This window comes from Scyliorhinus canicula, chromosome 2 (genome assembly GCF_902713615.1).
Source record: "Scyliorhinus canicula chromosome 2, sScyCan1.1, whole genome shotgun sequence".
Lineage (NCBI taxonomy): Eukaryota > Metazoa > Chordata > Chondrichthyes > Carcharhiniformes > Scyliorhinidae > Scyliorhinus > Scyliorhinus canicula.
In genome coordinates, this window is record NC_052147.1 from 166,626,170 (window position 1) to 166,697,819 (window position 71,650).

Sequence of the window (71,650 nt, forward strand, 5' to 3'; positions counted from 1 at the left end):
GGCCCCGATGGGCTACACCCTAGAGTTCTGAGAGAGGTGGCTGAAGAAATAGCGGAAGCGTTGGTTGAGATCTTTCAAAAATCACTGGAGTCAGGAAAAGTCCCGGACGATTGGAAGATCGCTGTTGTAACCCTCTTGTTCAAGAAAGGATCAAGACAAAAGATGGAAAATTATAGGCCAATTAGCCTAACGTCGGTTGTTGGTAAAATTCTAGAATCGATCGTTATGGATGAGATTTCTAAATTCTTGGAAGAGCAGGGTCGGATTAGAACAAGTCAACATGGATTTAGTAAGGGGAGGTCGTGCCTGACGAACCTGTTAGAATTCTTTGAGGAGGTGACAAGTAGGTTAGACCAGGGAAACCCAGTGGATGTGGTCTATCTGGATTTCCAAAAGGCCTTTGATAAGGTGCCACACAGGAGGCTGCTGAGTAAGGTGAGGGCCCATGGTGTTCGAGGTGAGCTACTGGCATGGGTTGAGGATTGGCTGTCTGACAGAAGGCAGAGAGTTGGGATAAAAGGTTCTTTTTCGGAATGGCAGCCGGTGACCAGCGGTGTCCCACAGGGTTCAGTGTTGGGGCCGCAGCTGTTCACCATATATATTAATGATCTGGATGAAGGGACTGGGGGCATTCTAGCAAAGTTTGCCGATGATACGAAGTTAGGTGGTCAGGCAGGTAGTGCTGAGGAAGTGGGTAGGCTGCAGAAGGATCTAGACAGTTTGGGAGAGTGGTGCAGGAAATGGCTGATGCAGTTCAACGTGAGAAAATGTGAGGTCTTGCACTTTGGAAAAAAGAATCCAAGCATAGACTACTTTCTAAACGGTGAGAAAATTCATAATGCCAAAGTACAAAGGGATCTGGGAGTGCTAGTCGAGGATTCCCTAAAGGTAAACATGCAAGTTGAATCTGTGATTAAGAAAGCGAATGCAATGTTGTCATTTATCTCAAGAGGGTTGGAATATAAAAGCAGCGATGTGCTGCTGAGCCTTTATAAGGCTCTGGTTAGGCCCCATTTGGAGTACTGTGTCCAGTTTTGGGCCCCACATCTCAGGAAGGACATACTGGCACTGGAGCGTGTCCAGCGGAGATTCACACGGATGATCCCTGGAATGGCGGGTCTAACATATGATGAACGGCTGAGGATCCTGGGATTGTATTCATTGGAGTTTAGAAGGTTAAGGGGAGATCTAATAGAAACTTACAAGATAATACATGGCTTAGAAAGGGTGGACGCAAAGAAACTGTTTCCGTTAGGCGAGGAGACGAGGACCCGTGGGCACAGCCTTAGAATTAGAGGGGGTAAATTCAGAACAGAAATGCGGAGACATTTCTTCAGCCAGAGAGTGGTGGGCCTATGGAATTCATTGCCGCGGAGTGCAGTGGAGGCTGGGACGCTAAATGGCTTCAAGGCAGAGATAGATAAATTCTTGACGTCGCGAGGAATTAAGGGCTACGGGGAGAATGCTGGTAGGTGGAGTTGAAATGCCCATCAGCCATGATTGAATGGCGGAGTGGACTCGATGGGCCGAATGGCCTTACTTCCACTCTTATGTCTTATGTCTTATGGTCTTATGCTCTGGTCTTTGACATCCACCGCAAATGACAGACAGGACCTCGGTTTACAGTCGCATCTGAAAAATGACAGGCGTGATTGAGCAGCCTCATCGTGCCCGACTTGCTGTTGGGTCGAGGCTATTGAATATCACAAAAGTCCTGCAGTTCGATTCACTCTGCAAAATCCGGTAGAATCTCGCGAGACGTTTTGAGCTGGACCAGATCCAGGCACACATATTTAAATGAGTCAGGTGCCATTGCTGGAGTGCTGAGGGGGGTCAAAAGATTGTTCTGCCTTTAAAAACGGTGCCCCAATTCGCAAGTAGTCTTCCTGCACTGAAGAGTGGCCTCTACAGGGACTTCCTCATTGAGGCCAAAAAAACTGACCGAGTGCCATTGAATAGTGGGGTCTTTACCGGCACTGCAGGCACCTCCAAAATGCAGCACTCCTTCAGTACTGCTGTAGCCATCTAAGATGGTCACCTGCAAAGGACCATGGGAATTATTGCCAACCCAGGACTCAGACAGATACAGAGCCTATGTGTATCTGAAACACAGGTAACCAGACCTGATCGAAACCCCGCTCGTTTGCATTTGAATGGGCCATTGTCTCAGGACAATAGAACTCCAATCAAGCAACCGGTACAGCCACAGACTGATCGGCGCCGTTCTCCTTACTCAGAAAGCCCAACTGCCAAGGTCAATGACCGCTAAGGACCCGCCCAGCCACCAAGGCACCCACCCCTTTATTGGCCGACATCAAAGTGAGTGATCAGAGCCCTGTTGAACTATTGGGTCCAAGGTTAAGGACTGCCCCAAGGAGCATGGAATCCCAGAGGGATAAAAGAGAGCACAGCCATGTGTTCTGTCACCTTTGGATCTGGCCTGTGCCAACCCAATCGTAGCAGGAACAGCCAGCCAAGTTCAAGACCAATGATCGCTACCTGATGGATGAGCCAAGCAGAGACAGAGCCACTTTCTTCGAACCAGCCAAGTGAAATCCAGATAAAGGCCTTATCCATTTGCTCAGTGCCGGTCGCCCTGAAGTTAAGTATAGGTTATTGTAGCTGATAGGTGTAGTTTAACTCGTATTAGATATTGTGTTTGCATGTTGACATAACTCTTGTGTATGTAAATAAACCATCTTTTGAACCAACTAACTGGTTGTGTGGTCATTTGATTGATATAAGGGAAGGCTTGTGGTTCACCAACATTATTAATTGAGCAACACTGCTCTGGATATCAGCCTGGATTGTTGCGTCTGAGTCTTAGATTGGGACTTAAACTCATTTTTTGTTTCTTTTTTAAAAAAAATTTAGATTACCCAATTATTTTTTCCAATTAAGGGGCAATTTAGCGTAGCCAATCCACCTACTCTGCACATTTTTGGGTTGTGAGGGCGAAACCCACGCAGACACGGGGAGAATGTGTAAACTCCACACAGACAGTGACCCAGAGCCGGGATCGAACCTGGGACCTCAGCGCCGTGAGGCGGTTGTGCTAACCACTAGGCCACCGTGCTGCCCTGGGACTTAAACTCATGCTCTCCGGCCCAGAGATGACACTGTAATGCCTGAGCCAGCACTCTATATTTGAATTCCCTTGTTAAAGGTTTGATTAAATCTGCTTCCAGCACTATTTCAGGTAGTGTGTTCCAGATCATGACATTCTTCTGCCTGAGAAACAATTCTGCTGGTCTCCCCCTGAATTCTTTTATTTTAAATCTGTGTCCGATGATTACCCAACCTCTCTGCCTGAAACCAATTCATCCTTATTCACTCAACCCAAAGGCTTCATGGTTTTCAGTTTCTTTATTAAAATCTCCCCTGAATCTTTCCTGCTCTAAGAAGAGCCAATCCAAGCTTTCTAATGTCTCAGTGTAATTAAGATCCCGCATCACAGATACCATTCCAGTTAAACCCTTTGTCATTGCTTCAAATACTTGAAATCCCTTCTAAAGTAAATTAAGAATGATTATATCTTGGCTTGAACATAGACAGATTATGATCAAGGGGTGCAAGATGTTGTCATGTCCAGGCTCACTGACGGAAACATTATTAATGTGACAATGCCCAAAAGTTCCAGTCTCTATAGATCTTCAGAAGAGGACATGTGATGGAAGCTAAGCGTTAGGACCCTGAAATTCTGATATGTGGTCACACGTGGGAATTGCCTGGGGAATTCACAGTGCTGATGGGCAATTCTCTGCTGCCCAGGAATTTCTCCAATTATGAGCTAGCATTGGAAGCTTGCACAGAACCTTGCAACTTCCCTTAATAGATACCCAAGAAATGTTAAACAGCCCATCCTGATCCTACTTCCCAACTCAATTAGGCCCCCCCCAGACTCAACTATACTAGACCACCTGTTTACCCCACAACTACCCAACTGTGCCCACAACCATACCCGCCTACCCACAGATAACGTGTTTACACCCTGACCAAAGGCAGTGCAAATAGTGTGACAGGCCGAGCTTAGGAAGCAAAACAAACCACTTGCTCGTGGCAATAGTGTCATCCTTTGGAGTAAAATGAGTGAGGTCATCAAATATAAATAAGAGAAAGTGCAATGAAGCAAAAGCCGTGAAGCCGAAAAATAGTGGGCGCGATTCTCCCAAAACGGGAGAAATCGTAAAGCTGCAGTTTGGAAGATTCTAACCCGCGCGTGCGCGGGTGACGTCATCGCGTTTTGCGCGAAACCCGCGCATGCGCGGGCCGGGTTGCCCCTCAGCCGCCCCGCGAATGGATACTGCGGGGCGGCGGAAGGACAAGTAGTGCACGGGCATCGGGCCCGCTGCCCGCGATCGGTGCCCACCGATCGCGGGCCCATGGCACCCTTGGCACGGCCGTGCCAATCGGTGCCATGGTTATTAATAGCGAGTTTGTGACGCCGTTTTTACGAACGGCAAGACCAGGTGTGTTTGCCGTTCGTAAAAACGGCGGAAAGGGCTGGGACTTCGGCCCATCTAACAGCTGAGAATCGCTGCCGGCCGTAAAAAAACGGCGGCAGCGATTCGGGTCGGGACTTCGGCGGGGGGGGGGGGGGGGGGGGGGGGGGGGGAGAATAGCGGGAGGGCGGCAAAAATGTCGGGAAGGCCCTCCCGCTATTCTCCCACCCGTCGTGGGGGCGGAGAATTTCGCCCAGTGTACCAACAGCCATCTTTCTTTTTTCTTTCATGGAATGTGGGCATTACAGGCATCATTTATTGTCCACCCAAATTGCTTTTGAAGTGAATGGCTTGTTTGACCATTTCAGAGGGCATTTAAAAGACAACCATATTGTTGTGGGTCTGGAGCCATATGTAGGTAAGGATGGCAGATTTGCTGCCGTAAAGGACATTAGCGAACCAGATGAGATTTCACAGCAATTAACAATGGTTTCATGGTTATTATCAGACCCTTATTTCCGGATTTCCTTTTGAGATGATCTTGGTGTGACAGGAATACCTGATCCAAGTGGAAAGCATGCCCAGCAGGAAGAGCAGAGTGCCGCCAGGGTGCTTTAAAAATGTCTGCGAATCTAAATTACATGTAGCTCACAGACAGAAAGAGAAAATAACAAGGCCAAATCAAATCCATGAAGTGGAAAAGCCACAGATAAAACAAATAATCTTCAGAGGAGAAGTTAAATAGTTGAAAATAATTATCGGAGCATTAAATTGAAAGTTGATGGTCATCCCACAGAATTCAAACCAACTACATCTTGGTGCTGGTGATCCGGTATTACCTGATAGAGTAAATTGGCTTAAAATGATCATGTTACTGCCATTCTGCATCCAGTTGCAAGGCTGGGGAGGGGCTACACTAAATGCAACAGGCAAGATTAAGAGATAAGGGGTGCGATCTACTGTCCACGTTGCGCCCGAACAGGATCGCGACGCAGCCGGTAGATGCTTCCAGGAGAGACCTCTCCAGGCTTCCCGACAGTTGTTGCGCATTGCGAGATCTAACCAGATCTCATGAGATGTCGCAATCTGGATCCCACCTATGACGGATGAGTCCAATCTTACAGGGTGAAGTTGGCTTATAAGATGACTTTCCACTCCATTCACAGGATCGAGCAGCCACCCAGAATCTACTGGCCTCACCGAGGAGACCCAGCCGGGCGCCGTTCAGCACTGGTCCCCACAAACGGGGACCAGGTGGAATTGTACCTGGGGGCTCCCAGACAATCGGAGACTCCCCGGTGTTTTATTTTGGTTAGATCGCGTCCAAGGATAAAGCAATTATGGAACCCCTGTATATTACACAGAACTGAGATTCATCATTATTGAACAGAAAAACATGCTTAAGTTGTAGATAATTGATGAAATTGTTGAAGCGCTGCCCAGTAATGTATGGGAAATGAATTCCCACCCCTATTTTAAGGCTCAAGAAAGCTGAAGATAGAATATCACATACCAGTAAGGATAGATGCCTATATGTCTCTTCATCGTGAGGATAATCCCCACCCACTCTTGGACAGAGTCAAGGGCGAATTGTTATATCTCTCCAGAAACCATACTGAAAAAGGGTGCTCTGGAATGGTCACAGTACCAAAGGCTAATGACTCAATAAGAATTTGTGTGGAGATAGCCAATTAAATTACAGTGGAGCACAAGATCCACCCAATGGCATCAGTGGGTGAAGGTCTCGCCAACTTAGCTAAAAATCACCTTTTTCACAAAATTGGATACGGACAGTGTTAATTGCCTCTGGACAAATAATCAACGTAGCTAACAACTCTTGCCCCCCCCCAATTGGTTGTTATTGTTTTTTAAAATAAATTTACAGTACACAATTATTATTTTTTTCCAATTAAGGTGCAATTTAACATGGCCAATCCACCTAACCTGCATATTTTTGGGTTGTGGGGGCGAAACCCACGCAGACATGGGGAGAATGTGCAAACTCCACATGGACAGTGACCCAGGGCTGGGATTCAAATCCAGGTCCTCAGCGCCGCAGTCCCAGTGCTATCCACTGCGCCACCGTGCTTCCCTGGTTGTCATTGTTTTAATAAGTTACCATTCGGAAATGCTTCTGCTTCCGTAATATTTCAAAGAACGATGGGGTGAATTCCTTGTCTCCCCAGCCATGTGTTCCTCGGTGGCGTGCTGTCACCAGCAGCGGAACTCTCCATTCCTGCAGTCAGTCAACGAGATTTCCCATTGTGACCACACTGTGTCGCCGGGAAACCTGTAGGGAAGCTGCTGGCAGAATGGAGAAACCTGTCAGTGGAGAAATCACCCCGATGTCTTAGACGCTGAAAGGCATAGAAGAAGTAATATGCCATTTGGACGCTTATCCTGTACATGGTCAATCAAATGTCGAGTCATACAGCACAGAAAAGGCCCTCTGTTTGTCGCATCTGCACCTGTCAGAAACAACCATCTATCTAACCCCATTTTCCAGCACTTGGCCCATAGCCTTATATGCCTTGGGATCGACAATGCACATCTAAATACTTAAATGTCATGAGGGTCTTTGTCTCTGCCATCCTTTCAGGCAGTAAGTTCCGAACCTCCTGCCCCTGCCCTTAAATCAATGTCCCCTGGCCATTGATCCCTCCACCAAGGGAAAAAGCTTATTCTTGTCTACTCTATCTGTGCCCTTCATAATTTTATACATCTCCATCATATAGCCTGTAGGTCTCTTCTGCTCCAAGGAAAATAACCCAAGTCGAGCCAACATTTTTTCATAACTAAAACTCTCCAGCCCAGGCAACTACCTGGTAAATCTCCTCTGCACCCTTTCCAGTGCGATCACATCCCTCCTATAATTTGCATTCCAGAACTGCACACAATACACTAGCTGTGGCCTAACCAATGTTTTATGCAGTTCCAGCATAAACTCTCTGCGCTTGAACTCTATGCCTGTGAGGGCAAACTTTAAGGTTCCACAAGAAACAGATTTGACATTGAATGACAAACATGAATTTATGACGGGCATGATAACATTCTTCAGGCATTGTGCAGGATTTGGGAAGTTGTGCTAACCCGCAGAAAAGCTAGGTGATTAGAGTATTTGCAGTCTAGAAACCAGCATAAAATTACAAAGACTCCTTGGATAGTCAATCAAATCTTGGGTTGCTCTTTTTCACCTAAAGAAAATTGCAAAAAATAACACCGACTATTCTCATGAGATATGATTCAGTTGTCGAATATGTTGAAGGGAAGTGCGAGACAACATTAGATGCACTGTCGAGATTACCAGTGGAAGGAGTCAAAGTGGAAGATATACATTTATTAAGGAAGTGGAAGTATATACTTTCCTCATTGCCAAACACTTGCCAGCTGCTGAGTTTACAAGATATTAAGTAAGCACAACAACAGAATTACAAAAGCATCTAAATAAAAGGGTATTGACAGAACAGATGCCTGGATTATATTCCAAATAACCCAGAATTTTGCCAATTCTCAGGATGTAGAAAAAAACATCTCACAATCATGGATAATTCCTTTGTTTTTAACCTCTAAAACACTTTGATTTGACAGCCTGCAGACAATCCACCAAAATCACTTGGCAATAGTGAAATGCTGAGTAAGACCCAATAATAATTTGAGTGGCCAGCCATCAGTCACCCCATTCTCAAATTGCCATACATGTGCAATGAATAGTTAACAGTAGAGCGAACAACTGGCACCCTCCACTTTTTCTTCGAGGACATAGCAGTTCTTGGGAATGGATTTATTGAGTTTCAAAGGCAAAGTTTTCACCATTTCTGTTAATTATTATTCTAGATGGTTTGAAGTGAGTAGACGAAACATCATCTTGATGGAGGCAGTCACTAAGAAGAAACTTTGCACACATGTCATGCTAGATGTTGTGGTCAGACAATGGTCCTGACTTCGCTAATGATTTGTTCCACAACTTTGCACAGGAATATGTGGCTGGATTCTCCGTTTCAGCGGCTAAGAGTAAGCCTCGATCATAAAACCAGGGACGGGATTCTCCGTTGCCCAACGCCAATATCGTAATCGATGATAGGGCATAGAATCCCTTCAAATGTTCAAATCGGGGGCGGCACTGGTTTGATGCCGGTTTTCAAGTTTCTGCCCCCCTTGGAAATGACATAATTGCGATGAACGCCGTTGAAACAGCATGCTCCGTCCCTGATGGGCTGAGTTTCCAGACCGCGCAGTTGACATATGGTCTGAGTGGTTGGGAACCAGGTCAAAATCAGCGCCGAAACCTCAGCGATTCCGGAATGGTGAGGGTCTAGCAGCAGCAGCTCCCATGCCAAAAATGGCCGGAGATTGACAGGGTCCGTGGCCGTGCATGCACACGGCTGACAACCTGCAGCGTGTGGTGATCCAACCACTGTATATATGTGTGCTTGCAGTAGGGGGATGTATGACCGTACCTGTATTACAGGTTTCTCCGGTAAGCCCCTGCCGACTAGCTCCGTCCACAGGGAGCTGTATAAATATTCGTAAGTTTCACTGAGATGCCATTCTACAGCTGCCGCCGGAGGAATAGCATCTCACTGTAATAAAGCCTCTCTTGTACATCACTCGGGTCTCTGTGTGCAATTGTTAGCGCCACACAACGGTCGGCGTACAACATGCGACCCCACAAGCCACCTCCTGGCCACTCATTGGCCGCTCTCCACCAGACCCCCCAGCCCTCGTGGAAGCAACTCTTCCCGGCCAGTAGCACGGATCCTGGCCGAGTGTGGTAGCGCTGGACACAGTCCGCAGCTGCCACACCGGGTTCCTGACTGCTCAGACCACATGTTAACCGAGCGGTCGGGAACTTGGCCCATCAGGGACGGAGCATCACCAGAGGGGCTTCCGATGACGCGCCAATGCCGTTTCAATGGCGTGTGGTGCATGATGTGATGATGCCATTTCAGACGGGGCGGAGACTTGAAAACCGGCGCCGCCCCCGATTTGAACATCTGAAGGGAATCACCGATTACAATCTCGGCTTCGGGCAACGGGGAATCCCGCCCCTGGTTTTATGCACAGGGCGTGTTAGTTAAAAGGGTTTTCAAACAATCAAGGAATTGATGGAAAAAGAATGAAGATATTAACTTAAATCTTAACAACAGAACCACCCCATTAAAAATGGGTTCTCATGATCAGAACTGGTGAGCTGTTGGCTGAAAACACAACTTCCAGCTCTACAGCAAATACTAAAACCTAACATTACCTCAAATGATCACGAGAATCAGGAAGTGTGAGGAGCAACAAAGAGACAGTCAAACTCTGGATTTCAACTTCAGGCACAAAGCACAACACCTTCCGCATGTTCCCCGCTGAGGCTTCTCATAAAACATAGTCAACTGTTTCTTACAAAACACGGGCTAAGCATGCTCGCTACGAGACTTTGTTCCCAAATGGTTGAATCGAGCCCCACTAGTCCAAACTATCGCATTCTGGTAGCAGCACTTCCATTGTGTGCAAGCACCATGTGTGCCCATGTGCTGCATACTGGAATCATCAGCAGATAGAGCTTGTTGCCTAGTAACCACCCTCTGTTTTGACCTGAGTTTTCAGAGTAAGAAGTCTGACAACACCAGGTTAAAGTCGAACATGGTTGTTTCAAACACTAGCTTTCGGAGCACTGCTCCTTCCTCGGGTGAATGAGTTTTCAGATGCAGCTGTCACAGCGGACGGCTGAAGGGTGAAGACATCATGACATTTGTTAGGACAGTACGGTAGCACAGTGGTTAGCACAGTTGCTTGACAGCTCCAGGGTTCCAGGTTCCATTCCTCGCTTGCGTCACTGTCTGTGCGGAGTCTGCACGTTCTCCCCGTGTGTGCGTGGGTTTCCTCCGGGTGCTCAGGTTTCCTCTCACAGTCCAAAGATGTGCAGGCTAGGTGGATTGGCCATGCTAAATTGCTCTTAGTGTCCGATAAGGTGAGGTAGGGTTACTGGGTTACTGGGTTACGGGGATAGGGTGGAGGTGTGGACTTAAGTGGGGTGCTCTTTCCAAGAGCTGGTGCAGACTCGATGGGCCAAATGGTCTCCTTCTGCACTGTAAGTTCTATGACATCAGACATCAACCAACATAATTTCATGGAACCATTAAACAATTCCAGCTCTTGAACCAGCAAGTCATGTTATGAGCGCGTTCACCCTTCAAGAGCAACACTCCAAGTTCCTCTTTGCTTCATTTTTCACTACTGCTCCAATCGTCCAATTCCCTTGGAAAATCTCAGAGTGGAGCATTCCAGATCATTTATTCTTAATGCCCTTGTTTAGAAAAGCCTCAGAACACAAACTGCTTTAGTCACCACCTACATAACCTGCCCTCCCACCTACAATGATGTGTGCCAATACACCACCGGGTACATCTGCTCATGCAGATACCCCTGTGATTAGTATCCTATATTTTATGTGGCCTCTTTATATTCTTTTGACCAAAATCAATCGCTTCACACTGCTTTCGATTAATTTTCATTGTGTTTGCCCATTCCAGCCTGCCTCGGGCCATTTGAAGTTGAACACTATGCTTCTCATAGTTCGGCACCATGGTCAAGCTCATTAACATATATTAAGAATATCCAAAACTAAACATCGCAGCGAACACCGCTATATATCTTCCCACAGTGTTTCACAGAACTGTTCGCCAACACTCTGTCTCCTTCACCCATGGGTTTCAAATTTGCTAAAAGTTTGGTTCTATATCAATGAAAATTATGAACAATATAAGACCATAAGTATAGAAGCAGAGTTAGGCCACTCGGACCATCGGGTCATCTCTGCCATTCAATTATGGCTGATATTTTTCTCAGACCCATTCTCCTGCCTTCTCCCCATATCCCCTGATCCCCTTATTAATCAAGAGCCTATCTATCCCTGTCTTAAAGATAAAATTGGAGATGGATTCTTAAAATATAACAATACTGGTTGGTGCACCTGTACATTGCCAGCTAAACTACTCCACCATCATTCACATGCATCATCACATTGATGTCAACTTATGTGAAAATGGACAAAAACAGAGCAACAAATCCATTTACCGTTGTACTGTCACTGCTAGTAGTTACGCCAAGGAGCAAAAACACATTTTAGTTAATTTAGCAACCGAGCTACCTGGATATATGTTGGAAAGAAATTATTGAAAATTGATTTTGTAACCATTGCTGTTTGAAAACAATTTGAATGTAGAAAAAACAATAGACTCGCCCTCTTTGTTTTCACACGACAAATAAAATGAAACGAAAGCAAAGTGAAGAGAATCAGTGACATGTCAAGCAACATGTCAAGTGATGTGTTTTGTTCTCTTTTTGCTGATGCTCAGCATCAGATCATATGAATAACAAAGGAACAGAGTAGAGAGGTCATTTTGTACAGCGTATATATATCACACTGTAGAACGTGTTGCTATGTTAAAGCAGTTACTCATCTAACTGTGAGCTCAAAATGGCAAAGGCAAGAATCATGCTGTTATCTCTACACTTTGTGCTTACTATCACTAGATTTTCAAGCTTATTAATTTATCTTCTTCGTAGCCTAGTTTGACAAGTTATTAATTTAAAAACCTGTGACTTTTTCCACAGATTATCTTTTACGAGGACAGGAACTTCCAGGGTCGGCACTATGAATGCAGTAATGACTGTGCTGACCTGTCCCCTTACTTCAGTCGCTGTAACTCCATGCGAGTCATGAGTGACTGGTGGGTAATGTATGAGAGACCCAATTACATGGGATACCAGTATGCTCTGAGCAGGGGAGAATATCCTGACTACCAGCGCTGGATGGGATTCAATGACAGCATCGGGTCATGTCGCACCTACCCGTATGTAAGTTGGTTATTTACATATTCTGCTCAGATTGAGGTTGAGAAAATGTCCATTGAGCAAAGGATCAAAGGTTGGGGATGTTGCCCTCTTTTCCACACTTGATATTTGTAATAACAGTAATGATACACGGCTGAGTAATTAAAGGTAGAAATTGGAAACCATTGTTCCTCGAATTTGGGTCAAGTAAATTTTCAGGCAGTGTTGTTGGCCACCTAAAATAGGATTAGATGATTTACAATGTAAATGAGATGCCTAAAACCCAGCTTTAGTTGCCCTGAGAGCAATTTGATTGTGATGGATTAAAATGGCAGTGGAAAAAAATAAAAGCAAATTACTGAGAATGCTGCAATCTGAAACAAAAGAGAAAATGCTGGAAAATCTCAGCAGGTCTGGCAGCATCTGTAGGGAGAGAAAAGAGCGAACGTTTCGAGTCCAGATGACCCTTTCTCAAATGGCTGTAGATTTCAGAGCAGAGACTACCGAGAAATTGTTTTGATGAAAAGTCTTCCTGTTGTCCTTAGGACAGTTAGGGTGCAGGTCATGTAATGTTCTTGTTGGCTGGCCTGATTTATTACAAAAACACTTGGGGTTAAAGTTATAAACGATTCATTAACTTTAACTGTGGGTAACCTATAGACAAGAGAACAGGTGAACAAAACAGTAAAATCACGCACAAGCAGCCTCTCTCTTTTGAGCAGCCAGTCTGAGGGGTGAGCTAACTTTAACATTCACCTACATACTAGTGAGACGCCGAGTGGTCAGTTGGTGAATTACAACACAGCCATGCTATCACTACAGGTCTGACTCCACAGTCATTGTTTTCACATTGGGTCGGATTGGATTGTTTTATTGCCTTGTGTACTGAGGTACAGCGAAAAGTATTTTTCTGCGAGCAGCTCAACAGGTCATTAAGTACATGAAAAGAAAATAAAATAAAAAGAAAATACATAATGGGGCAACACAAGATACAAAATGTAACCACATGAACACTGGCATCGGGTGAAGCATCGTGTGCAGTGTTAATCAGGTCAGTCCATAAGAGGGTCATTTAGGAGTCTGGTTATAGCAGGGAAGAAGCTGTTTTTGAGTCTGTTCGTGCATGTTCTCAGACTTTTGTATCTCCTGCCCGATGGAAGAAATTGGAAGAGTGAGTAAGCCGGGTGGGAGGGGTCTTTGATTTGCTGCCCGCTTTCCCCAGGCGGGGAGGTGTAGATGGTGTCAATGGATGGGAGGCAGGTTCATGTGATGGACTGGGCTGTGATCACAACTCTCTGAAGTTTCTTGAGGTCTACGGCCAGGCAGTTACCATACCAAACTGTGATGCAACCAGATATTGCCAACTGTAAAGGTTGGTCAGAATTCATGTGGACATTCTTAATATCCCATCCTCACCAACCAGTTCATACCCCCATCCCTAGTGTTCCCTCTAATCCAGTCCTGTGCCCCTCAAAGTTGCAAACTGCATCTGGAGGGTATTTGTGCATCAACTGTCAATGAGTGTTGATGCTGAATAAGGACCTCAAGTTGGCACGTGGTTACCTCCAAGTCAGAGAACAAAAATGAGACCAGATCAGTTTCTACCTCATAAATACTGGCACTGAAAGACAATGGCCGGGATCATCTGCTCCCACTGAAAGTCAATGGAAGTTAGGGTGGCCTGCTACTGTTGGGCCAGAACATCCTGGCCTCTGTGTATTTGTCTGGGATTGGATAAAATATTTACAGTTTTTTTGCACAGAAATAGTTGGTCAGTTCGGAGCATATCCTTGTATACCTTTTATCCTCATGCACTTACCCAATTTCCCTTTAAATAGAAATTTTACATTTTTCATCATAATTCGTACGCTATATTGCTTCTTTAAGTTAAATATTATATTCTGCTCAGCAGAAAGGTTGACAATCCCAAATCACCCACAAGATAATATGCTGAATACCTCCACCCCGCCGGCTGCAAGTCCTCGGGCGGGATTCTCCGGTCGTCAGGCGAACACGGCTGGAGAATCCCACCCATATTAATCTGAAGAAAAATAGTAAACCAGCTTAATGTACTGACATTAAGAAATCGCCTGACTGTACGGCACTGCTTAAATTTCCCGTGAACAATGTTTTCTTCAAAACAATATGAGATTGCATTAGTTTTGCACACTGGGAATCAGATGAGGATTTATTCCACAGATTCTACGTTATCTGGAATTATCCATAGATCCTGAATAATTGCATTCCTCAGCTGTTCCCTACTAACCAAACTGGTCCTTTTTTATATATTTCAGATGAATAATTGATTCTTTCCTCACAAATTTGTTTTTTTTTCTATTACAGTACCGAGGTGGAAACTACAGAATGAGGATTTACGAGAGGCCTGACTTTGGAGGACAGATGATGGAATTCATGGATGACTGTCCATCTGTCTACGATCGTTTCCGTTACCGTGACATCCACTCCTGCCATGTGATGGACGGTTACTGGAACTTCTATGAACATCCCAACTACAGAGGCCGACAGTACTTCATGAGACCCGGTGAATACAAGAGATACAGTGACTGGGGCGGCTACAACTCAACTATCGGTTCTTTCAGACGCATGAGGGATTTCTAGATTGTTCTTGACATATATGGATTAGATTTTCCAACATATGTATCAGCAGAATAAAACGACGTAACTTAACTGCCTTTTCTCTCAAAAGATTTGTTTTTGGATTGTCTCTCCTGTTCAAATATTGAGTGGAAAGAAATAGCTGAGACAAAGAGGACGCGATTCTCCCAAAAAATCCCCAAGTTACCTTATGGGGGTTTCAGGGAGTTTCCTGCTGGCTCTGCAGGCGAGTTTCTCACGGCTATTCAATGGCACTTCGATTTTCTTAAGCCCACACTTAGATTTTCTTTAGAACTGGGAAGCTGAACTCAGAGATTGGGCAGCCATTGTGAAAGGGTGCCTCAATCTCTAAGTGAGCTTGTGGGCCCCCCACACCCAGCACCATGGGCAATGTCACCTACATGGACACTACCCCACACCTCCCAAGTGAGCATACCATGCTATGGGATCCATGGAGGTCCCCGTTCTTCAGGCCCCACCCAAACCCCCTTACAGCATTCCCTTCCTTCCAAGACCCCTACCCATCACCCCTCCAACCTCTGTGGCCCCTACTTACCTACCTTGCAGTCTGCCACCCTTCAAACTCCCTCTCCACCCTCATTTAAAGAGCATGGACCACTCACCGCCTGGTCCTTGCAGTGCCAACCTGGCACTCGGGCACTCTAGCACTGCCACCTTGGCACTCAGGCAGTGCTCTTGCTGGCTTGGCAGTGCCGTCCAGGTACCTTGGCAGTGCCACGGTGCCAGCTGGACAGTGCCAAGGTACCAACGTTCCAGGGTGAAGGCCAGGGAGCCACCCTGCACTTACACTGACTTCCCAGGGGTCTCCGATGTCCCCGAGACCTCCCGGGTATCGTTCTGCCTGGTTTGCATTTGTGCAGACCAGCATTGATCGGCTTCCCTGTGGTGGCCGGAGAATCGAGGGAGGCTGTTGGATCCTGGGTGAGTAGGTCATAAGTAGGTTTATAACCTACTTCCGGGAGCGGCATTCGGTCACGCCCATTTGGGGCGGGGTTCCAACTCCAACATCTCGCTGGACTTTGGAGAATCTCGAGAGGCGAGGAGCCTGTTGGGAGGCCAACTTTAAGCCTCCCCCGGGATTCTCAGGCCACGTTGTGTTCTCGCTTGAGCACAAAGTGGCTGGGGAATGACGGCCATATTTTCATTATGTTCAAGATGATTAAGGCTAATTTAAGGCAAATGTGTGATGATCTTCCCATCATTCCCATTGAAGTTGAGAATTCACACAAATTATTTCCTGGACAATGACCATTCGATGAATCAATTTAATGGTATTACAATTAAAATTTGATTCCTTTCTCTATAAGTAGCCAAAGGTTCAGTTCCAGATCATTTTGGAGTCTAATGCATGGAAGTCAGACGCATTAATAGTTAAATAAATAACAGCCGATGGCTGAGCCCTTCTGGGTTTGTTTTTAATCACAATGTTAATGGCGAAAGCAGTGAGAACTTTGTGCTTTGCATTAACGCATAAAACATTAACTGAAGTAAGTTGCCATGAATGGTAAAATCTCAGTTCATCTGGGTTCACACACATCTGACTCTTTCTTTGCATCAACATTCTCACCAGAACGTCCCAGTCCCAGAGCTTTTCTGCTTTTGACCACTTTGTTACAACTCATTTCTAGAAACTCTTCCCTGACCCACCCTCAACTCGTTAAAGGGGATATTTATTTTAAATGAATAAAGCAAAGGAACTGGAGCAAAAAAAGATTTCTTCACAACAGGCATTGATCTTGTATCATAGAACATAGAACAGTACAGCACAGAACAGGCCCTTCGGCCCTCGATGTTGTGCCGAGCAATGATCACCCTACTTAAACCCACATACCCGTAACCCAACAATCCCCCCATTAACCTTACACTACGGGCAATTTAGCATGGCCAATCCACCAAACCCGCACATCTTTGGACTGTGGGAGGAAACCGGAGCACCCGGAGGAAACCCACGCACACACGGGGAGGACGTGCAGACTCCACACAGACAGTGACCCAGCCGGGAATCGAACCTGGGACCTGGGACCCTGGAGCTGTGAAGCATTGATGCTAACCACCATGCTACCGTGAGGCCGTAAAATCCACAATCTGCCGTGGTCGGATTTGAACCCACATCCTGAGAGCATTGCCCTGGTTCTCTGGATTACCAGTCCAATGACAATACCACTACGCCAATGCCTCCCTGCCAATCATTCTTCCATTCGTGCAAAATACATCAGCTGTGATTCCTGCCCGAACTGTGATTTAAATAAATTGTTTTCTGAAATATTTATTTTCTTTTCCTCACCACCACTGACACAGTCGGAGCTATATATTTCTCTTTAAACATTTCAGACTGACCTTGACATAAACAAAGCAGCTTGCTAAATATCTCCAATAAAGTGACTGGCATCAAAAAACCTTGAATGACAACAAATTTTCTATATCTGCCAATCAAGCATCGACTTAACTATTTACCACAAGATGTTTGTCTTTCTCAGTATCGTTGATTCAGAGAAGATTCAACATGCTCCATTCAGCATTTTAAATGAGCTGAGCATTTCAGCCTCAGCCACCAACTTAGGCGGTGAATCCCAGATGCCCTTTGAGTGAACAGGTTTTCCTCTTTTCCCCATAATCCTTCTGCCAATCATATGAAATCTATGCCCTGGGAACTGACCCCTCAGCTAGGGGAAACAAGTCTTTCCTCTCTATCCTGGCTTGGCCCCTCATAATTTTGTAAACCTCAATCAGGTCGCCCCTTAGCCCCTTAGTTCAACGGTAAACAACCCTAGACTGCTTCTATCATTTACTCAGGTAGTGTGTTCCAGATCATGACAATTTTCAGCGTAAAAAACAATTCTCCGTATCTCCCCTCTGGTTCTGTAGCCAATCACTTCAAATCTGTGTCCACAAACCTTTGCTGTAGTGGAACCAATTAGACTTTATTTACTACGTTGCAAAGCTTCATTATTTTGAACATGTACACTACATCGCCTCTGAATTTCTCTGCTTTAAGGAGAACCAATCCCAGCGTTCTAATGTCTCTGTGTAATTGAAATCTCATATCTCTGATACCATTCTGCTAATTATCTTCCCCACCTCTTCAAATACCGTTATTGAGCGCATGTCGTTTTATTGTAAATGTGCTTGGCAGAGTAAGGGTTAACATGAGACTGGAGATTGACACCACTCACTGTACGATGGATGGAGTTACATGGTAAGAGACTTTGAAAGAACATTCTGGAATCAGCCTGCTGGCCATGGCAGAAGCACCATGCAATTGCAGTAACCTAGGATCAGTAAATAGTAACATAAAAGACTGTTTATGTATGAAAATATAAGTCTTAAGTTCCTCATCACTGAGCCATGGCATACAATATAGTATTACAACTTGGTTGGCAGCTGTGGAATGACTTACAACATGATGAAAAACAGTGATATAAAATGTGGCTTTGCAAACCCAGAATAATATCCCCAAAAAACTGAAGCCAGACTAGAGTTTCATGCATGCGCGGCATTGTAGCACAGTGGTTAGCACTGTTGCTTCACACCGTCAGGGTCCAAGGTTCGGTTCCCCACTTGGGTCACTGTCTATGTGAAAACTGCACATTCTCCCTTGTGTGCGTGGGTTTCCTCCGGGTGCTCCGGTTTCCTCCCACAAGTCCCAAAAGACGTGCTGTTAGGTAATTCGGACATTCTGAGTTCTCCCTCCATGTACCCATACAGGCGCCAGAGTGTGGTGACCAGGGGATTTTCGCAGTAACTTCATTGCAGTGTTAATGTTAGCCTACTAGTGACAATAAAGATTATTATTATTATTACGTAAGACAGAAAATTGAACAGACTGCTGAAGCATCTTCACTGTAGTCGTCAAAGTTGAGAAATCAACCAGAGTGAGTGGTGTAGCCACCTAAGATGGACACTGGGCTAACAAGATGGAGAACTGCTAAGACTGCAGGGAAAAGCATTTTAGCCAAGGCAAGCAGTCTGCAAAGACTGATTAGCATTTTGCAAGCAGCAAAACTAGTTTCTGGCCAGGTGGAAGATCTCAAACCAAAGGTGTTAATAGCAAAACGCTTTGCATATTAATGAGGCAATCCAGATCTGGGCACACACAATGGCAACATTTGGGTTTTGAATAGATACTTTAAGTGGATGTCCAGACAGAGCGGCACCAGAAGTATCCACCATAGAGACCGCCCCCTCCATCGAGGAGAGACCCTCACATTGGGTGAATTCCAAAGATATCGATTAGGATCTGATCCAATCGATACCTGAAGGTGAAAGCCCGCCCCAAAAAAGGCACGGACATTGGGGCCCTATAAAGATAGACCCCCACACATGGTCCTGTCTGTTGTTTTCGTGCTCCGGCTTTGACTTCGACCCAGAACTTCGACTTGTATCCTGACTCCAGCTGTTGAGCACCAGCCGCCGAACCGTAAGTGACAATACGACGCTCGCTACGCGAACCAGCCCCACTAGACCCCCAGCGACCAGCACACTCTCTGAAGGTTGCAGACCAAGATCGGAACGAAGGCCTCGCTCCCTGACCTTGCCTGTTCCTGTTTAGTTAAGTATTCTGATCGCTTAGTTTAGTTGTAGCTTAGTCCCTTAGCGTGTGCATGAGTATTTATTATATTTGTAATAATAAATACTAATCGTTTGGAACTTACTAATCGGTGTATCGTTTTATTACTTTGAACCTGACCTTGGAATATTTGTGAGGTGTTATACGACACCTGGCGACTCCCGAGCTGAAAATACACACACAGAGCCTAGCAGTGTTAAGCACACGGCCTTTAAACGGAGGCGTGTTAATACACTCCAATAAACGCGAATTACACTCAAGTAAAACGTGCAACAGTGAACGCCCACTGTAAAACCCCCGTATGGCATAGAATAAAAAATTTTAAAACCTGGTCTAATCAGAATGACTGGTGAGTTCAAGAATTGCAAGATCCCTGAGTAATGCAGAGAAATAAAATTGCTCAGGTCACAAGATGGGTGAGCAAAACTATAAAATTTGCAAGGCCCTGTGTGATGTGAAGAATACTGGAAAGTTCATGAGATGGTGAGGAACAATTACAAAAAATAACATGTGCTTACATTAAAGAATAGCTGGCAGTCCCACAGCTCAGCGTATCAATAGAGAAGCTGGAAGTCAGCTGGAAGTTACAAAAACATGCAAATATCAGCAAGCTTTGTTTTATTAAAAATAAAGATTTATACATTTAACAGCTTAAAAATAACAAAGTGGCTGATTGTCTGGCAGACCATCAAAATCACAAGGCACGGGGTGTTCACAGAGGAAAGAAACACCTACGATGGTATAGGAACATTTTCACTGACTGAATATTGAGCTGGCTTTACCTAATTGAGGATCAGCTGGCAAAACAACCCGCGGAGACAGCAACTCTGGTTAAGACGGCTTTACGTTCCAAGCTTGGTCAACATATGAGCCAGAGCGATTTGCATAAGCACTAAAACCACTCTGCTTTACAATGCTTTAAGTTCAAAAGTTATATAATTTACAGAATCAGTAGCCCTGCCTCAGCTGGACTCGGTCCAATCCTTGTAGCTGTAGATTTTACCCTGACCAATGAATTTTACTTTGGGCAGCATGGTAACTTTGCGATCAGCTCATGGTGTAGTCATGTCTATCCACTGGCCATCTGTTGTTTTCCAAGACTCTCGCATCTGCTGTCTTTTGCTCTCCCTCACTCCTATTTCTTCTCACCATAGTGTGGTCCCAAGCTGAAACATTGCCTGCCTGAGTACGGGATGTCTAGGGTTGTTGATAAGAACTGCTTCCTCTGCTGACCATATCTTTTCTGTTTGATTCTGTCTTTCTTAGGAATGTGGTCAAGTTAGCTAGCTTAAATCACATCATAAATTGGAGCCACTACTATTAGCAAGGGTTTAAATGCTTGTTACTACTATGTTCTAAGAATACATCTTTAATAGTTAATAATGATTACTGTATATATTTTCTGTGAGTAGTTTCAGTCCTCAATAAACTAACTTATGTCGAGCGATTGTAGTGTTATCCTAGCTATCCGCATTTAAGTGTCTCATTTCAGGACCCCACCCCTCCTTTCAAGGGATAAAAGAAAAATCAGGAGGAATACCCCAGGGCACAAATGCGCCCACCTGGAATATCTAAAGCTTTCAAAAGCAAACAGGCATCTCTGCTCCGACAATCCCTTTGAATTGTAACCTTCATGAATCACTACACACCTTTCTGCACTAAACTTCATCTGCCACATGCCTGCACATTCCACCAGCCTGTCTGAAGTAATTTGAAGTTCAATACTATCCTTTTAACTGTTCACAATATTCCTAAGTCTTGTGTCGCTGCTAATTTTCAAATTGCAATCTGTACATCAACATCTCAGTCAGGAAAGCAATGCGGGAACATTAACCACCAGAGAACCTCACCATATAAACCATGGCCCAATGTGACAAAGAGCACTCAGTTTCCCATCATACAACCACTTTGTCTCCATCCTACCTTTGCCCATTTCAGTTCATGGTCTTTGAATTTGCTGACAAGTCTGATTTGTGATACTTGATCACTGAAACGAATGAACAAAAGAAAACACAATTAGAGGTGGAATCTTTAAGTACAAAAATTGTAGTTGATTGTAGTGATCTAACAGATATGTTTCTAAGTGTGGTAACGAGTGAGAATTGCTGCTGTTTCCCGACGGCTGAGATGGTGAGACCGCCACCAGTATCTACCGCCAATTAGGGCCAGTAATGACTCCCCACGGGCTTCACGCGGAAATGGCCGACCCACCAGCTGATTCATCTGGACCATGCCCGGCAGCTCCCTTCTAACGAGGGAGAGCTGCTCTTAAACCGATCCCGCAGAGCAAACCCCAGTCAACTCGAAGCATGCCACTGCGCAGACTCGCTCCCTGATACGGAGATGCTAACCTGGCCAGACTGTTGGACACGGTGGAGTCCAGACTGAATACCCTGTACCGCCAAGGAGGTCGGAGTGTCAGCCACAGAGCAACCAGTACCGCCTAGGAGGCAGTGGCAGCGGCCATCAGCACGAGGAATGTCATGAGAAAGACCGCCACACAATATCTCAAGAAGGTCAACAATGTCCACTGGGCTGCACAGGTGAGTTACCATCAGCCCCCTGGACACAGTGGGCTATGCAGATCCCCACCCCCCGTCCCTCCCGTCCCCAGATATCCCTGCATTTGGCATTGTATCACACCTAGCACAATACTGCTCATACCCCACCCATTTCCAGCAGAGGTGCCCACGCCTGACCTCGGATCCTGTGATGCATTAAGCATGCAGTCACAATGCCCTCTCTTTGTCCTTGCAAGAGATGTTAGTCCATAACAGGTGGGAAAGTGCCCAGATGTAGCCCAGTCTCAGAGGGGCATAATTTAGCGTGTCAACACCATGGTGCAGACAAAGGGGATCTGCCCGGGCTGGCAGATCCAGTTGATGCAGGGGCCTCTAGACCGCACTGCAGCCCTCCTTCCAATCAAAGGTGACCCCCAAGGCCCTATGGGCACCGATCTGGAGGAATGAGCACTGAAGGCCAACCTTGAGCATCACTGTAGGGAAACAATGGCAGTCACCAGCTCTCCCAAGTCCCCTCCTCCTGACAATGTCCCATCTCCGGGTGAGAGGATGGAACAGAGTGGCACGGTGAGACATGTGCCTCTGGCATGTCGGACAGGGTCCTCCGCCCCCAGGTCCTCCAGAGGATGCCTGCCATGGGGTATTAAAGGACACAGGGTGCGGGAGGCAGCAGGCTGCCTCCACTTTTGATAGTGCATCCTAAGGACACCACTGGACACAGAGGGCTAAGCAGATCCAGGACCATTGAGAGGCCACAGAGGTTGGGGATGGGTGGCACCATCTTTACGTATGAACGGCTGGGATCACTATTGTACAACATTAAAACATTTTACACTCGATACATGTCAAGCCTCTGTCATGTTATTCTGCACTGCGGACCATCCTGCACCCTCCTCCCCCAGTTGCCCTCCGACCTCCCCCAGATCCAGCCCCTTGGACACTGTAGCCCTAGACCTGGTCCCTACCTCCCCGAGGCATACAACGTGGAGATGATGGGTGCAAGAGCACTGTCAGCAAAGAAACTGGAGTTAAACCATGTCATTGATTGAGGAGCACCAGAGTCAGCTCACAGCGGGTTATCATCACGCTCCTGCCTTGTGTATTGACCTGCTGAAAGTGCCAACACAGGCCCATCACCCTGAGGTGATGATACACATATCCAGGGATGGTGGAGGGCATGTTTAGGGAGGAGCAGATTGGGTGGAGTGAGGGGGAGTGACGGTGTGCGGGAGATGTTGGGTGAGAAGGGGAGAGGGGTTGACCTGTCACGTCCTATGAGAAGCGGGCAAGGAAGAGGGCCTCCCTTATCCTCGGGGCATTCCGGTACCGTGCAGCCGCCTGTCCTCCATCCTCCGGCTGCTCCGGGCCCAGCTTCCAGCCCTTCCTCGTCCTGCTTCTCCTCATCCTCCTCCTCAGCCAAGCCTGCATGTTCCCCCTCCTCCACCTCCAGCATGTCACCGCTCTGCTCTGCCAGGTTGTGGAGGGAACAGCAGACCACCACAAAGCCGGAGGAGCTCTGGGGCAGTACGGCAGTGCACCACCAGAGAAGTCGAGTCATCAGAACTGTATTTTCAGCAGTCTGATACACCACTCAATGACAACCTGGGTGGCCACATGGGCCTTAGTTATATTGGGTCTCATCATTGGTCCCTGACATCCACCCTGGCATCATTAGCCAGGACATCTTTGGGTACCCTTATCCCCCAAGAGCCAACCGGTAACCCTGGGGTGTGCATCGAAGATGCCAGGAATCTCCAACTGCCCCAGGATGTAGTTGTTCTGCACACCCCTGGGGCAGCGTGCACACACGTGCATGATCTTGAGGTGGTGGTCACACACAAGTTGAACACTGAGGGAGTGGAACCTCTTTCTGTTAATGAAGGGTGCTCCTGGGCTGCCAGGTGCATGCAAGGTGACATGCATGACATCCATTTCACCCTTGACCTGGGGCATCCCAGTCGTGGCAGGGAATCCTATTTCCTGGGCATCATGATGGGCTTGGTCCAGGTCAAAGTTTATATAGTCAGCCGCCCGTGATTTCACAGATACACTTGCGGGTTGTAGGTTGGGAAATGCCACACAAGTCCCTGCTTGTGCGATGCAAAGAAAATAGGGATAAGGTTACCATCACAGCCACCGAGATAAGGTACCTGCCTCCTCCATGTGGTGCCAGATCTACAAGGACAAGGCACAGGTGCCGTATCGTCCCATAATTGAGGCTCCTGTGGCACATGCTGTCTGACATCTCTTCAAATGACCAGCAATGCCTGTGCACCTTGCACCACTACCAGCCTCCCCTTTGGGTCTCTCCATGGCCTGAAGGGCGACCAGGTCCTCAGGGTGTACATGGGCTGCCCACGCGAGTCTCTGTTGCCGCTGCCGCTCCATTTTCTCAGTCGCCTGGTCACCTTGACTGCCACCGCCAATGCGAGGCCAGCTGCTATGAGGCCCACAATATCATCCGTAATGTGATATCTGTGAAGAATTGGAGAGGGTGAGGGACCGACAATCAGTTATGGTTTCCAACCCAGGATCCTTGAGTCCACCAAGCCTCCCCAACCCATACATTGCTTGCCATCTCTCAGGGTGTCATCCAACAAGTCGGTTGTGGTGACGGACCCTGCCCTCCACATGAACCCCCAGCCAGAGCAGTGGCTGATGGGCACCGGAGCCAGAACCTGGGCCCCAGACCCTGACCTGTGCATTACTTGAACCGGGTGCAGGTTCCCTCTCCTCACTCCAACCCTCTGGGTGCAGGGGTGACACCAGTGCTGAGGCCCAGCTCTTGGGTCTTTGATTGTTGGCTGCTGCCTCTGAGATGTTGTAGCCTCTAGTGTTCAGGCAGAGTGTCCAGGGCCTCTCAATCTGATTGGGATGCTAGGCAGTAAACCTTACCACAGCGACATGGCATGTCTACTCACGGTAATCCAATTGGGAGCTTTGAAGTGCTCACATAACTAATATTTCCAATCTCCTATTAGCAATAGCCTTCAGCTGCATGGCTGTAGGCCGCCGCTGCCACAGAGAGGTAAGGTAACCTGCATCATATACCACAGACAGGGCTCTGTCCTGGGTTGTTCCCGTTGAATGGACAACTGAGGTTGCACCTATTATCAGTATACATGACCTAGGGTGGGGGACGGCATTTTGGACATGAGGGGGCTGAGACCCTGATCGCACAACCCAGGGGTAACCCCTTTAAAATGGCTGCTGACCCTCCCCCCCAATTGGGCCCATTTCCCTCTGGGGGTCCCCCACCCGACCTGAGCAGTGGGGCAGCCAGCCCCGTTGCCCCGGACTGATTGCCCGATTTCCACAATAGCGATTCACCTCCTCTGATCCCCACGTCGCCATTGGAGTAGCTTCACATTGCTAAATAGGAGTGCGAAAGGGCGCCCGCATGACCACTGACTGGGAAGCCGGTTAGATTATGGGATGCCGTTTGATAGGAATTCCTTCCCGTTAATGAGATGGAGATTGGCCAGAATTGGTGATTATTGGTTTCTCGCCATGTTGCACCGGGATCCCGATCTCGCCAATGAGAGCGGATCAGTTTGATTGGAAACGGATCGGCTTCTAGCGTGGTTCCGATTTTGACGTATCCTGTCTTCCAACCGCCTTGCGCGAATTCACAGCCAGCGAGACACATCCACTGGATTGTGCCTGATGCGTCTGCAGCATGACCTACAAAACATTTCCATATTTATTGATGTATCACGATGAAGTGTATCATGTTTTAATTAGTTTGAACAGCGCAACAAATGCATTTATGTAGATACTGTTCCTGGAAACAGCTATATCGATCTGCAAAGAGATTGCTGGAGCTTTTTTTTTTACTCTTTTGGTTAATTTAGGAAGGGGCTAGCTGGCCATACCTTGGAAACAATTGAAACTGTTTGACAACAGGTAGAATGTAGAAAGGACAATGGAATCTCCCTCTTTGTTTTTACACGACAAATAAAATGAAGTGAAAGCAAAGTGAAGTGAATCAGTGACATGTCAAGCAACATGTCAAGTGACGTGTTTTGTTCTCTTTTTGCTGATGTTCAGCATCAAATCATATGAATAACAAAGGGGCAGAGTAGAGAGATCATTCTGTACAGCATATATATACCACCCTGTACAGCTAAGTTAAAGCAGTTACTCATCTAACTGTGAGCTCAAAATGACAAAGGCAAGAATCAGTCTGATTTTCTACAGGATGTGAGAGTTTGTGATTACTATCGCTTGATTTTCAAGTTTATTAATTTATGTTATCGTCTCTTTCCACAGATTATCTTTTACGAGGACAGGAACTTCCAGGGTCGGCACTATGAGTGCAGTAATGACTGTGCTGACCTGTCCCCTTACTTCAGCCGCTGTAACTCCATGCGTGTCATGAGTGACTGGTGGGTGATGTATGAGAGACCCAATTACATGGGATACCAGTATGTTCTGAGCAGGGGAGAGTATCCTGACTACCAGCGCTGGATGGGATTCAATGACAGCATCGGGTCATGTCGCACCTACCCATATGTAAGTTTGTTGCTTCCATATTCTGCTCAGATGGAGGTTGAGAAAATGTTCATGGACCAAAGTACCTAAGTTTGGGGAGTTATCCTGATTTTCATTCTTGCAATTTTCACTGACAGAATAGATCGACTGTTGAGTAATTAAAGGTGTAAATCTGTATTAGATAAATTGGAACTTACTGTTCTTGAAATTAGGTCAAGGTATTTGTCAGGCAGTGCTGGTGTCCATCTAAATCAGGGTTATATTACTTAAAATGCAAATGAGTGGCCAAAGAACTGGCTTTAGATGCCACTGTGTCTTCTGCCAATATAATTTGGACAATTGATGTCCATCTGCGTGTGTGCAGAAATCCAATGACTCGCACATATCGGTTTACCCAGCGCACCACCAACTCATTTTGCTTTCTATCTTAGTTATTGCAATGTGCTTTCAGTTTGTGAATCTCATGGATCACACATATCACTTAGTCAGCAGGTTGCTGGGAAGATCTAGTTTACAAGCATTTTATTAAGCATTTGGATGAAGTATTGCAGTGTTTTCCAAGGAGTGGCAGGGACACCCTGAATCGTTACTGAATGTTGCTGTTTCAACCCAGTTTAATATTTTCTGTCATCTGTCAATTTATGTGAACATATGTTACTGAATATTCAGTGATCCCAAAGATTCGGTAAAGGCAGGAAAGAAAACTGTTCCAACGAGCTGACCAATTCTCGTGGGTTAGCGAAGGGGCTGAATTGTACCTTTACTACACTGCATGTCCTGTCACATTCTCAAATCTCTCCAGTTTCAGTAGGATCAATGAATTCATGACAGAGCAGAACTAAGTATGATTTTGTGGGGTACAAACAACCACTTTATTTTTATATGCAGGGACATAGTACTTGAAAGTAAATAAGCTGGGTTAATGTTGCACATTGCCCCCTGTAAAGAAGGCAGCAACACATATAACTGCACATACATGGCATTGGAATCTAACATAGCCTGCAGGTGCTCTCAGAGAAGTTTGATTATGATGAATTATTACAAGGTTGTAGTTCCTTAAGCAGCGACTGCTCAGGGGTTTTTATGCAAAGTCTTTCTGTTGTTCTCAGGAAATTTGGGTACTTGTCTGACTTCACTGGCATTGTGATCACAGCCTCTCCAATCACTTCATACCCCCCATCCTCAGTGCCCATCCTAATCCAATCCTCGTGCCCCTGTAAACTGTCTCTGGAGGGTGTTCACATCAAGTGTTAATGAGTGCTGATGCTGAATTTTGGACATTACATTGGCACGGGACTGCCTCTAGGATTGGGAACAAAAAAGGGACCTGATGAGTTTCTACCTCATAAACAGTTTCAGTTAAAGAACGAGATCTGACTGTGATTGGATAATTTTTGTTGTATAAATTTAGAGTACCAATTTCTTTTTCCAATTAAGGGGAAATTTAGTGTGGCCAATCTGCCTACCCTGCACATTTTTGGTTTGTGGGGGTGAGACCCATGCAGCCATGGGGAAAATATGCAAGCTCCACATGGACAGTGGTCGGGGGATTGAACCCGGATCCTCAGCACCGTGAGATAGCAGTTATAACCACTTTCCTGCCGTGCTGTCCTAGGATAATTTGTTACAGAGAATTGATGGCACAGAAACAGACCGTTCAGTACAACAATCTACTCAGTCATGTCTATGGCTTTGTCTTTGTGCACCACACGAATATTCTCCATCTCTCTATGTCAAACACTGTGAGCATACCCTTGTATTCCTTTTACCCTCCATGCTTTTACCTAGCTTCCTCCTTTATGCATGAACAGTATATTTACTGTTTTTGATAATACTTTGAGCATTACATTGACTAACTAAGTGCATCAACTCAATCTTCTGCACAACCCCACGAGAGTCAATTATATTAAATACACATTTGACTGAAAAGGAACTTATTGAATTGGATGTTCAGAATCTGGGTTGAGACTCAGAATCTGTTGGCTCTTACTCACTGATGTAATTGTTATTGTTACCTTGTGGACTGTTTTCTTGTTCCAAATTCTTTTGTCACAATGTAAGATGCGATTTTTGTTGACTGATATTTCACCGTTTAAGTGTAATTGTAGCATTGAAACACTCTCAGCCATGCTTTACATTACATCTAAGGTACATAAAAATGACATCAGTATAACAATATGAGTCCGACAAAATGGACATTGCTACACTCAAACCTTTCGAATCATTTTATTCTCTAGGTTATATTTTCCCCACAAACTCTTTGCCTTTGCCATAGACATAGCTAATCAAGCTAATATATTCTAGACCATCATAGACATTGCTGAGTGAATGGCTCTCAGTCCATCACTCCAAGATCTGTGAAGTTATCCTTACCTTCGGCCCACTTACACAGTAATTAATGCTCAGCAGAAAGCTGTTCTAACGCCGGAGTGGTTTGCGCCCCGCCGGCCGGCGTGGAAGGCCTTTGGCGCCGCGCCAGCCGGGGCCAAAAGGACTCCACCGGCCGGCGCGTGTCCGCGCATGCACGGGAGTGTCAGCGGCTGCTGATGTCGTCCCCGTGCATGCGCAGGGGGGTTTCACCTTCGCGCCGGCCATCGCAGAGGCCTACACGGCCAGCGTGTAGGAAAAGAATGACCCCACAGCACAGGCCCGCCCACGGATCGGTGGGCCCCGATCGCGGGCCAGGCCACTGTGGGGGCAACCCCCGGGGCCAGATTGCCCTGTGCACTCTCCAAGGACCCCGGAACCCGCCCGCGCTGCCAGGTCCCGCCGGTAAAGGAACTAGTCCAATTTAAACTGGCGGGACCTGCATAGAACAAGCGGGACTTCGGCCCATCGCGGTTCGGAGAATCGCCGGGGGGGGGGGGGGGGCCGACTGGCGTGGCGTGGCTCCCGCCCCGCCAAGTCTGCGCTGCTAGAGAATTCAGCGGTGGCGGAATTCACCCGCCGGCGGGGGGTTGGAGAATCCCGCCAAATATCTTCAGTCAGAATTCTTCTTTTGCAGCTCCATGTTCTTCCCACTATCAATTGAAGTCTGCACATAAGACTCCAGCACAACCAGCCTATAATTGTTCATATGAAAAATCAAAAACACAGTTACATGAATCAAATGAATGCAACACAAAGTTCAATAATTCTTTGGTTTAAAAGGACCAGAGAATATTAATCTGAAGCAAAAAAAATGTAACCCTTCATTTACTGATAAAACGAAACCTCCAGTCTGCATGAGCCTTACATTTATTGTGCCCAAAACCTCTGATTTAACTGCATACAATTATCCAAAAGTTGCAACTGAAAATCAGGTGAGGTTAGAGCCACAGGTCCTGTTCATGTTCCCTCAGCTTAATTATTATTGTTCATGAGATTGTGCCTCCTAACCAACCTGCTCCATTTTTACATACTACAAATCGGTACTTGATATTTTCAACACAAAAATCCTTTTATTTCTATGACAGTACCGAGGTGGAAACTACAGAATGAGGATTTACGAAAGGCCTGACTTTGGAGGACAGATGATGGAATTCATGGATGACTGTCCATCGGTCTATGATCGTTTCCGTTACCGTGACATCCACTCCTGCCATGTGATGGACGGTTACTGGAACTTCTATGAACATCCCAACTACAGAGGCCGACAGTACTTCATGAGACCCGGTGAATACAAGAGATACAGTGACTGGGGCGGCTACAACTCAACTATCGGATCTTTCAGACGCATGAGGGATTTCTAGATTGTTCCTGACAAATATGGTTTTGATTTTCTAACATATGTGTCAGCAGAATAAATATATTTAACTTAACTGCTTTTTCTCTCAATTGATTTGTGTTTGGAGTGTCGGGGAAATTGTCTGTCATGTTCGAATATTGAATGGGATGGGTAAACAATACTTGAAACAATGGGCTGGATTCTTCCGTCCCACCCGCCGCAAGAACGCCACGGGCGAGACGCGGACAATGGAGAAGTCCGATGACCTCGGGCAGGAATCTCCGATCGCCAGGCGGGCATGGCTGGTGAATCCAACCCAATAACTACACCATAGGCTCAAAATTAGTAACGGAAAAGTTGGGGCATATATGGAATGGTCTTCATACTGTGTGGGTACCTATACTTCAGGAACTGCAGCGGTTCAAGAAGGCAACTCACTACCAGCTTCTGAAGGGCAATAGGATGGGCAATAAATGCTGGCCTGACCAGCAATGCCCACATCCCATAAATGAATTTTTAAAAATTTATACACCCTGTCTCACTTTCCATTCCTGAAAATCCCTCACAAATTGTGCCCATAACCTTGACCATTCGATAATCAACTTTTGTGATCATGAAAATATACCTCACTAAGGAATAGGCCTGTATTATCTAAATGGGAGTAGAAGTTCCATTCCTCATAATCTCTGAATCTGAAGCATGGAAGCCAAATGTAGCAATACATCATTTAAATTCAGTTCCGTGTTTTCATTTAATCACACTGTTAGGACAGAAAGAATGAAAGTTTCAACCTTTCCATGAGCACTGCAGACACCTCCAAAATGCAGCACTCATTCAGTACTGCTGTAGCCATCAAAGATAGCCACCTGCAAAGGACCATGGGAATTATGGCCAACCTAGGACTCAGACAGATGCAGAGCCTATGTGTATCTGAAACACAGGTAACCAGACCTGATCGAAACCCCCGCTCATTTGCATTTGAATGGGCCATTTTCCCAGGACAATAGAACTCCAATCAATCAACCGGTACAGCCACAGACTGATTGGCGCCACTCCCTTTACTCAGAAAGCCCACTGCCAAGGTCAATAACTGCTAAGGACCCGCCCAGCCACCAAGGCACCAGCCTCTTTATTTGCCGAAATCGAAGACAGTGATCAAAGCCCTGTCGAACTACTGGGTCCAAGGTTAAGGACTGCCCCAGAGAGGGTGAAATCCCAGAGGGATTAAAGAGAGCACAGCCATGTGTTCTGTCTCCTTTGGATCTGGCCTGTGCCAACCCAATCGTAGCAGGAACAGCCAGCCAAGTTCAAGACCAACGATTGCTACCTGACGGATGAGCCCAGCAGAGACAGAGCCACTTTCTTTGAATCAGCCAGATAACGGCCTTATCCATTTGCACAGTGCCGGTTGCCCTGAAGTTAAGTATAGGTTATTGTAGCTGATAGGTGTAGTTTAACTCATAGTAGATATAGTGTTTGCATTTTGAGATAACTCTTGTGTATAGAAATAAACCATCTTTTGAACCAAAACTGGTTTTGTGGTCATTTGATCTATATAAGGGAAGGCTTGTGGTTCACCAACATTATTACTAGAGCAATACTGCACTGGATATCAGCCTGGATTGTTGCGTTTGAGTCTTAGACCTCATGACCTCCGGCCCAGAGATGAGACTGTAATGCCTGAGCCAGCACTCTATATTTGAATTCTCTTGTTAAAGGTTTGATTAAATCTGCCTCCAGCCCTATTTCAGGTAGTGTGTTCCAGATCATGACATTCTTCTGCCTGAGAAACAATTCTGCTGGTCTCCCCCTGAATTCTTTTATTTTAAATCTGTGTCCGCTGATTACCCAACCTCTCTGCCTGAAACCAATTAATCCTTATTCACTCAACCCAAAGGCTTCATGGTTTTCAGTTTCTTTATTAAAATCTCCCCTGAATCTTTCCTGCTCTAAGAAGAGCCAATCCATCTAATCTGTACATCTTTGGGTTGTGGGGGCGAAACCCACGCAGACACGGGGAGAATGTGCAAACTCCACATGGACAGTAACTCAGGGCTGGGATTCGAACCCAGGTCCTCAGCACCACAGTCCCAGTGCTATACACTGCGCCACCGTGCTTCCCTGGTTGTCATTGTTTTAATAAGTTACCATTCGGAAATGCTTCTTGGTGGAACCATCAATTCACTAGACACGTGCTTTCAGATATGAACAGTGCTTTTAACCTACTTACAACAGAGCCAGCCTGTTCCGCGTTGAACTCTCGATGAACTGAAAGACTGGCTCTGGGCATTGATATTCATACAGCAGTCCAGGGGGAGGAGTCGTGGGCGGAGACAAAGGTGGAGCCCTGTACACACTCCTAAGTATTCCCAGCGCTACTCCCCCTAGTGGTCGGGCAACGCAACTGCGCTTACAAATGCATGGTCTCATGTATATACAATACAGTGTGAATTACGGAGTTACATTCACCACATTCACAACCTACAAAAAAAAATCAAGTCTGGTGGGGGTGGTGGTTCATAAATTGAGTCTGTCTTGTGGTCGGACTGTCCGCTGCGATCTGCGGAGCACCGGGGTTGCACCCTCTTGCGGTGGCTGGACGGGTGTTATGGGTTAGAGTACGATGGCGGATTCCAGGGAAAATCTCGTCCGAGCTCCATACCCGTCTGGTTCGACTGGGGGCTGAGGGACGCTGGGGGTTGGCCTGTGCGGGCGCGCGGAACATGTGGAGAAGGCTAGTGGGCTCGGGAGCGCGAGGGGGCGGCTGGGTTGCCTGGAACCAATGCAGCGAGCTAGTGGGTACGGGAGCCCGAGGGGGCGGCAGGATGGGGTGTAGGGTGAGGGGTGCATCTGTAGTGATAGAGGGGATGCTGCATCTGGCGGGTGCAAGGTCTTGGAGTGATACGGTGTCCTGACGGCCGTCAGGGAACTCGACGAAGGCGTACTGGGGGTTGGAGTGAAGCAGGCGCACCTTCTCAACAAGGGGGTCGGTTTTGTGTCCCCTGACGTGCTTCCTCAGGAGTACAGGGCCCGGTGTCTTCAGCCATGCCGGAAGTGATCCCCGTGGTAGTGCCCCTGGAAAAACTGAAGAGCCTCTCGTGAGGGGTCTGATTGGTCGCTGTGCATAAGAGGGACCTAATAGTGTGGAGCGTGTCTGGGAGGACTTCCTGCCAATGGGAGACTTGGAGATTCCTGGAACGGAGGGTCAGTAGGACGGTCTTCCAGACTGTCACATTCTCCCTCTCCACCTGCCCAGTCCCCCTGGGGTTGTAGCTGGTAGTCCTGCTCGAGGCGATGCCCTTGTCGAGCTGGTACTGACGCAGCTTGTCGCTCATGAAGGACGAACTCCGGTCGCTGTGCACGGAGCTGGGGGAAACCAAACAGGGCCCTTATGACTGTGTGGGAGGTCATATCGGGATAGCAAATGGGAAGCGGGAGAACTCAACTACGACGTTTAAAAAGTAAACGTTCTTGTTAGTTGAGGGGAGTGGCCCTTTGAAATCGATCGCGAGGCGTTCAAAGTGCCTAGAAGCCTTGACCAGGTGGGCCCTGTCTGGTCTATAAAAGTGCGGTTTGCACTCCGCACAGATCGAGCAGTCTCTGGTGACGGCTTTTACCTCCTCAGTGGAGAAAGACAGATTTCGGGCTTTGATGTAGTGGGCGAGCTTGGTGACCCCCGGGTGGCAGAGGTCGTTGTGGATGACATTCAGGCGGTCGATCTGCATGCTGGCGCATGTCCCGCGGGATAGGGCAACTGGGGCCTCGTTGAGCTTCCCCGGTCGATACTTAATATCGTAGCTGTAGGTGGAGAGTTCGATCCTCCACCGCAGGATTTTATCGTTTATAATTTTGCCCCTTTGCGAGTTGTCAAACATAAAGGCAATCGATCGTTGGTTGGTGATGAGGGTGAACCTCCTACCTGCGAGGTAGTGCCTCCAGTGACGAATAGCCTCCACGATGGCTTGTGCTTCTTTTTCGACTGCCGAGTGTCGGAGTTCCGAAGCGGAGAGGGTACGGGAGAAAAATGCAACTGGCCTTCCTGCCTGATTTATGGTGGCTGCTAGAGCTACCTCTGAGGCGTCGCTCTCAACCTGAAATGGAGTGGATTCATCCACCGCCCACATGGCCGCCTTGGCGATGTCCTCCTTGATGCAGTTGAAGGCCTGGCGCGCCTCAGCTGACAGGGGAAATAGTGTGGCCTTAAAGAGTGGGCGGGCTTTGTCCACATATTGAGGGACCCACTGGGCGTAGTAGGAAAAGAAACCCAAGCACCGTTTGAGGGCCTTGGGACAATGAGGGAGGGGGTGTTCTAAGTCCGAGTCTGGGCTCAGAACTCCGTTTTCCACGACATAGCCGAGGATGGCTAGTCTGGCTGTGCGTAAAACGCATTTCTCCTTGTTATAAGTGAGGTTTAATTTCTGAGCCGTCCGGAGAAAACGGCAGAGGTTGGCATCGTGGTCCTGCTGGTCATAGCCGCAGATGGTGACATTGTCCAAGTACGGAGGCTTGGCCCGCAGCCCGTACTGGTCCACCATTCGGCCCATTGCTCGTTGGAACACCGAAACCCCGTTAGTGACGCCGAAGGGGATCCCGGAGGAAATGGAAGAGGCGGCCATCGGCCACGAATGCCGTGTAGTGGCAGTCCTCCGGGCGGATTGGGAGCTGGTGGTATGCAGACTTCAGATCCACCTTGGAAAAGAGCCGATACTGGGCGATCTGGTTTACCATGTCTGCAATCCTGGGGAGGGGATACGCGTCAAGGAGCGTAAATCTATTTATGGTCTGACTATAGTCGACAACCATACGGAATTTTTCCCCTGTCTTGACGACCACCACCTGAGCTCTCCAGGGGCTGTTGCTGGCCTCTATGATCCCCTCACTGAGAAGCCTTCGGACCTCCGATCTGATGAACACCCTATCCTGCAGGCTGTATCGCCTGCTACGAGTGGCTATGGGTCTACAGTCCTGTGTGAGATTGGCAAAGAGAGGAGGGGGGGGGGGGGAGATTCTCAGTGTGGCGAGGCTGCAGATAGTGAGTGGGGGCAAGGGCCCGCCGAAGCTGAGGGTGAGGCTCTTAAGGTTACATTGAAAATCTAGGCCTAATAAGAGTGGCGCGCAGAGTTTGGACAAGACGTAGAGGAGAACAGCGTCTTACCAGATCTGGATGTATGAAGCTCTCAGTACTCCCGGAGTCGAAAAGGCATGGCAGTTCTTGAGTTTTAAAGGAAAAGTTTTCACAATTTCTGTTAATTATTATTCCAGATGGTTTGAAGTGAGAAGACGAAACATCATCATGATGGAGGCAGTCACTAAGAAGAAATGTTGTGCACATGTCATGCTAGATGTTGTGGTCAGACAATGGTCCTAAGTTCGCAAATGATTTGTTCCGCAACTTTGCACAGGAATATGTGGCTGGATTCTCCGTTTCAGCGGCTAAGAGTAAGCCCCGAGCATAAAACCAGGGACGTATTCTCCGTTGCCCAACGCCAATATCGTAATCGGCGGTGGGGCGTAGAATCCCTTCAAATGTTCAAATCGGGGGCGGCACTGGTTTGACGCCGGTTTTCAAGTTTCTGCCCCCTCGGAAATGACATAATTGCGACGAACGCCGTTGAAACAGCATGCTCCGTCCCTGATGGGCCAAGTTTCCAGACCGCGCAGTTGACATGTGGTCTGAGCAGTCGGGAATCCGGCCAAAATCGGCGTCGAACCCTCAGCGATTCCGGAATGGTGAGGGACTAGCAGCGGCAGCTCCCATGCCTAAAATGGCCGGAGATTGACAGGGTCCGTGGCCGTGCATGCACATGGCTGACAACCTGCAGCGGTGGCCGTACATCATGCGACCCCACAGGCGACCCCCTGGCCAGTCACTGGCCGCCCCCCACCAGTTCCCCCTGCCCTCATGGAAGCAACTCTTCCCGGCCAGTAGCACGGATCCTGGCCGAGTGTGGTGGTGCTGGACACAGTCCGCAGCTGCAACACCGGGTTCCTGACTGCTCAGACCACATGTCAACCGAGTGGTCGGGAACTTGGCCCATTAGGGACAGAGCATCACCGGAGGGGCTTCCGATGACGCGCCAATGCCGTTTCAATGGCGTGCGGTGCATGATGTGATGACGCCATTTCAGACGGGGCGGAGACTTGAAAACTGGCCCCTGATTTGAACATCTGAAGGGAATCACCGATTACAATCTCGGCTTCGGGCAATGGGAATCCCGCCCCTGGTTTTATGCATAGGGCTTGTTAGTTGAAAGGGTTTTCAAACAATCAAGGAATTGATGGAAAAAGAATGAAGATATTAACTTATTTCTTCTTAACAACAGAACCACCCCTTTAAAAATGGGTTCTCATCATCAGAACTGATGAGATGATGGCTGAGAACATAACTTCCAGCTCTACAGCAACCATTAAAACATAACATTACCTCAAAAGATCACGAGATGCACCTGTACATTGCCAGCTAAACTACTCCACCATCATTCACATGCATGATCACATTGATGTCAACTCATGTGAATTGGACAAAAACAGAGCAACAAATCCATTTACCGTTGTACTGTCACTGCTAGTAGTTACGCCAAGGAGCAAAAACATATTTTAGTTAATTTAGCAACCGAGCTAGCTGGAGATATGTTAGAAAAAAATTTTTGAAAATGGATTTTGTAACCATTGCTGTTTGAAAACAATTTGAATGTAGAAAGAACAATGGACTCGCCCTCTTTGTTTTCACACGACAAATAAAATGAAACTAAAGCAAAGTGAAGAGAATCAGTGACATGTCAAGCAACATGTCAAGTGATGTGTTTTGTTCTCTTTTTGCTGATGCTCAGCATCAGATCATATGAATAACAAAGGAACAGAGTAGAGAGGTCATTTTGTACAGCGTATATATATCACACTGTAGAACGTGTTCCTATGTTAAAGCAGTTACTCATCTAACTGTGAGCTCAAAATGGCAAAGGCAAGAATCACGCTGTTATCTCTACACTTTGTGATTACTATCACTAGATTTTCAAGCTTACTAATTTATCTTCTTCGTAGCCTAGTTTGACAAGTTATTAATTTAAAAAGCTGTGACTTTTTCCACAGATTATCTTTTACGAGGACAGGAACTTCCAGGGTCGGCACTATGAGAGCAGCAGTGACTGTGCTGACCTGTCCTCTTACTTCAGCCGCTGTAACTCCATGCGTGTCATGAGTGACTGGTGGGTAATGTATGAGAGACCCAATTACATGGGATACCAGTATGTTCTGAGCAGGGGAGAATATCCTGACTACCAGCGCTGGATGGGATTCAATGACAACATCGGGTCATGTCGCACCTACCCATATGTAAGTTGGTTATTTACATATTCTGCTCAGATTGAGGTCGAGAAAATGTCCATTGAGCAAAGCATCAAAAGTTGGGGATGTCGCCCTCTTTTCCACACTTGATATTTGTAATAACAGTAATGATACACAGCTGAGTAATTAAAGGTAGAAATTGGAAATCATTGCTCCTCGAATTTGGGTCAAGTAAATTTTCAGGCAGTGTTGTTGGCCACCTAACATAGGATTAGGTGATTTACAATGTAAATGAGATGCCTAAAACCCAGCTTTAATTGCCCTGAGAGCAATTTGATTGTGATGGATTAAAATGGCAGTGGAAAAAAATAAAAGCAAATTACTGAGAATGCTGCAATCTGAAACAAAAGAGAAAATGCTGGAAAATCTCAGCAGGTCTGGCAGCATCTGTAGGGAGAGAAAAGAGCGAACGTTTCGAGTCCAGATGACCCTTTGTCAAAAGGCTGTAGAGTTCAGAGCAGAGACTACCGAGAAATTGTTTTGATGAAAAGTCTTCTTGTTGTCCTCAGGACAGTTAGGGTGCAGGTCATGTAATGTTCTTATTGGCTGGCCTGATTTATTACAAGAACACTTGGGGTTAAAGTTATAAACGATTCATTAACTTTAACTGTGGGTAACCTATAGACAAGAGAACAGATGAACAAAACAGTAAAATCACGCACAAGCAGCCTCTCTCTTTTGAGCAGCCAGTCTGAGGGGTGAGCTAACTTTAACATTCACCTACATACTAGTGAGACACCAAGTGGTCAGTTGATGAATTACAACACAGCCATGCTATCACTACAGGTCTGACTCCACAGTCATTGTTTTCACATTGGGTCGGATTGGATTGTTTTATTGTCTTGTGTACTGAGGTAAAAGTATTTTTCTGCGAGCAGCTCAACAGATCATTAAGTACATGAAAATAAAATAAAATAAAAAGAAAATACATAATAGGGCAACACAAGGTACACAATGTAACCACATGAACACTGGAATCGGGTGAAGCATCCGGTGTAGTATTAATCAGGTCAGTCCATAAGAGGGTCATTTAAGGGTCTGGTTATAGCAGGGAAGAAGCTGTTTTTGAGTCTGTTCATGCGTGTTCTCAGACTTTTGTATCACCTGCCCGATGGAAGAAGTTGGATGAGTGAGTAAGCCGGGTAGGAGGGATCTTTGATTTGCTGCCCGCCTTCCCCAGGCGGGGAGGTGTAGATGGTGTCAATGGATGGGAGGTGGGTTCATGTGATGGACTGGGCTGTGATCACAACTCTCTGAAGTTTCTTGAGGTCTTCGGCCAGGCAGTTACCATACCAAAGTGTGATACAACCAGATATTGCCAACTGTAAAGGTTGGTCAGAATTCATGTGGACATTCCTAATATCCCATCCTCACCAGCCACTTCATATCCCCCATCCCTAGTGTTCCCTCTAATCCAGTCCTGTGCCCCTCAAACTTGCAAACTGCATCTGGAGGGTATTTGTGCATCAACTGTCAATGAGTGTTGATGCTGAATAAGGACCTCAAATTGGTACGTGGTTGCCTCAAATTGGTACGTGGTTACCTCTCCAACTGAGACTAGATCAGTTTCTACCTCGTAAATACTGGCACTGAAAGACAATGGCCAGAATCATCTGCTCCCACTGAAAGTCAATGGAAGTTAGGGTGGCCTGCTACTGTTGGGCCAGAACATCCTGGCCTATGTGTATTTGTCTGAGATTGGATAAAATATTTACATAGATTTTTTTGCACAGAAATAGTTGGTCAGTTCGGAGCATATCCTTGTATACCTTTTATCCTCATGCACTTACCCAATTTCCCTTTAAATAGAAATTTTACAGGGCAGCACGGTGGCCTAGTGGTTAGCACAACCGCCTCACGGCGCTGAGGTCCCAGGTTCGATCCCGGCTCTGGGTCACTGTCCGTGTGGAGTTTGCACATTCTTCCCGTGTCTGTGTGGGTTTCGCCCCCACAACCCAAAAATGTGCAGAGTAGGTGGATTGGCCACGCTAAATTGCCCCTTAATTGGAAAAAATAATTGGGTAATCTAAATTTTAAAAAAAAAATAGAAATTTTACATTTTTCATCATAATTCGAATGCTATATTGCTTCTGTAAGTTAAATATTATATTCTGCTCAGCAGAAAGGTTGACAATCCCAAATCACCCACAAGATAATATGCTGAATACCTCCACCCCGCCGGCTGCAAGTCCCCGGGCGGGATTCTCCGGTCGTCGGGCGAACACGGCTGGAGAACCCCGCCCATATTAATTTGAAGGAAAATAGTAAACCAGCTTTATGTACTGACATTAAGAAATCGCCTGACTGTACGGCACTGCTTAAATTTCCCGTGAACAAAGTTTTCTTCAAAACAATATGAGATTTCATTAGTTTTGCACACTGGGAATCAGATGAGGATTTATTCCACAGATTCGACGTTATCCGGAATTATCTATAGATCCTGAATTATTGCATTCCTCAGCTGTTCCCTACTAACCAAACTGGCCCTTTTTTATATATTTCAGATGAATGATTGATTCTTCCCTCACAATTTTTTTTTTTTTCTATGACAGTACCGAGGTGGAAACTACAGAATGAGGATTTACGAGAGGCCTGACTTTGGAGGACAGATGATGGAATTCATGGATGACTGCCCATCTGTCTACGATCGTTTCCGTTACCGTGACATCCACTCCTGCCATGTGATGGACGGTTACTGGACCTTCTATGAACATCCCAACTACAGAGGTCGACAGTACTTCATGAGACCCGGTGAATACAAGAGATACAGTGACTGGGGCGGCTACAACTCAACTATCGGTTCTTTCAGACGCATGAGAGATTTCTAAATTGTTCTTGACATATATGGTTTAGATTTTCGAACATATGTATCAGCAGAATAAAACGACATAACTTAACTGCTTTTTCTCTCAAATGATTTGTTTTTGGATTGTCTCTGCTGTTCAAATATAGAGTGGAAAGAAATCGCTGAGACAAAGAGGACGCGATTCTCCCAAAAAATCCCAAAGGCGAGTTTCTCACGGCTATTCAATGGCACTTAGTCATTTTCATAAGCCCACACTTAGATTTTCTTTAGAACTGGAAAGCTGAACTCAGAGGTTGGGCAGCCATTGTGAAAGGGTGCCTCAATCTCTAAATGAGCTTGTGGGCCCCCCACACCCAGCACCATGGGCAATGTCACCCACATGGACACTACCCCACACCTCCCAAGTGAGCATACCATGCTATGGGATCCATGGAGGTCCTCGTTCTTCAGGCCCCACCCAAACCCCCTTACAGCATTCCCCTCCTTCCAAGACCCCTACCCATCACCCCTCCAACCTCTGTGGCCCCTACTTACCTACCTGGCAGTCTGCCCCCCTTCAAACTCCCTCTCCACCCTCATTTAAAGAGCATGGACCACTCACTTCCTGGTCCTTGTAGTGCCACCCTGGCACGCGGGCACTCTTGCACTGTCACCCTGGCACCCAGGCAGTGCTCTTGCTGGCTTGGCAGTGCCATCCAGGTACCTTGGCAGTGCCAAGGTGCCAGCTGGACAGTGCCAAGGTACCAACGTTCCAGGGTGAAGGCCAGGGAGCCACCCAGGGAGCTACACTGACCAACCAGGGGTCTCCGATGTCCCCGAGTCCTCCCGGGTATCGTTCTGCCTGGTTTGCATTTGTGCAGACTAGCATTGATCGGCTTCCCTGTGGTGGCCGGAGAATCGAAGGAGGCTGTTGGATCCTGGGTGAGTAGGTCATAAGTAGGTTTATAACCTACTTCCGGGAGCGGCATTGGGTCACGCCCATTTGGGGCGGGGTTCCAACTCCAACATCTCGCTGGACTTTGGAGAATCTCGAGAGGCGAGGAGCCTGTCGGGAGGCTCGCTTTAAGCCTCTCCCGGGATTCTCAGGCCACGTTGTGTTCTCGCTTGAGCACAAAGTGGCTGGGGAATGACGGCCATATCTTAATCACATGTTCAAGATGATTAAGGCAAATTTAGGGCAAATATGTGATGATCTTCCCATCATTCCCATTGAAGTTGAGAATTCCACACAAATTATTTCCTGGACAATGACCATTGTATGAATCAATTTAATGGTATTACAATTAAAATTTGATTCCTTTCTCTATAATGAGTCAAAGGTTCAGTTCCAGATCATTTTGGAGTCTAATGCATGGAAGTCAGACGCATTAATAGTTAAATAAATAACAGCCGATGGCTGAGCCCTTCTGGGTTTGTGTTTAATCACAATGTTAATGGCAAAAGCAGTGAGAACTTTGTGCTTTGCATTAACGCGTTAAAAATCACCAGAACGTCCCAGTCCCAGATCTTTTCTGCTTTTGACCATTATGTTATAACTAATTTCTAGAAACTCTTCCCTGAGCCACCCTCAACTCATTAGAGGGGATATTTATTTTAAATGAATAAAGCAAAGGAACTGGAGCAAAAAATGATTTCTTCACAATAGGCATTGATCTTGTATCATTCCTCCATTCATGCAAAATATATCAGCTGTGATTCCTGGCCTGAACTGTGATTCAAATACATTGTTTTCTGAAATATTTATTTTCTATTCCTCACCACCCACTGACACAGTCTGAGCTATATATTTATCTTTAAACGTTTCAGACAGACCCTGGCTTAAACAAAGCAGCTTACTAAATATCTCCAATAAAGTGAGTGGCATCAAAAAACCTTGAATCAGAACAAATATTTTAAATCTGCCAATCAAGCATCGTCTTAACTATTTACACAAGATGTTTGTCTTTCTTAGTATCGTTGATTCAGAGAAGATTCAACATGTTCCATTCAGCATTTTAAATGAGCTGAGCATGTCAGCCTCAGCCACCAACTTAGACGGTGAATCCCAGATGCCCTTTGAGTGAACAGGTTTTCCTCTTTTCCCCATAATCCTTCTGCCAATCATATGAAATCTATGCCCTGGGAACTGACCCCTCAGCTAGGGGAAACAAGTCTTTCCTCTCTATCCTGTCTTGGCCCCTCATAATTTTGTACACCTCAATCAGGTCACCCATTAGCCTCATCTGTTCAATAGTAAACAACCCTAGACTACGTTCCAGATCATGACAATTTTCAGCGTAAAAAACAATTCTCCTTATCTCCCCTCTGGTTCTGTAGCCAATCACTTTAAATCTGTGTCCACAAACCTTTGCTGTACTGGAACCAATTAGGCTTTATTTACTACGTTGCAAAGCTTCATTATTTTGAACATGTTCACTACATCGCCTCTGAATTTCTCTGCTTTAAGGAGAACCAATCCCAGCGTTCTAATGTCTCTGTGTAATTGAAATCTCATATCTCTGACACCATTCTGCTAATTATCTTCCCCACCTCTTCAAATACCGTTATGTCGTTTTATTGTAAATGTGCTTGGCAGAGTAAGGGTTAACATGAGACTGGAGATTGACACCACTCACTGTACGATGGATGGAGTTACATGGTAAGAGACTTTGAAAGAACATTCTGGAATCAGCCTGCTGGGCATGGCAGAAGCACCATGCAATTGCAGTAAGATAGGATCAGTAAATAGTAACATAAAAGACTGTTTATGTATGAAAATATGAGTCTTAAATTCCTCATCACTGAGCCATGGCATACAATATAATATTACAACTTGGTTGGCAGCTGTGGAATGACTTACAACATGATGAAAAACAGTGATATAAAATGTGGCTTTGCAAACCCAGAATAATATCCCCAAAAAACTGAAGCCAGACTAGAGTTTCATGCATGCGCGGCATTGTAGCAGAGTGGGTAGCACTGTTGCTTTACACCGTCAGGGTCCAAGGTTCGGTTCCCCACTTGGGTCACTGTCTATGCGAAAACTGCACATTCTCCCTTGTGTGCGTGGGTTTCCTACGGGTGCTGAAAGACGTGCTGTTAGGTAATTCGGACATTCTGAGTTCTCCCTCCATGTACCCATAAAGGCACCAGAGTGTGGCGACCAAGGGATTTTCACAGTAACTTCATTGCAGTGTTAATGTTAGCCTACTAGTGACAATAAAGATTATTATTATTATTACCTACGACAGAAAATTGAACAGACTGCTGAAGCATCTTCACTATAGTCGTCAAAGTTGAGCAATCCACCAGAGTGAGTGGACGTCCACTGTAAAACCCCCGTATGGCATAGAATAAAAAATAAAAAAACCTGGTCTAATCAGAATGACTGGTGAGCTCAAGAATTGCAAGATCCCTGAGTAATGCAGGGAAATAAAATTGCTCAGGTCACTAGATGGGTGAGCAAAACTATAAAATTTGCAAGGCCCTGTGTGATGTGAAGAATACTGGAAAGTTCATGAGATGGTGAGGAACAATTACAAAAAAGAATATGTGCTTACATTAAAGAATAGCTGGCAGTCCCACAGCTCAGCATATCAATAGAGAAGCTGGAAGACAGCTGGAAGTTACAAAAAAAATGCAAATATCAGCAAGCTTTGTTTTATTAAAAATAAAGTTTTATACATTTAACAGCTTAAAAAAACTAAAGTGGCTGATTGTCTCACAGAGGAAAGAAACACCTGCGATGGTGTAGGAACATTTTCACTGACTGAATATTGAGCTGGCTTTACCTAATTGAGATTCAGCTGGCAAAACAACCCGTGGAGACAACAACTCTGGTTAAGACGGCTTTACATTCCAAGCTTGGTCAGCGTACGCAGGAGAGTGATTTGGATAAACATCAAAACCACCCTGCTTTACATTACTTTAGGTTGAACAGTTGTACAATTTCTAAAAATCAGTATTCCTGCCTCAGCTGGGCTCGGCTGTAGATTATACATTGACCGATGAATTTTACTGTAGGCAGCATGGTAACTGCGTGATCAGCTCATGATGGAGTCATGTCCAGTCCACTGGCCATCTGTTGTTTTTCAAGATTCTCACATCTGCTGTCCTTTGCTCTCTCTCATTTTCTCACTCTCATTTCTTCTTATCATCGTGTGGTTCCTAGCTGTACCATTGTCTGCTTGATTATGGGATGTCTCGGTTTGCTGATAAGAGCTGCTTCCTCTGGATGTGTTTCTGCTGACCATGTTATCTCTGTACGATTCTGTCTTTCTTAGGAACGTGGTCAAGTCAGCTACTATTATGGGGGGGCCTGAAGAACGGGGACCCCCATGGATCCCGTAGCGGCCACTACTATTAGCAAGAGTTTAAATACTGCTATGTTCTAAGAATACATGTTTACGTGTTTAACAGTTAATAATGATTATTGGATATATTTTCTGTGATTAGTTTCATTCCTCAATAAACTAACTTATTGTAGTGTTATCCCAGCTATCTGGTCAAGGGGTCCTTTAGTTCCCCCTTTTGGCCTTGGATAGCCCAAGAATAGGCCACTAAAGAAACATACTGAGATTGTTGGGTTCAGGCTCAAGCGGGGAATGGTCGTTAGGTAAGAGCCGTAGCAGTTCCTCTTTATCTAGAATGTGCTACGGAATCTTAAAGGGACAAAGCACTGCAAGTTCACACTCTCTTGGCTAAAATAATAAGTAAGATCCTCTAAGCTTCTATGTTATGAGACTTAAATGATCTATTTAATTCATTTACTTTTTCTTTTCATTTAAGCCAATCTTCAACATCCAACAGACATCACCGACCCTTTATTACATCCAAATCTCAAAAGCATTTCACCAAAACACATTATGAGCTACAAAACCTTTGTTCTCTAATGGGGGTGATGTGATAGGACGATAAGATTCTCACATTTGTTCCAAATGCCTATTGAGAGTTCTTAAAATTTCTACTTTCAACTGGCGTCATTGAGTTTCCATGGATCCACAATTAAACCTTGTATCAAGTAATTTAGCCAAGTAATTTAGTAATTTGTTTCTGGGGCAATTTAAAACCAATTAATAGCATAAAAATGGCTTATTGTCACGAGTAGGCTTCAATCACAGCTACTGTGAAAAGTCCATAGTCGCCACATTCCGGCGAGGCTGGTACGGGAATCGAACTGTGCTGCTAGCCTGCCTGGTCTGCTTTAAAAGCCAGCAATTTAGTCGAGTGAGATAAACCAGCCCCTGAAATCGCATGCTGAAATAGTTATTTTTTGTGCTCCAATTTATTTTCATTCATCCTTTATTTTTCCTTCAAACCGATGCAAATTCAGTTTCTTAACCAAGTTTTAAAGAAACCTTATCAAATCACTTTAAACTTGTTTTGAAGAATTCAAATTGGATCACCACCGAACTGAAAGTTTATAATCCAACCTTGACTCAGAACAATACAAGCTTGTATATCATCTACAACCCAACTAATTCTTTATTTGATCAATTTTGTTATCACATTTTCCTCTCTGCAGTAGCAAAAGGCATTCGACATTCGTTGTTCGCGCAGTACTTTCACCACCATTTGAAAAGAGGCGATCTGTATCAGGGTGGAGGTCGACTGGCTTTCCCTCTAAATCAGCAGTGATGTTTCTCCATTGCTGCCCTCGGAGTGGCAATCATGGAGTTTCAATAATATTGTGCAGGCTCAGAGTAATGACAAGAGCTTTGTCTGTCTTGTCACTAGTCGGAGCCTCCCTTTATTTCTGACTGCACCTGACTTTAGAGATAGTTTTTTAACATTGCAGAAAATATGCTATTTCTAGTTTATTTTTTAGTCTGTCCGAACACCAAGCTTTTTGCCCGGTGTGCCAAAGGATCCTCATTGTGGATTTCCTGTTTTGGCCGCCATCGATTAATCACGGGGTCCTCCCCTTTCAAGATTTTTTAACGCATGATGGATATTTCCCTGTGCTTATCGGCATGGTACAAACGTCTGTCTTTGCCCAACCAACATTAGCATGCACTCAGTGTTGCGTATGTCCGCTGCTTCCTACTTCATAGCTATTTTCCCTTGTTCGGGTCGCACAACTTTTGGCTCCGACTGAGTCGCAACTCTTCTGTCTACCGGATGGTAAATTAAAATGTACTCACCAATTCAAATTCAGTTACATCATTCTGATGGAGTCCTGTGGGTGACCCTGCCCACAGTGCCAATATCTGTAGGAGCGTGACTCAGTGACTGAGTATTGAGCTGACATTTACGTGGGCAACCTCCCCACCTAAATGAGATTCAGCGAACAAGAAACTCACGGAGGCAGCAACTCTGGTTAAGACGGCTTTACTTTCCAAGCTTGGTCAACATATGAGCCAGAGTGATTTGCATAAGCACTAAAACCACTCTGCTTTACATTGCTTGAAGTTCAAAAGTTATATAATTTCCGAAAATCAGTAGCCCTGCCTCAGCTGGACTCGAACCAATCCTTGTAGCTGTAGATTTTACCCTGACCAATGAATTTTACTTTGGGCAGCATGGTAACTGTGCGATCAGCTCATGGTGTAGTCATGTCTATCCACTGGCCATCTGTTGTTTTTCAAGACTCTCGCATCTGCTGTCCTTTGCTCTCCCTCACTCCTATTTCTTCTCACCAGAGTGTGGTCCCAAGCTGAACCATTGTCTGCCTGAGTATGTGATGTCTAGAGTTGTTGATAAGAACTGCTTCTTCTGCTGACCATATCTTTTCTGTATGATTCTTTCTTTCTTAGGAATGTGGTCAAGTTAGCTAGCTTAAATCCCATCATACATTGGAGCCACTACTATTAGCAAGGGTTTAAATGCTTGTTACTACTATGTTCTAAGAATACATCTTTAATAGTTAATAATGATTACTGGATATATTTTCTGTGAGTAGTTTCAGTCCTCAATAAACTAACTTATGTCGAGTGATTGTAGTGTTATCCTAGCAATCCGCATTTAAGTGTCTCATTTCAGGACCCCACCCCCCATTCATGCGATAAAAGAAAAATCAGGAGGAATACCCCAGGGCACAAATGCGCCCACCTGGAATATCTAAAGCTTTCAAAAGCAAACAGGCATCTCTGCTCCGACAATCCCTTTGAATTGTAACCTTCATGAATCACTACACACCTTTCTGCACTAAACTTCATCTGCCACATGCCTGCACATTCCACCAGCCTGTCTGAAGTCATTTGAAGTTCAATACTATCCTTTTAACTGTTCACAATATTCCTAAGTCTTGTGTCGCTGCTAATTTTCAAATTGCAATCTGTACATCAACATCTCAGTCAGGAAAGCAATGCGGGAACATTAACCACCAGAGAACCTCACCATATAAACCATGGCCCAATGTGACAAAGAGCACTCAGTTTCCCATCATACAACCACCTTGTGTCCATCCTGCCTTTGCCCCTTTCAGTTCATGGTCTTTGAATTTGCTGACAAGCCTGATATGTGATACTTGATCAATAAAAATAATGAACAAAAGAAAACACAATTAGAGGTGAAATCTTTAAGTACAAAAATTGTAGTTGATTGTAGTGATCTAACAGATATGTTTCTAAGTGTGGTAACGAGTGAGAATTGCTGCTGCTTCCCGACGGCTGAGATGGTGAGACCGCCACCAGTATCTACCGCCAATTAGGGCCAGTAATGACTCCCCACGGGCTTCACGCGGAAATGGCCGACCCACCAGCTGATTCATCTGGACAATGCCCGGCAGCTCCGTTCTAACGAGGGAGAGCTGCTCTTAAACCGATCCCGCAGAGCAAACCCCAGTCAACTCGAAGCATGCCACTGCGCAGACTAGCTCCCTGATACGGAGATGCTGACCTGGCCAGACTGTTGGACACGGTGGAGTCCAGACTGAATACCCTGTACCGCCAAGGAGGTCGGAGGGTCAGCCACAGAGCAACCAGTACCGCCTAGGAGGCAGTGGCAGCGGCCATCAGCACGAGGAATGTCATGAGAAAGACCGCCACGCAATATCTCAAGAAGATCAACAATGTCCACTGGGCTGCACAGGTGAGTTACCATCAGCCCCCTGGCACCGGCCCTGCTGCCACTCGCTGATGCCCTGGCCTCCCCCCCCAGATGTCCCTGCAGCTGTCATTGTATCATCCCCCACTCATTTCCAGCAGAGGTACCCACGCCTGACCCCGGATCCTGTGATGCATTAAGCATGCAGTTCACAATGCCCTTTCTTTGTCCTTGCAAGAGATGTTAGTCCATAACAGGTGGGAAAATGCCCAGACGTGGCCCAGTCTCAGAGGGGCATCACTTAGGGTGCCAACGCCATGGTGCAGACAATGGGGAGTTGCCCGCGCTGGCAGATCCAGTTGATGCAGGGGCCTCTAGACCTCACTGCAGCCTCCTTCCAATCAAAGGTGACCCCCAAGGCCCTATGGGCACCGATCTGGAGGAGTGAGCACTGAAGGCCAACCTGGAGCATCACTGTCGGGAAACAATGGCAGTCACCAGCTCTCCCAAGTCCCCTCCTCCTAACAATGGCCCATCTCTAGGTCTGGATGGAACAGAGTGGCACGGTGAGACATGTGCCTCTGGCATGTCGGACAGGGTCCTTCACCCCCAGGTCCTCCAGAGGATGCCTGCCATGGGGTATTAATGGACACAGGGTGCGGGAGGCAGCAGGCTGCCTCCACTTCTGATAGTGCATCCTGAGGACACCACTGGACACAGAGGGCTAAGCAGATCCAGGACCATTGAGAGGCCACAGAGGTTGGGGATGGGTGGCACCATCTTTACGTATGAACGGTTGGGATCACTATTGTACAACATTAAAACATGTTACACTCGATACATTTCAAGCCTCTGTCATGTTATTCTGCACTGCGGACCATCCTGCACCCTCCTCCCACAGTTGCCCTCCGTCCTCCCCCAGATCAAGCCCCTTGGACACTGTGGTCCTAGACCTGGGCCCTACCTCCCCGAGGCATACAACGTGGAGATGATGGGTGCGAGAGCACTGAAAGCAAAGAAACTGGAGTTAAACCATGGCATTGATTGAGGAGCACCAGAGTCAGCTCACAGCGGGTTATCATCACCCTCCTGCCTTGTGTGTTGACCTGCTGAAAGTGCCAACACAGGCCCATCACCCTGAGGTGATGATACACATATCCAGGGAGGGTAGAGGTCATGTTTTGGGAGTAGCAGATTGGGTGGAGTGAGGGGGACTGACGGTGGGGCGGAGATGATGTGTGCGAAGGGGAGAGGAGCTGAGATAGCATAGGGCTAAATCGCAAACTTTGAATGCAGACCAAGCAGGCCAGCAGCACGGTTCGATTCCCGTAACAGCCTCCCCGAACAGGCGCCGGAATGTGGCGACTAGGGGCTTTTCACAGTAACTTCATTGTAGCCTACTCGTGACAATAAACGATTTTCATTTCATTTCCTTCCTATGAGAAGCGGGCAAGGAAAAGGGCCTCCCTTATCCTCGGGGCATTCCGGTACAGTGCAGCCGCCTGTCCTCCATCTTCCGGCTGCTCCGGCCTTGGCTTCCAGACCTTCCTGGTCGTGCTCCTCCTCATCCTCCTCCTCAGCCAAGCCTGCATGTTCCCCGTCCTCCACCTCCAGCATGTCACCGCTCTGCTCTGCCAGGTTGTGGAGGGAACAGCAGACCACCACAAAGCCGGAGGAGCTCTGGGGCAGTACTGCAGTGCACCACCAGAGAAGTCGAGTCATCGGAACCGTATTTTCAGCAGTCCGATACACTACTCAATGACAACCTGGGTGGCCACATGGGCCTTAGTTATATTGGGTCTCTGCATCGGTCCCTGACTTCCACCCTGGCATCATTATCCAGGACTTCTTTGGGTACCCTTATCCCCCAAGAGCCAACCGGTAACCCTGGGGTGTCCGTTGAAGATGCCAGGAATCTCCAACTGCCCCAGGATGTAGCTGTCGTGCTCACTCCTGGGGAAGCATGCACACACGTGCATGATCTTGAGGTGGTGGTCACACACACGTTGAACACTCAGGGAGTGGAGCCTATTCCTGTTAATGAAGGGTGCTCCTGGGCTGCCAGGTGCATGCAAGGTGACATGCACGACATGTATTACACCCTTGACCTGGGGCATCCCAGTCGTGGCAGGGAATCCTATTTTCTGGGCATCATGATGGGCTTGGTCCAGGTCAAAGTTTATACAGTCAGCCGCCCGTGATTTCACAGATACATTTGCGGGTTGTAGGTTGGGAAATGCCACACAAGTCCCCGCTCGGGCTATGCAAAGAAAATAGGGGTAAGGTTACCATCACAGCCACCGAGATCAGGTACCTGCCTCCTCCATGTGGTGCCAAGTCTACAAGGACAAGGCACAGGTGCCGCATTCTCCCATAATTGAGGCTCCTGTGGCACATGCTGTCTGACATCTCTTCAAATGACCAGCAATGCCTGTGCACCTTGCAGCACTACCAGCCTCCCCTACGGGTCTCTCCATGGTCTGAAGGGCGACCAGGTCCTCAGGGTGTACATGGGCTGCCCACGCGAGTCTCTGTTGCCGCTGCCGCTCCATTTTCTCCGTCGCCTGGTCACCTTGACTGCCACCGCCAATGCGAGGGCAACTGCTTTGAGGCCCACAATATCATCCGTAATGTGATATCTGTGAAGAATTGGAGAGGGTGAGGGACCGACAATCAGTTATGGTTTCCAACCCAGGATCCTTGGGTCCACCAAGCCTCCCCAACCCATACATTGCTTGCCATCTCTCAGGGTGTCATCCAACAAGTCGGTTGTGGTGATGGACCCTGCCCTCCACATGAACCCCCAGCCAGAGCAGTGGCTGATGGGCACCGGAGCCGGAACCTGGGCCCCAGACCCTGACCTGTGCATTACTTGGACCGGGAGCAGGTTCCCTCTCCTCACTCCAACCCATTGGGTGCAGGGGTGACACCAGTGCTGAGGCCCAGCTCTTGGGTCTTTGATTGTTGGCTGCTGCCCCTGAGATGTTGTAGCCTCTAGTGTTCAGGCAAAGTGTCCAGGGCCTCACAATCTGATTGGGATGCTAGGCAGTAAACCTTACCACAGCGACATGGCATGTCTACTCACAGTAATCCACTTTGGAGCTTTGAAGTGCTCACATAACTAATATTTCCAATCTCCTATTAGCAATAGCCTTCAGCTGCATGGCTGTAGGCCACCACTGTCACAGGGAGGTAAGGTAACCTGCATCATATACTACAGACAGGGCTCTGTCCTGGGTTGTTCCCGTTGAATGGACAACTGAAGTTGCACCTATTATGAGTATACATGACCTAGGGTGGGGGACGGCATTTTGGACATGAGGGGGCTGAGCGCCTCATCCCCCAACCCGGGGCAACCCCTTTAAAATGGCTGCTGACCCTCCCCCCCCAACTGGGCCCATTTCCCTCTGGGGGTCCCCCACCCGACCTGAGCAGTGGGACAGCCAGCCCCGTTGCCCCGGGCTGATTGCCCGATTTCCACAATAGCGATTCACCTCCTCTGATCCCCACATCGCCATTGGAGTAGCTTCACATTGCTAAATAGGGGTGCAAAAGGGCGCCCGCATGACCACTGACTGGGAAGCCGGTTAGATTATGGGATGCCGTTTGATAGGAATTCCTTCCCGTTAATGAGATGGAGATTGGCCAGAATTGGTGATTATTGGTTTCTCGCCATGTTGCAGCGCGATCCCGATCTCGCCAATGAGAGCAGATCAGTTTGATTGGAAACGGATCGGCTTCTAGCGTGGTTCCGATTTTGATGTATCCTGTCTTCCAACCGCCTTGCGCGAATTCACAGCCAGCGAGACACATCCACTGGATCGTGCCTGATGTGTCTGCAGCATGACCTACAAAACATTTCCATATTTATTGATGTATCACGATGAAGTGTATCATGTTTTAATTAGTTTGAACAGCGCAACAAATGCATTTATGTAGATACTGTTCCTGGAAACAGCTATGTCGATCTGCAAAGAGATTGCTGGAGATTTTTTTTTTCCTCTTTTGGTTAATTTAGGAAGGGGCTAGCTGGCCATACCTTGGAAACAATTGAAACTGTTTGACAACAGGTAGAATGTAGAAAGGACGATGGAATCTCCCTCTTTGTTTTCACATGACAAATAAAATGAAGTGAAAGCAAAGTGAAGAGAATCAGTGACATGTCAAGCAACATGTCAAGTGGTGTGTTTTGTACTCTTTTTGCTGATGTTCAGCATCAAATCATATGAATAACAAAGGGGCAGAGTAGATGGATCATCCTGTACAGCGTATATATACCACTCTGTACAGCTAAGTTAAAGCAGTTACTAATCTGTGAGCTCAAAATGGCAAAGGCAAGAATCAGTCTGATTTTCTACAGGATGTGAGAGTTTGTGATTGCTATCGCTGGATTTTCAAGTTTATTAATTTATGTTATCATCTCGTTCCACAGATTATCTTTTACGAGGACAGGAACTTCCAGGGTCGGCACTATGAGTGCAGTAATGACTGTGCTGACCTGTCCCCTTACTTCAGTCGCTGTAACTCCATGCGTGTCATGAGTGACTGGTGGGTGATGTATGAGAGACCCAATTACATGGGATACCAGTATGTTCTGAGCAGGGGAGAATATCCTGACTACCAGCGCTGGATGGGATTCAATGACAGCATCGGGTCATGTCGCACCTACCCATATGTAAGTTTGTTGCTTACATATTCTGCTCTGATGGGGGTTGAGAAAATGTTCATGGACCAAAATACCAAAGTTTGGGGAGTTATCCTGATTTTCATTCTTGCAATTTTCACTTGCAGAAAAGATCTACAGCTGAGTAATTAAAGGTGTAAATCTGTATTAGATAAATTGGAACTTACTGTTCCTCGAAATTAGGTCAAGGTATTTGTCAGGCAGCGCTGATGCCCATCTAAATCAGGGTTATATTACTTAAAATGCAAATGAGTGGCCAAAGAACTGGCTTTTGATGCCACTGTGTCTTCTGCCAATATAATATGGACAACTGATGTCCATCTGCGTGTGTGCAGAAATCCAATGACTCGCACATAACGGTTTACCCAGAGCACCACCAACTCATTTTGCTTTCTATCTTAGTTATTGCAATGTGCTTTCAGTTTGTGAATCTCATGGATCACACATATCACTTAGTCAGCAGGTTGCTGGGAAGATCGAGTTTACAAGCATTTTATTAAGCATTTGGGTGAAGTATTGCAGTGTTTTCCAAGGAGTGGCAGGGACACCCTGAATCGTTACTGAATGTCGCTGTTTCAACCCAGTTTAATATTTTCTGTCATCTGTCAATTTATGTGAACATATGTTACTGAATATTCAGTGATCCCAAAGATTCGGTAAAGGCAGGAAAGAAAACTGTTCCAACAAGCTGACCAATTCTCGTGGGTTAGCGAAGGAGCTGAATTGTACCTTTACTACACTGCATGTCCTGTCACATTCTCAAATCTCTCCAGTTTCAGTAGGATCAATGAATTCATGACAGAGCAGAACTAAGTATGATTTTGTGGGGTACAAACAACCACTTTATTTTTATATGCAGGGACATAGTACTTGAAAGTAAATAAGCTGGGTTAATGTTGCACATTGCCCCCTGTAAAGAAGGCAGCAACACATATAACAGCACATACATGGCATTGGAATCTAACATAGCCTGCAGGTGCTCTCAGAGAAGTTTGATTATGATGAATTATTACAAGATTGTAGTTCCTTAAGCAGCGACTGCTCAGGGGTTTTTATGCAAAGTCTTTCTGTTGTTCTCAGGAAAGTTGGGTACTTGTCTGACTCCACTGGCATTGTGATCACAGCCTCTCCAATCACTTCATACCCCCCATCCTCAGTGCCCATCCTAATCCAATCCTCGTGCCCCTGTAAACTTTCTCTGGAGGGTGTTCACATCAAGTTTAATGAGTGCTGATCCTGAATTTTGGATATTACGTTGGCACGGGGCTGCCTCTAGGATTGGGAACAAAAAAGGGACCTGATGAGTTTCTACCTCATAAACAGTTTCAGTTAAAGACCAAGATCTGACTGTGATTGGATAATTTTTGTTGTATAAATTTAGAGTACCAATTTCTTTTTCCAATTAAGGGGAAATTTAGTGTGGCCAATCTGCCTACCCTGCACATTTTTGGTTTGTGGGGGTGAGACCCATGCAGCCATGGGGAAAATATGCAAGCTCCACATGGATAGTGATTGGGGACTGGGATTGAACCCGGATCCTCAGCACCGTGAGATAGCAGTGCTAACCACTTTCCTGCCGTGCTGTCCTAGGATAATTTGTTACATAGAATTTATAGCACTGAAACAGGCCGTTCAGTACAACAATCTACTCAGTCATGTCTATGGCTTTGTCTTTGTGCACCACACGGATATTCTCCATCTCTCTATGTCAAACACTGTGAGCATTCCCTTGTATTCCTTTTACCCTCCATGCATTTACCTAGCTTCCGCCTGTATGCATGAACAGTATATTTACTGTTTTTGATAATACTTTGAGCATTACATTGACTAACTAAGTGCATCAACTCAATCTTCTGCACAACCCCACGAGAGTCAATTATATTAAATACACATTTGACTGAAAAGGAACTTATTGAATTGGATGTTCAGAATCTGGGTTTAGACTCAGAATCTGTTGGCTCTTACTCACTGATGTAATTGTTATTGTTACCTTGTGGACTGTTTTCTTGTTCCAAATTCTTTTGTCACAATGTAAGATGCGATTTTTGTTGACTGATATTTCACCGTTTAAGTGTAATTGTAGCATTGAAACACTCTCAGCCATGCTTCACATTACATCTAAGGTACATAAAAATGACATCAGAATAACAATATGAGTCCGACAAAATGGACATTGCTACACTCAAACCTTTCGAATCATTTTATTCTGTACGTTATATTTCCCCCACAAACTCTTTGCATTTGCCATAGACACAGCTAATCAAGCTAATATATTCTAGACCATCATAGACATTGCTGAGTGAATGGCTCTCAGTCCATCACTCCAAGATCTGTGAAGTTATCCTTACCTTCGGCCCACTTACACAGTAATTAATGCTCAGCAGAAAGCTGTTCGAACGCCGGAGTGGTTTACGCCCCGCCGGCCGGCGTGGAAGGCCTTTGGCGCCGCGCCAGCCGGGGCCGAAAGAACTCCGCCGGCCGGCGCGTGTCCGCGCATGCACGGGAGTGTCAGCGGCTGCTGATGTCATCCCCGCGCATGTGCAGGGGGGGGTTTCACCTTCGCGCCGGCCATCGCGGAGGCCTACACGGCCAGAGCGTAGGAAAAGAGTTCCCCCACAGCACAGGCCCGCCCGCGGATCGGTGGGCCCCGATCGCGGGCCAGGCCACTGTGGGGGCAACCCCCGGGGCCAGATTGCCCTGTGCCCTCTCCAAGGACCCCGGAACCCGCCCGCGCTGCCAGGTCCCGCCGGTAAGGGACCTAGTCCAATTTAAACTGGCGGGATCTGCTTAGAACGAGCGGGACTTCGGCCCATCGTGGTTCGGAGAATCGCCGGGGGGGGGGGGGGGGGCGCCAACTGGCGTGGCGTGGTTCCCGCCCCCGCCAAGTCTGCGCTGCTAGAGAATTCGGCGGTGGCGGAATTCACCCGCCGGCGGGGGGTTGGAGAATCCCGCCAAATATCTTCAGTCAGAATTCTTCCTTTGCAGCTCCATGTTCTTCCCACTTACTGATAAAACGAAACCTCCAGTCTGCATGAGCCTTACATTTATTGTGCCCAAAACCTCTGATTTAACTGCATACAATTATCCAAAAGTTGCAACTGAAAATCAGGTGAGGTTAGAGCCACAGGTCCTGTTCATGTTCTCTCAGCTTAATTATTATTGTTCATGAGATTGTGCCTCCAAACCAACCTGCTCCATTTTTACATACTACAAATCGGTACTTGATATTTTCAACACAAAAATCCTTTTATTTCTATGACAGTACCGAGGTGGAAACTACAGAATGAGGATTTACGAGAGGCCTGACTTTGGAGGACAGATGATGGAATTCATGGATGACTGTCCATCCGTCTATGATCGTTTTCGTTACCGTGACATCCACTCCTGCCATGTGATGGACGGTTACTGGAACTTCTATGAACATCCCAACTACAGAGGCCGACAGTACTTCATGAGACCCGGTGAATACAAGAGATACAGTGACTGGGGCGGCTTCAACTCAACTATCGGATCTTTCAGACGCATGAGGGATTTCTAGATTGTTCCTGACAAATATGGTTTTGATTTTCTAACATATGTGTCAGCAGAATAAATATACTTAACTTAACTGCTTTTTCTCTCAATTGATTTGTGTTTGGATTGTCGGGGAAATTGTCTGTAATGTTCGAATATTGAATGGGATGGGTAAACAATACTTGAAACAATGGGCTGGATTCTTCCCTCCCACCCGCCGCAAGAACGCCACGGGCGAGACGCGGACAATGGAGAAGTCCGATGACCTCGGGCAGGAATCTCCGATCGCCAGGCGGGCATGGCTGGAGAATCCAGCCCAATAACTTCACCATAGGCTCAAAATTAGAAACAGAAAAGTTGGGGCATATATGGAATGGTCTTCATACTGTGGGGGTACCTATACTTCAGGAACTGCAGCGGTTCAAGAAGGCAACTCACCACCACCTTCTGAAGGGCTATAGGATGGGCAATAAATGCTGGCCTGACCAGCAATGCCCACATCCCATAAATGAATTTTAAAAAATTTATACACCCTGTCTCACTTTCCATTCCTGAAAATCCCTCACATATTGTGCCCATAACCTTGACCATTCGATAATCAACTTTTGTGATCATGAAAATATACCTCACTAAGAAACAGGCCTGTATTATCTAAATGGGAGTAGAAGTTCCATTCCTCATAATCTCTGAATCTGAAGCATGGAAGCCAAATGTAGCAATACATCATTTAAATTCAGTTCCGTGTTTTCATTTAATCACACTGTTAGGACAGAAAGAATGAAAGTTTCAACCTTTCCATGAGCACTGCAGACACCTCCAAAATGCAGCACTCATTCAGTACTGCTGTAGACATCAAAGATAGCCACCTGCAAAGGACCATGGGAATTATGGGCAACCTAGGACTCAGACAGATGCAGAGCCTATGTGTATTTGAAACACAGGTAACCAGACTTGATCGAAACCCCCGCTCATTTGCATTTGAATGGGCCATTTTCCCAGGACAATAGAACTCCAATCAATCAACCGGTACCGCCACAGACTGATTGGCGCCACTCCCTTTACTCAGAAAGCCCACTGCCAAGGTCAATAACTGCTAAGGACCCGCCCAGCCACCAAGGCACCAGCCTCTTTATTTGCCGAAATCGAAGACAGTGATCAAAGCCCTGTCGAACTACTGGGTCCAAGGTTAAGGACTGCCCCAGAGAGCGTGAAATCCCAGAGGGATTAAAGAGAGCACAGCCATGTGTTCTGTCTCCTTTGGATCTGGCCTGTGCCAACCCAATCGTCGCAGGAACAGCCAGCCAATTTCAAGACCAACGATCGCTACCTGACGGATGAGCCCAGCAGAGACAGAGCCACTTTCTTTGAATCAGCCAGATAACGGGCTGATCCATTTGCACAGTGCCGGTTGCCCTGAAGTTAAGTATAGGTTATTGTAGCTGATAGGTGTAGTTTAACTCATAGTAGATATAGTGTTTGCATGTTGAGATAACTCTTGTGTATATAAATAAACCACCTTTTGAACCAAAAACTGGTTTTGTGGTCATTTGATCTATATAAGGGAAGGCTTGTGGTTCACCAACATTATTACTAGAGCAATACTGCACTGGATATCAGCCTGGATTGTTGCGTTTGAGTCTTAGACCTCATGACCTCCGGCCCAGAGATGAGACTGTAATGCCTGAGCCAGCACTCTATATTTGAATTCCCTTGTTAAAGGTTTGATTAAATCTGCTTCCAGCACTATTTCAGGTAGTGTGTTCCAGATCATGACATTCTTCTGCCTGAGAAACAATTCTGCTGGTCTCCCCCTGAATTCTTTTATTTTAAATCTGTGTCCGCTGATTACCCAACCTCTCTGCCTGAAACCAATTCATCCTTATTCACTCAACCCAAAGGCTTCATGGTTTTCAGTTTCTGCATTAAAATCTCCCCTGAATCTTTCCTGCTCTAAGAAGAGCCAATCCATCTAACCTGTACATCTTTGGGTTGTGGGGGCGAAACCCATGCAGACAAAGGGAGACTGTGCAAACTCCACATGGACAGTAACTCAGGGCTGGGATTCGAACCCAGGTCCTCAGCACCACAGTCCCAGTGCTATACACTTGTGAATTGCGCTTTCACGTATCTGATCGTCAGTCCAGAAGTAAAACACTCGAACACGTCAGTAACGAATATTCGTTTATTTACGGCCGGGACAAATCTCTAAGCAGTCGGGTAACTACCTTCGAGAAGTGCCAAAGTCCAAAATATGGACGGTATCTTTATACAATCACAGCTTAGGGGTGGTCACTTTAAATTCCTAGATACACCTATGATTTGGCAAGGATCCAGAACATGTACATATATGGAATTATTCTTCGAGGTCGGGAGGTTATTTTTGACATAATCATTAGCACAAGTCACTATCAATATTAATACAAAGGTTTTTGTATCCCATGGCCATATGGCTCAACTCACTCCAAAGACAGTCCCCCTTACATTTCAATGTTTAATTGTTCCAACTGGTCAAACGAGCTTAATTATGTTTATCTCTGCAATAAAGTAACGGTTCCCATTCATTCCATTCTTTGCCTTTTTGACCTCTCTGCTTTTACAGATACGGGTCAGAACATTAATTAGTACCAATGCCACACTCCCTATATTCCATCCCATAACCTTCTGACATCTTTGCTTTTACAGATACGGTCAGACACACTCCCTTTATTTCATCCCTTGACCTGTTGACATCTCTTTCACAGAGCTTTTCAGAACTGTTATATTAACCCTATCAGCGAAGTTCCAAATGAAATCCACTTCTACACACTGCGCCACCGTGCTTCCCTGGTTGTCATTGTTTTAATAAGTTACCATTCGGAAATGCTTCTTGATGGAACCATCAATTCACTAGACACGTGCTTTCAGATATGAACAGTGCTTTTAACCTACTTACAACAGAGCCAGCCTGTTCCGCGTTGAACTCTCGATGAACTGAAAGACTGGCTCTGGGCATTGGTATTCATACAGCAGTCCAGGGGGAGGAGTCGTGGGCGGAGACAAAGGTGGAGCCCTGTACACACTCCTAAGTATTCCCAGCGCTACTCCCCCTAGTGGTCGGGCAACGCAACTGCGCTTACAAATGCATGGTCTCATGTATTCACAATACAGTGTGAATTACGGAGTTACATTCACCACATTCACAACCCCTACAAAAAAAAATCAAGTCTGGCGGGGGTGGTGGTTCATAAATTGAGTCTGTCCGGTGGTCGGACTGTCCGCTGCGATGTGCGGAGCACCGGGGTTGCAGCCTCTTGCGGTGGCTGGACGGGTGTTGTGGGTTGGAGTACGATGGCGGACTCCAGGGAAAATCTCGTCCGAGCTCCATACCCGTCTGGTTCGACTGGGGACTGAGGGCGCTGGAAGTTGGCCTGTGCGGGCGCGCGGAACAGGTGGAGAAGGCTAGTGGGCTCGGGAGCGCGAGGGGGCGGCTGGGTTGCCTGGAGCCAATGCAGCGAGCTAGTGGATACGGGAGCCCGAGGGGGCAGCAGGATGGGGTGTAGGGTGAGGGGTGCATCTGTAGTGATAGAGGGGATGCTGCATCTGGCGGGTGCAAGGTCTTGGAGTGATACGGTGTCCTGACGGCCGTCAGGGAACTCGACAAAGGCGTACTGGGGGTTGGAGTGAAGCAGGCGCACCTTCTCAACAAGGGGGTCGGTTTTGTGTGCCCTGACGTGCTTCCTCAGGAGTACAGGGCTCGGTGTCTTCAGCCATGCCGGAAGTGATCCCCGTGGTAGTGCCCCTGGAAAAACTGAAGAGCCTCTCGTGAGGGGTCTGATTGGTCGCTGTGCATAAGAGGAACCTAATAGCATGGAGCGCGTCTGGGAGGACTTCCTGCCAATGGGAGACTTGGAGATTCCTGGAACGGAGGGTCAGTAGGACGGTCTTCCAGACTGTCACATTCTCCCTCTCCACCTGCCCATTCCCCCTGGGGTTGTAGCTGGTAGTCCTGCTCGAGGCGATGCCCTTGTCGAGCAGGTACTGACGCAGCTCGTCGCTCATGAAGGACGAACTCCGGTCGCTGTGCACGTAGCTGGGGGAAACCAAACAGGGCCCTTATGACTGTGTGGGAGGTCATATCGGGGTAGCAAATGGGAAGCGGGAGAACTCAACTACGACGTTTAAAAAGTAAACGTTCTTGTTAGTTGAGGGGCGTGGCCCTTTGAAATCGATCGTGAAGCGTTCAAAGGGCCTAGAAGCCTTGACCAGGTGGGCCCTGTCTGGTCTATAGAAGTGCAGTTTGCACTCCGCACAGATCGAGCAGTCTCTGGTGACGGCTTTTACCTCCTCAGTGGAGAAAGACAGATTTTGGGCTTTGATGTAGTGGGCGAGCCGGGTGACCCCCGGGTGGCGGAGGTCGTTGTGGATGACATTCAGGCGGTCGATCTGCACGCTGGCGCATGTCCCGCGGGATAGGGCAACTGGGTCCTCGTTGAGCTTCCCCGGTCGATACTTAATATCGTAGCTATAGGTGGAGAGTTCGGTCCTCCACCGCAGGATTTTATCGTTTATAATTTTGCCCCTTTGCGAGTTGTCAAACATAAAGACAATCGATCGTTGGTCGGTGATGAGGGTGAACCTCCTACCTGCGAGGTAGTGCCTCCAGTGACGGATAGCCTCCACAATGGCTTGTGCTTCTTTTTTGACTGCCGAGTGTCGGAGTTCCGAAGCGGAGAGGGTACGGGAGAAAAATGCAACTGGCCTTCCTGCCTGATTTATGGTGGCTGCTAGAGCTACCTCTGAGGCGTCGCTCTCAACCTGAAATGGAGTGGATTCATCCACCGCCCACATGGCCGCCTTGGCGATGTCCTCCTTGATGCAGTTGAAGGCCTGGCGCGCCTCAGCTGACAGGGGAAATAGTGTGGCCTTAAAGAGTGGGCGGGCTTTGTCCGCATATTGAGGGACCCACTGGGCGTAGTAGGAAAAGAAACCCAAGCACCGTTTGAGGGCCTTGGGACAATGAGGGAGGGGGTGTTCTAAGAGGGGGCGCATACGGTCCGAGTCTGGGCTCAGAACTCCGTTTTCCATGACATAGCCGAGGATGGCTAGTCTGGCTGTGCGGAAAACGCATTTCTCCTTGTTATAAGTGAGGTTTAATTTCTGAGCCGTCTGGAGAAAACGGTAGAGGTTGGCATCGTGGTCCTGCTGGTCATAGCCGCAGATGGTGACATTGTCCAAGTACGGAGGGTTGGCCCGCAGCCCATACTTGTCCACCATTCGGCCCATTGCTCGTTGGAACACCGAAACCCCGTTAGTGACGCCGAAGGGGGTCCCGGAGGAAATGGAAGAGGCGGCCATCGGCCTCGAATGCCGTGTAGTGGCAGTCCTCCGGGCGGATTGGGAGCTGGTGGTATGCAGACTTCAGATCCACCGTGGAAAAGAGCCGATACTGGGCGATCTGGTTTACCATGTCTGCAATCCTGGGGAGGGGATACGCGTCAAGGAGCGTAAATCTATTTATGGTCTGACTATAGTCGACAACCATACGGAATTTTTCCCCTGTCTTGATGACCACCACCTGAGATCTCCAGGGGCTGTTGCTGGCCTCTATGATCCCCTCACTGAGAAGCCTTCGGACCTCCGATCTGATGAACACCCTATCCTGCAGGCTGTATCGCCTGCTACGAGTGGCTATGGGTCTACAGTCCTGTGTGAGATTGGCAAAGAGAGGAGGGGGGAGATTCGCAGCGTGGCGAGTCTGCAGATAGTGAGTGGGGGCAAGGGCCCGCCGAAGCTGAGGGTGAGGCTCATAAGGTTACATTGAAAATCTCGGCCTAATAAGAATGGCGTGCAGAGTTCGGACAAAACGTAGAGTTGAAATTTTGCATAGCTAGCGCCTCGGATTGTGAGTGTCGCGGCGGTGCGCCCCTGGATCTGGACAGAGTGGGAGCCTGAAGCGAGAGAGATAGTTTGCCGCACGGGGATAACAGGGAGAGAACAGCGTCTTACCAGATCTGGGTGTATGAAGCTCTCAGTACTGTTGCACGTTTTGCTATGGGTGTAAAACGCGTTTATTGGGGTGTATTAACTTGCCTCTGTTAAAGGCCGTGTGCTTAACACCACTAGGCTCTGTCTATGTATCTTTCAGCTCAGGAGTCGCCAGTTGCCGTATAGACAACTCACAAAATATCTCAAGGTCAGGTTCAAAGTAATAAAACGATACACCGATTAGTAAGTTCCAAACGATCAATATTTATTATACAATTATAATAAATACGCATGCACACACTAAGGGACTAAGCTATGACTAAACTAAGCAAACAGAATACTTAACTACACAGGAACAGGCAAGGTCAGGGAGCGAGGCCTTCGTCCCGGTCTTGGTCTGCAACCTTCAGAAAGCGTGCTGGTCACTGGGGGTCTAGCGGGCTTGGTTCGCGTAGCGAGCGTCGTATTGGCACTTACGGTTCGGCGGCTGGTGCTCAACGGCTGGAGTCAGGATACACGTTCAAGGTCTTGGTCAAAGCCGGAGCACGAAACAACAGACAGGACCATGTGTGGGGGTCTATTTTTATAGGGGTCCCCAATGTCCTTCCCTTTTCCTGGGCGGGCTTTACCTTCAGGTATCGATTGGATCGCTTCCAATCGATATCTTTTGAATTCCTCCAATGTGAGGGTCTTTCTCGATGGTGGGGGCGGTTTCTATAGTGGATACTTCTGGTGCCGCTCTGTCTGGACATCCACTTAAAGTATCTTATTCAAACCCAAATGTTGCCATTGTGTGTGCCTAGATCTGGACTGCCTCATTAGTATGTAAAACGTTCTGCCATTATCACCTTTGGTTGGAGATCTTCCACCTGGCCAGAAACTGGTTTTGCTGCTTGCAAAATGCTAATGAGTGTTTGCAGGCTGTTTGCCTTGGCTAAACTGTTTTTCCCTGTAGTCTTTGCGATTCTCCATTTTGTTTGGTTCAGTGTCCATTTTAGGTGGCTACAGTGGCTACAGTACTCCCGGAGTCGAAAAGGCATGGCAGTTCTTGAGTTTTAAAGGAAAAGTTTTCACAATTTCTGTTAATTATTATTCCAGATGGTTTGAAGTGAGAAGACGAAACATCATCATGATGGAGGCAGTCACTAAGAAGAAATGTTGTGCACATGTCATGCTAGATGTTGTGGTCAGACAATGGTCCTGAGTTCGCTAATGATTTGTTCCGCAACTTTGCACAGGAATATGTGGCTGGATTCTCCGTTTCAGCGGCTAAGAGTAAGCCCCGAGCATAAAACCAGGGACGTATTCTCCGTTGCCCAACGCAAATATCGTAATCGGCAGTGGGGCGTAGAATCCCTTCAAATGTTCATATCGGGTGCGGCACTGGTTTGATGCCGGTTTTCAAGTTTCTGCCCACTCGGAAATGACATCATTGCGACGCACACCGTTGAAACAGCATGCTCCGTCCCTGATGGGCCAAGTTTCCAGACCGCGCAGTTGACATGTGGTCTGAGCAGTCGGGAATCCGGCCAAAATCGGCGTCGAACCCTCAGCGATTCCGGAATGGTGAGGGACTAGCAGCGGCAGCTCCCATGCCTAAAATGGCCGGAGATTGACAGGGTCCGTAGCCGTGCACGCACATGGCTGACAACCTGCAGCGGTGGCCGTACATCATGCGACCCCACAGGCGACCCCCTGGCCAGTCACTGGCCGCCCCCCACCAGTTCCCCCTGCCCTCATGGAAGCAACTCTTCCCGGCCAGTAGCACGGATCCTGGCCGAGTGTGGTGGTGCTGGACACGGTCCGCAGCTGCAACACCGGGTTCCTGACTGCTCAGACCACATGTCAACCGAGTGGTCGGGAACTTGGCCCATTAGGGACAGAGCATCACTGGAGGGGCTTCCGATGATGCGCCAATGCCGTTTCAATGGCGTGCGGTGCATGATGTGATGACGCCATTTCAGACGGGGCGGAGACTTGAAAACTGGCCCCTGATTTGAACATCTGAAGGGAATCACCGATTACAATCTCGGCTTCGGGCAATGGGAATCCCGCCCCTGGTTTTATGCATAGGGCTTGTTAGTTGAAAGGGTTTTCAAACAATCAAGGAATTGATGGAAAAAGAATGAAGATATTAACTTATGTCTTCTTAACAACAGAACCACCCCTTTAAAAATGGGTTCTCATCATCAGAACTGATGAGATGATGGCTGAGAACATAACTTCCAGCTCTACAGCAACCATTAAAACATAACATGACCTCAAAAGATCACGAGATGCACCTGTACATTGCCAGCTAAACTACTCCACCATCATTCACATGCATGATCACATTGATGTCAACTCATGTGAATTGGACAAAAACAGAGCAACAAATCCATTTACCGTTGTACTGTCACTGCTAGTAGTTACGCCAAGGAGCAAAAACACATTTTAGTTAATTTAGCAACCGAGCTAGCTGGAGATATGTTGGAAAAAAATTTTTGAAAATGGATTTTGTAACCATTGCTGTTTGAAAACAATTTGAATGTAGAAAGAACAATGGACTCGCCCTCTTTGTTTTCACACGACAAATAAAATGAAACGAAAGCAAAGTGAAGAGAATCAGTGACATGTCAAGCAACATGTCAAGTGATGTGTTTTGTTCTCTTTTTGCTGATGCTGAGCATCAGATCATATGAATAACAAAGGAACAGAGTAGAGGGGTCATTTTGTACAGCATATATATATCACACTGTAGAACGTGTTGCTATGTTAAAGCAGTTACTCATCTAACTGTGAGCTCAAAATGGCAAAGGCAAGAATCACGCTGTTATCTCTACACTTTGTGATTACTATCACTAGATTTTCAAGCTTACTAATTTATCTTCTTCGTAGCCTAGTTTGACAAGTTATTAATTTAAAAACATGTGACTTTTTCCACAGATTATCTTTTACGAGGACAGGAACTTCCAGGGTCGGCACTATGAGTGCAGCAGTGACTGTGCTGACCTGTCCTCTTACTTCAGCCGCTGTAACTCCATGCGTGTCATGAGTGACTGGTGGGTAATGTATGAGAGACCCAATTACATGGGATACCAGTATGTTCTGAGCAGGGGAGAATATCCTGACTACCAGCGCTGGATGGGATTCAATGACAACATCGGGTCATGTCGCACCTACCCATACGTAAGTTGGTTATTTACATATTCTGCTCAGATTGAGGTCGAGAAAATGTAAATTGAGCAAAGCATCAAAAGTTGGGGATGTCGCCCTCTTTTCCACACTTGATATTTGTAATAACAGTAATGATACACAGCTGAGTAATTAAAGGTAGAAATTGGAAATCATTGCTCCTCGAATTTGGGTCAAGTAAATTTTCAGGCAGTGTTGTTGGCCACCTAACATAGGATTAGGTGATTTACAATGTAAATGAGATGCCTAAAACCCAGCTTTAGTTGCCCTGAGAGCAATTTGATTGTGATGGATTAAAATGGCAGTAGAAAAAATAAAAGCAAATGACTGAGAATGCTGTAATCTGAAACAAAAGAGAAAATGCTGGAAAATCTCAGCAGGTCTGGCAGCATCTGTAGGGAGAGAAAATAGCGAACGTTTCGAGTCCAGATGACCATTTCTCAAATGGCTGTAGATTTCAGAGCAGAGACTACCGAGAAATTGTTTTGATGAAAAGTCTTCCTGTTGTCCTCAGGACAGTTAGGGTGCAGGTCATGTAATGTTCTTGTTGGCTGGCCTGATTTATTACAAAAACACTTGGGGTTAAAGTTATAAACGATTCATTAACTTTAACTGTGGGTAACCTATAGACAAGAGAACAGATGAACAAAACAGTAAAATCACGCACAAGCAGCCTCTCTCTTTTGAGCAGCCAGTCTGAGGGGTGAGCTAACTTTAACATTCACCTACATACTAGTGAGACACCGAGTGGTCAGTTGATGAATTACAACACAGCCATGCTATCACGACAGGTCTGACTCCACAGTCATTGTTTTCACATTGGGTCGGATTGGATTGTTTTATTGTCTTGTGTACTGAGGTACAGCGAAAAGTATTTTTCTGCGAGCAGCTCAACAGATCATTAAGTACATGAAAAAAAAAGAAAATAAAAGAAAATACATAATAGGGCAACACAAGGTACACAATGTAACCACATGAACACTGGAATCGGGTGAAGCATCCGGTGTAGTATTAATCAGGTCAGTCCATAAGAGGGTCATTTAAGGGTCTGGTTAGAGCAGGGAAGAAGCTGTTTTTGAGTCTGTTCATGCGTGTTCTCAGACTTTTGTATCACCTGCCCGATGGAAGAAGTTGGATGAGTGAGTAAGCCGGGTAGGAGGCATCTTTGATTTGCTGCCCGCTTTCCCCAGGCGGGGAGGTGTAGATGGTGTCAATGGATGGGAGGTGGGTTCATGTGATGGACTGGGCTGTGATCACAACTCTCTGAAGTTTCTTGAGGTCTACGGCCAGGCAGTTACCATACCAAAGTGTGATGCAACCAGATATTGCCAACTGTAAAGGTTGGTCAGAATTCATGTGGACATTCCTAATATCCCATCCTCACCAACCAGTTCATACCCCCCAACCCTAGTGTTCCCTCTAATCCAGTCCTGTGCCCCTCAAACTTGCAAACTGCATCTGGAGGGTATTTGTGCATCAACTGTCAATGAGTGTTGATGCTGAATAAGGACCTCAAATTGGTACGTGGTTGCCTCCAAGTCAGAGAACAAAAATGAGACCAGATCAGTTTCTACCTCGTAAATACTGGCACTGAAAGACAAAGGCCGGGATCATCTGCTCCCACTGAAAGTCAATGGAAGTTAGGGTGGCCTGCTACTGTTGGGCCAGAACATCCTGGCTTATGTGTATTTGTCTGGGATTGGATAAAATATTTACATAGATTTTTTTGCACAGAAATAGTTGGTCAGTTCAGAGCATATCCTTGTATACCTTTTATCCTCATGCACTTACCCAATTTCCCTTTAAATAGAAATTTTACATTTTTCATCATAATTCGAATGTTATATTGCTTCTGTAAGTTAAATATAATATTCTGCTCAGCAGAAAGGTTGACAATCCCAAATCACCCACAAAATAATATGCTGAATACCTCCACCCCGCCGGCTGCAAGTCCCCGGGCGGGATTCTCCGGTCGTCGGGCGAACACGGCTGGAGAATCCCACCCATATTAATCTGAAGGAAAATAGTAAACCAGCTTTATGTACCGACATTAAGAAATCGCCTGACTGTACGGCACTGCTTAAATTTCCCGTGAACAAAGTTTTCTTCAAAACAATATGAGATTTCATTAGTGTTGCACACTGGGAATCAGATGAGGATTTATTCCACAGATTCGACGTTATCCGGAATTATCCATAGATCCTGAATTATTGCATTCCTCAGCTGTTCCCTCCTAACCAAACTGGCCCTTTTTTTATATATTTCAGATGAATAATTGATTCTCCCCTCACAATTTTTTTTTTTTCTATGACAGTACCGAGGTGGAAACTACAGAATGAGGATTTACGAGAGGCCTGACTTTGGAGGACAGATGATGGAATTCATGGATGACTGTCCATCTGTCTACGATCGTTTCCGTTACCGTGACATCCACTCCTCCCATGTTATGGACGGTTACTGGACCTTCTATGAACATCCCAACTACAGAGGCCGACAGTACTTCATGAGACCCGGTGAATACAGGAGATACAGTGACTGGGGCGGCTACAACTCAACTATCGGTTCTTTCAGACGCATGAGAGATTTCTAAATTGTTCTTGACATATATGGTTTAGATTTTCCAACATATGTATCAGCAGAATAAAACGACATAACTTAACTGCTTTTTCTCTCAAATGATTTGTTTTTGGATTGTTTCTGCTGTTCAAATATAGAGTGGAAAGAAATAGCTGAGACAAAGAGGACGCGATTCTCCCAAAAAATCCCCAAATTATTTTATGGGGGTTTTCAGGGAGTTTCCTGCTGGCTCGGCAGGCGAGTTTCTCACGGCTATTCAATGGCACTTAGTCATTTTCTTAAGCCCACACTTAGATTTTCTTTAGCACTGGGAAGCTGAACTCAGAGGTTGGGCAGCCATTGTGAAAGGGTGCCTCAATCTCTAAATGAGCTTGTGGGCCCCCCGCACCCAGCACCATGGGCAATGTCACCCACATGGACACTACCCCACACCTCCCAAGTGAGCATACCATGCTATGGGATCCATGGAGGTCCCCGTTCTTCAGGCCCCACCCAAACCCCCTTACAGCATTCCCTTCCTTCCAAGACCCCTACCCATCACCCCTCCAACCTCTGTGGCCCCTACTTACCTACCTTGCAGTCTGCCACCCTTCAAAGTCCCTCTCCACCCTCATTTAAAGAGCATGGACCACTCACTTCCTGGTCCTTGTAGTGCCACCCTGGCACGCGGGCACTCTTGCACTGTCACCCTGGAACCCAGGCAGTGCTCTTGCTGGCTTGGCAGTGCCATCCAGGTACCTTGGCAGTGCCAAGGTGCCAGCTGGACAGTGCCAAGGTACCAACGTTCCAGGGTGAAGGCCAGGGAGCCACCCTGCACTTACACTGACTTCCCAGGGGTCTCCGATGTCCCCGAGTCCTCCCGGGTATCGTTCTGCCTGGTTCACATTTGTGCAGACCAGCATTGATCGGCTTCCCTGTGGTGGCCGGAGAATCGAGGGAGGCTGTTGGATCCTGGGTGAGTAGGTCATAAGTAGGTTTATAACCTACTTCCGGGAGCGGCATTGGGTCACGCCCATTTGGGGCGGGGTTCCAACTCCAACATCTCGCTGGACTTTGGAGAATCTCGAGAGGTGAGGAGCCTGTCGGGAGGCTCGCTTTAAGCCTCTCCCGGGATTCTCAGGCCACGTTGTGTTCTCGCTTGAGCACAAAGTGGCTGGGGAATGACGGCCATATCTTCATCACATGTTCAAGATGATTAAGGCAAATTTAGGGCAAATATGTGATGATCTTCCCATCATTCCCATTGAAGTTGAGAATTCTACACAAATTATTTCCTGGACAATGACCATTGCATGAATCAATTTAATGGTATTACAATTAAAATTTGATTCCTTTCTCTATAATGAGTCAAAGGTTCAGTTCCAGATCATTTTGGAGTCTAATGCATGGAAGTCAGACGCATTAATAGTTAAATAAATAACAGCCGATGGCTGACCCCTTCTGTGTTTGTGTTTAATCACAATGTTAATGGCGAAAGCAGTGAGAACTTTGTGCTTTGCATTAACGCGTTAAAAATCACCAGAACGTCCCAGTCCCAGATCTTTTCTGCTTTTGACCATTATGTTATAACTAATTTCTAGAAACTCTTCCCTGAGGCACCCTCAACTCATTAGAGGGGATATTTATTTTAAATGAATAAAGCAAAGGAACTGGAGCAAAAAATGATTTCTTCACAATAGGCATTGATCTTGTATCATTCCTCCATTCATGCAAAATACATCAGCTGTGATTCCTGGCCTGAACTGTGATTCAAATACATTGTTTTCTGAAATATTTATTTTCTTTTCCTCACCACCCACTGACACAGTCTGAGCTATATATTTCTCTTTAAACGTTTCAGACAGACCCTGACTTAAACAAAGCAGCTTGCTAAATATCTCCAATAAAGTGACTGGCATCAAAAAACCTTGAATCAGAACAAATATTTTAAATCTGCCAATCAAGCATCGTCTTAACTATTTACACAAGGTGTTTGTCTTTCTTAGTATCGTTGATTCAGAGAAGATTCAACATGCTCCATTCAGCATTTTAAATGAGCTGAGCATTTCAGCCTCAGCCACCAACTTAGACGGTGAATCCCAGATGCCCTTTGAGTGAACAGGTTTTCCTCTTTTTCCCATAATCCTTCTGCCAATCATATGAAATCTATGCCCTGGGAACTGACCCCCCAGCTAGGGGAAACAAGTCTTTCCTCTCTACCCTGTCTTGGCCCCTCATAATTTTGTACACCTCAATCAGGTCACCCATTAGCCTCCTCTGTTCAATAGTAAACAACCCTAGACTGCTTACTCAAGTAGTATGTTCCAGATCATGACAATTTTCAGCGTAAAAAACAATTCTCCTTATCTCCCCTCTGGTTCTGTAGCCAATCACTTTAAATCTGTGTCCACAAACCTTTGCTGTACTGGAACCAATTAGGCTTTATTTACTACGTTGCAAAGCTTCATTATTTTGAACATGTACACTACATCGCCTCTGAATTTCTCTGCTTTAAGGAGAACCAATCCCAGCGTTCTAATGTCTCTTTGTAATTGAAATCTCATATCTCTGACACCATTCTGCTAATTATCTTCCCCACCTCTTGAAATACCGTTATGTCGTTTTATTTTAAATGTGCTTGGCAGAGTAAAGGTTAACATGAGACTGGAGATTGACACCACTCACTGTACGATGGATGGAGTTACATGGTAAGAGACTTTGAAAGAACATTCTGGAATCAGCCTGCTGGGCATGGCAGAAGCACCATGCAATTGCAGTAAGATAGGATCAGTAAATAGTAACATAAAAGACTGTTTATGTATGAAAATATGATTCTTAAGTTCCTCATCACTGAGCCATGGCATACAATATAATATTACAACTTGGTTGGCAGCTGTGGAATGACTTACAACATGATGAAAAACAGTGATATAAAATGTGGCTTTGCAAACCCAGAATAATATCCCCAAAAAACTGAAGCCAGACTAGAGTTTCATGCATGCGCGGCATTGTAGCAGAGTGGTTAGCACTGTTGCTTCACACCGTCAGGGTCCAAGGTTCGGTTCCCCACTTGGGTCACTGTCTATGCGAAAACTGCACATTCTCCCTTGTGTGCGTGGGTTTCCTACGGGTGCTGAAAGACGTGCTGTTAGGTAATTCGGACATTCTGAGTTCTCCCTCCATGTACCCATACAGGCACCAGAGTGTGGCGACCAAAGGATTTTCACAGTAACTTCATTGCAGTGTTAATGTTAGCCTACTAGTGACAATAAAGATTATTATTATTATTACCTACGACAGAAAATTGAACAGACTGCTGAAGCATCTTCACTATAGTCGTCAAAGTTGAGCAATCCACCAGAGTGAGTGGACGTCCACTGTAAAACCCCCGTATGGCATAGAATAAAAAATAAAAAAACCTGGTCTAATCAGAATGACTGGTGAGCTCAAGA

General features: G+C 46.5%; 5 protein-coding genes across 6 annotated transcripts; all 5 read left to right on the top strand.

Moving 5' to 3' along the window:
* Positions 1-11,843: 11,843 nt before the first annotated feature.
* On the top strand, positions 11,844-14,959 carry LOC119961501 (gamma-crystallin S-1-like). Its single transcript, XM_038788852.1, has 3 exons — positions 11,844-11,919; positions 12,048-12,290; positions 14,610-14,959. The coding sequence occupies exons 1-3, from the start codon at positions 11,911-11,913 to the stop codon at positions 14,883-14,885; spliced, it is 528 nt and encodes a 175-aa protein (XP_038644780.1). The 5' UTR covers positions 11,844-11,910; the 3' UTR covers positions 14,886-14,959.
* LOC119961437 (gamma-crystallin S-1-like) lies at positions 11,889-30,286 on the top strand. 2 transcript variants are annotated; one of them, XM_038788813.1, is made up of 3 exons: positions 11,889-11,919; positions 26,265-26,507; positions 29,942-30,217. In XM_038788813.1, exons 1-3 carry the CDS (start codon positions 11,911-11,913, stop codon positions 30,215-30,217), a joined length of 528 nt encoding a protein of 175 aa, XP_038644741.1. In that variant the 5' UTR covers positions 11,889-11,910. The 2 variants fall into 2 exon arrangements, with proteins under 2 accessions (XP_038644741.1, XP_038644748.1); XM_038788820.1 differs by lacking the exon at positions 11,889-11,919 and adding an exon at positions 26,095-26,166 and having other exon boundaries at positions 29,942-30,286.
* Positions 30,287-37,075: 6,789 nt separating this feature from the next.
* On the top strand, positions 37,076-40,433 carry LOC119961458 (gamma-crystallin S-1-like). The gene is made up of 3 exons (XM_038788835.1): positions 37,076-37,153; positions 37,282-37,524; positions 40,089-40,433. The coding sequence occupies exons 1-3, from the start codon at positions 37,145-37,147 to the stop codon at positions 40,362-40,364; spliced, it is 528 nt and encodes a 175-aa protein (XP_038644763.1). The 5' UTR covers positions 37,076-37,144; the 3' UTR covers positions 40,365-40,433.
* Positions 40,434-52,614: 12,181 nt separating this feature from the next.
* LOC119961366 (gamma-crystallin S-1-like) lies at positions 52,615-56,529 on the top strand. The gene is made up of 3 exons (XM_038788754.1): positions 52,615-52,641; positions 52,740-52,982; positions 56,254-56,529. The coding sequence occupies exons 1-3, from the start codon at positions 52,633-52,635 to the stop codon at positions 56,527-56,529; spliced, it is 528 nt and encodes a 175-aa protein (XP_038644682.1). The 5' UTR covers positions 52,615-52,632.
* Positions 56,530-65,197: 8,668 nt separating this feature from the next.
* LOC119961517 (gamma-crystallin S-1-like) lies at positions 65,198-68,305 on the top strand. Its single transcript, XM_038788854.1, has 3 exons — positions 65,198-65,265; positions 65,394-65,636; positions 67,957-68,305. Exons 1-3 carry the CDS (start codon positions 65,257-65,259, stop codon positions 68,230-68,232), a joined length of 528 nt encoding a protein of 175 aa, XP_038644782.1. The 5' UTR covers positions 65,198-65,256; the 3' UTR covers positions 68,233-68,305.
* The last annotated feature ends 3,345 nt before the right edge of the window (positions 68,306-71,650 follow it).

Coding starts and splice junctions, on each gene's coding strand:
- LOC119961437 (XM_038788813.1), top strand. Junction 26,508..29,941: donor CATGTCGCACCTACCCATAT/GTAAGTTTGTTG, acceptor TTTCTATGACAG/TACCGAGGTGGAAACTACAG.
- LOC119961501 (XM_038788852.1), top strand. Junction 12,291..14,609: donor CATGTCGCACCTACCCGTAT/GTAAGTTGGTTA, acceptor TTTCTATTACAG/TACCGAGGTGGAAACTACAG.
- LOC119961458 (XM_038788835.1), top strand. Junction 37,525..40,088: donor CATGTCGCACCTACCCATAT/GTAAGTTGGTTA, acceptor TTTCTATGACAG/TACCGAGGTGGAAACTACAG.
- LOC119961366 (XM_038788754.1), top strand. Junction 52,983..56,253: donor CATGTCGCACCTACCCATAT/GTAAGTTTGTTG, acceptor TTTCTATGACAG/TACCGAGGTGGAAACTACAG.
- LOC119961517 (XM_038788854.1), top strand. Junction 65,637..67,956: donor CATGTCGCACCTACCCATAC/GTAAGTTGGTTA, acceptor TTTCTATGACAG/TACCGAGGTGGAAACTACAG.